This window comes from Centruroides vittatus, unplaced genomic scaffold (assembly GCF_030686945.1).
Source record: "Centruroides vittatus isolate TY-2023 unplaced genomic scaffold, ASM3068694v2 contig_941, whole genome shotgun sequence".
Taxonomy (NCBI): domain Eukaryota; kingdom Metazoa; phylum Arthropoda; class Arachnida; order Scorpiones; family Buthidae; genus Centruroides; species Centruroides vittatus.
Window position 1 is genome coordinate 1,458,765 of NW_027122625.1, and position 69,894 is coordinate 1,528,658.

At 29.8% G+C, this 69,894-nt stretch overlaps 2 protein-coding genes across 3 annotated transcripts in view; both read left to right on the plus strand.

Annotated features, from left to right (window-relative positions):
• mRpL37 (mitochondrial ribosomal protein L37) overlaps positions 1-7,158 on the plus strand; it is a 12,472-nt gene extending 5,314 nt beyond the window's left edge. Inside the window, exons 7-8 of the mRNA XM_067282118.1 lie at positions 5,754-5,893; positions 6,887-7,158. Coding sequence (XP_067138219.1) covers positions 5,754-5,893; positions 6,887-7,132 — 386 coding nt within the window. The 3' untranslated portion in view covers positions 7,133-7,158. The remainder of the gene's footprint in view (positions 1-5,753; positions 5,894-6,886) is intronic.
• A 20,883-nt stretch (positions 7,159-28,041) lies between these two features.
• Positions 28,042-54,209, plus strand: LOC136984957 (ATP-binding cassette subfamily G member 4-like). 2 transcript variants are annotated; one of them, XM_067282105.1, is made up of 13 exons: positions 28,042-28,072; positions 29,963-30,181; positions 32,802-32,919; positions 33,026-33,212; positions 33,290-33,435; positions 33,513-33,636; positions 36,607-36,721; positions 39,330-39,556; positions 44,556-44,654; positions 44,762-44,930; positions 48,794-48,894; positions 52,757-52,912; positions 52,996-54,209. In XM_067282105.1, the coding sequence occupies exons 2-13, from the start codon at positions 30,010-30,012 to the stop codon at positions 53,335-53,337; spliced, it is 1,956 nt and encodes a 651-aa protein (XP_067138206.1). In that variant the 5' UTR covers positions 28,042-28,072; positions 29,963-30,009; the 3' UTR covers positions 53,338-54,209. The 2 variants fall into 2 exon arrangements, with proteins under 2 accessions (XP_067138206.1, XP_067138207.1); XM_067282106.1 differs by lacking the exons at positions 28,042-28,072; positions 29,963-30,181 and having other exon boundaries at positions 32,831-32,912.
• The last annotated feature ends 15,685 nt before the right edge of the window (positions 54,210-69,894 follow it).

Here is a 69,894-nt window from a genome sequence, read left to right on the forward strand (position 1 = left end):
ACATTGAACATCACTGTCCAACAAATATCTAAATATAATTTTAATCAAAATAAATTATCAAAGCGATGGAGTCAGATTTAATTCTTTAATTAACTTGTTAAAAGTATACGGAAAATTATTTTTCCTTTCTATTCTGACTTATGGATCTTAAATGTAACTAAAAAATTTTTCAAAACATTTATAAAAACGAACTTAAAAAATCTTAAAGTTAATAAAAAGTTAAAACGAAATCAATTCGCAGAGGAACGAAATCAATTCGCAAAAGTAATAAATGATATTTTCCTCTGCGAATTGATTTCGTTTTAACTTTTTATTAACTTTAAGATTTTTTAAGTTCGTTTTTATAAATGTTTTGAAAAATTTTTTAGTTACATTTAAGATCCATAAGTCAGAATAGAAAGGAAAAATAATTTTCCGTATACTTTTAACAAGTTAATTAAAATATAATTTTAATGTTGGGTGCCACAAACTTTATCCCTACTTTTAGTTACATTCTTTCAAAAAAGTAGTTACAAATTAAATTGATTTATGCCTTTATTCAGAAACAAAAATCTTAAAATGAATCTTTGACTATAACTTTCATACCTGACTCCCAGACTACTCAGAATAAAGTTCATAAATCTGAAATCTCAAAGATAAAATGTTTTACATATTATGGAGAAGTCTAAATTGAACTGTTGATGCCTATAAAACATGGTTTGAAATATTGATAAGGAATGCTAAATGCCTATTTTCGAAGATGTTTATTTTTATTAACTTAATCAGCATTATTATGAATTATATCACTTTTTTGTATCTCAATATTGAATTATTTCTTATTTAATTCATACATTGAAAATATTAATTAGTGGTAGCCGGGGGGTTGAATTTATTGGTTTAAACTCCCTTTTCTGGTATTGGACCTGTGAAGTCCACTCACAGCATCACTGGATGGCTTTAAAGTGTTAAAATCAAGCAGATTTATGGCTTTATATAATGTTAAGTCAGGAGTGGTAAGTGGGTAAGTCGATAGAGGTCTGTTCTTCGAATAAAGACAGGTTACCAGGTTAACAAATAACAAGTTTAATAAGCTAGATAAAATGGTTACACTAGGGTTATGGTACTACTTCTACAGACAGGCACAATTATCACTATAGTTTGATAATACATCTACAGGAGTACATATGTTTACTATCTATCCAGTTACTTATATCTCTAATTGACAGAGAAAGAGTTTACATATATCTATACTAGATACCTCCTAAACAGTCTGTTGGTCCTGTTTTTAGAAAGGTCAGGGAGACAATCGTGGATCTTCGCAAAAGAGAGACAGGAGTGGAAATTGTGAAAATGTTGACGGATGAGCCTGGGTCCATGAGTTTCTATGGTGGAGTCTGTCCTCAGACTTGAATGTCTGCCTCTTTTATCCCCACTGAGTGTGGGAATTTAATCAGGTTATTTATTCTCTGTCAGCTGTGCCCAGTGGGTCATCATAAGATTTTGTCATGGGATTATGACGACTTGGGTGAAGATTTATTTCTCCATTGTTAGTTGATTCTCTTTGAACATAACCAATTAGTTATTATGGTTTATCCATGAACTTTCTCAAAGGAAAGAAAGGGGGAGGTCTCCAGGATCTCACATAAATGTGTATAATATATAAAGCTAATATTATATACAACATATTTTTATGTCTTATGAGAAAATGCAGAGAACATACAAAATGATATGAAATAGTAAAGTTATGTTACTGAAGGTGGTAGAGAATAGCTCTAGTAATTTATAAAATTAAAAGTTGATTTTTGCAGTTTGTCTCAAGAAGAGACTAAACTAAATATTTATCAATAATAAAAATCTGCTTTATTGGAGCTTATTAATATTGAATAATGCTTTTTCTAGTATTTTTAGGCCATTAAGTCTATTGTAAAGAACCAAAATGTGAACTATCTTAATATCTAAGTCATCTAAATCTGCTAGCTATCAAGCTAATTCATATTTGTATCTCAACCTCTTGACAATGGACAATGCCTGAAACTGTTACTCAGTGTTAGTGAATTTCAATTAAACAGATTTTTGTTGTTTAAAATTGGAGTCGTACTCACTATAAATATCATTGGGCAGCAATTTTCAAATTGCAGACCTATATATTCCCACTATTGTCCATCTATCCTTTGTTAATTCTTGAGAATGGAGTTAGGTAGATGAAAATTGAAATCAAATATGGAAAGCTTGTAGGCCAGATGCCGTAATTAACTATTTACAAACTTCCAGTTTGGACCAGAATTCATGTGACTTTCATTTAAAATTTTCGCCTTCCTATAAAGACTGATATTTTTGATATTATACCTATCAGACATTAGGAAAACATAAATTTATATAATAAACAGTTAAATAAATAACATGAAAATCATAACAGGCATTAAAAATGGTATCTCAATTCACAATTACTTTTTACCATCACAATTCCAAATAAAATATATCTTTAATTTTTAATTCTTTAATTGCCTAAATTCCATATACAGTAGAGAGTCGTTAATCCGAACGATTTTCAGTCGGACTGTGTCATGCTGAATCGAACATTTTTGATACTAGATTTACTTCTAAAGTATAATTTTCATGTTTTTATATTCTTCAATATATTTATTTTGTTTGTACAAAATAAAGAAATAATTTTTAACGATATAGTAGCCTCGATTATTATTATTAAAAATTTTCGTTAGGCTTAAAATCGACAAAAATTCAACACGAAGCGACACGCAACAGAGAGAAAAATTTGAACATCGGACAGGTTAATATATTTTTTCGTACACAATCGGTAATCCGAACAAATCACTAATCCAAACCACCCCAGTCCCCAATTGATTCGGATTAACGACTCTCTACTGTATTCTGAATTATCTCTAAGCTTTGCTTACTATTCTTCTTCTGATATCATTTTGATGCCTGTAATGATTTTCATGTTATTTATTTATGTTAACTGTTAATTTATTATATAATTTATGCTTTCCTGATGTCTGATAGGTATAATATCTTTTGCTATTTTTTTAAACTTAGTTTTTCATTCTTAATTATGTCTTCTATAAATTATTATTATTATTATTTGAATTATTTATTATATAACAAATTAATATACTTAATAACACAATCTTTATTGTAGAACTTTAAATCTTTTTTACTAGGTATATGGATTCTAGACACCAAAATGCACAAATTTTAGTTTTTATATAGTCAAAATTAAGCAATATTTAAACATTTCTTAATGCTGAAAGTTTATACAGTTATTGTTCATTGCTTTTTTTCCCTTAGTTACATTAAACTTTTGTGATAATCTAACCAGTTATTTAAATTTTAGGGCTTACCACACCAGGGAATATGATATTACAAACAAAAGTAGTTTATTTTATATCTAAATTTTACAATAGAATAAAATCAATCAGTCATTCAATTATTGTAAACTTTTAAACTTGCCAACCTATATATTCTGTAAACTTTTTTATTTGTACTTTTGTTTACAGTTGGAACTTAGACCATTCAAATTGGTAATAATCTAAGGAATTCCATATAAAATGGAATTTTTCCATTATTGTTTTTTATCCTCTCTGTATTTCATCATAATAATACTTAGACAATTTAAAGAAAACAACTGATAAAATATATCTATACAATCCTTATGTAAAATAATGTGGTAATAAGTGGAAAAGTAAATGAAAATATTTAAAACAGTAAATCTCTAAATGAAATATGGTTATTTATGAATGCTATGATAATGATTATAATACCAGGCGATTGTAATTAAAGTACCCCTATTCAACACAATCTAGAGAGATATTTTGTAGACCAAATGCAACCATATTTGGTACAGTGATATTTAAGATATGGAAGATGGCTCCTAAAAATAAGATTAGTTTCAAAATTCACCACTATGGCATTTTTAGGATGTAAGCAACCAACATTTTATTTGTACAGTACAAGACATTTGTGACATATAGAGATCTTAGCAATACAAGGGATACTTTATATACTCGTTGTATCACTAAGGTTTATAATTGGTACTCTGTGATGCTTCTCACGTGCAGTGTGATACTGTCTTGAAAGTATCACACTGCATGTGCACACTTTCAAGGCTGCCAAATTTTTAAATATTCCCTGGATAAACAACACTTTTCAGTGCTCCCATAACTAAAAAACATAGTGCCAAAATTGCCATAGTGGAGAGTTTTGTTACTTATTAATTTTTTTATGGAAAAATCTTTCACATGTTTTAGAATTCCATCATACCAAATTTGGGTGAATTTTGACTGCTAAATATCTCTCTAGAAAGCATTAAATAGGGATACTTTAATTAAAGTCATTTAGTAGATAATGAATTGATTCAATTATGCTTTACATAGAATACAATTGAAGATAGCTGCATAACACTTTATAAAAGATATCAAGCTGCTATCTTCAAAATAATAGTTTTACATTATTTAAGGATACTTAGTAATACATTTTAGTAAATATCATTTGGAAATCTGTCAATAGTTTAAATAATTTATCAACTTTCTGATTAATGTTATGTATATTTTCTTTTGTAATGAAAATATACGTACATTAATATTTATCTTGGCACAAAAGAAATCTTTTAAGCATTGAACAAACATATTTATATGATGCTTTAGTTTCACATCAAAGTTTAGAGTAAAATAAATAAATTCATTTCAAAAAAGGTCAAGTATAAATCATGCAGTAATTCAAAGGCAATATGTATATTTTCCAAATATAAGAACAAGATACATATTAAATATGTGATCTGCCATCTCATGGTTCTTAGTCATCACTGGCACCTAGACTAATGACTGCTATCCTAACATATTCTTATAAATATCTTAATAGCCTATGTAAAATGCTGGACTTGTTGAAGTAACTATGGCAGGTTTGGTAGAAGCAGGATTGTCTGCAAGCTCATTCTCAGGCAGATGTGTGTCACTAGCTCAGAGAGCAGTTTGACAACTAATGAACAGAACAACAGAACAGTCATGTTCCATGGCCATCACCCAGATTTGACCCCACTGGATTTTTTCACCTAAAAGTATTAGTTTATGATGTGTACCCAGCAGTACTGCATGATTTTGGCAAAGTGCAGAAGCGAATACAAGAGGCTTTTAGGATGAGATGCCAGGTATGCTACATGTTATCCATAGCACTACTATCACACTTTTCACAACTTTATACACTTTTGTATTGCTACTGAAGCAGTTCTTTTGAACATTCACTATAGCAAAATAAAGCTAACTTTTTTTATATTAACTTATGCAATATTGGTTTTTATTCTTTACAGTCAAAGATTCTTTGTATGTTATGATAAATACCCTCAAAATGATTCCTTTCCATTAGCCTTGCACTTGGAAGAGATGAGAAAGTTTATGTATTGCATCAGAATTACCACATAATTTACACATATTCCTATTTTGAATGAATTAATCTATTTTACTGTAAACATTACAGTGGAACTAATGCATCATATACATTTGTGCAATGCTGAAAACATCTCTCTTGTGCCTGGACAGATGTTAAAGTGAGCATCCTATATACTGAATATATTAGGCAAATTACTTAATTAACATAATAAATAACATTTTTTGATTCATTTTATCACAGAACCACACACTAAAGATATACATTTTTAATCTTTTGAAATATTATCCTTTCATTATTTTTATTTTACATTTGTTACAAAAACAGAAAAGTAAATACTATAAAAACAATTTACTTGTGAAATTTTATAATTTCAGCATTGGATAAAGATCAGCATCCTCACACATTATTTATTACTCACGATAGTTTGGAAGAATGGTCAACATCCCAGAAATTTGCCAGAGCACTTGGACTAACTTTCGCTTATGCTGCATCACATGCTCAACTTTTATATGGGGTAAATGATAAATAACAATATAAGTATAATAACTTTTTAATGCTTTCCAGTTCATACTAGAATAGTTTCCTGTAATAAGTTGAATATTTTCCAAAATCTTAGTCATTGACACAGATTTTCTATGACTAAATATAAAGATATACTTCAACTTACAATCCTTCTACATACAACTATTCAAAGTTATGATGGTCATCCCTTAAAGCATTCATAATAGTCACATCAATAAATGCAAGATACAAATGGTTGAAACAAAAGGATGCAGAAAAGGATTTTGCAAACAAAAATTAGTTCAAAAACTTCTTCTAGGGGAAAATATATGAAACAAAACAACAAAATCACATTTATTTGTTCATAAGGGATAGACCTTCTGCACAGGCTGTTTACTGATGTAAGGAATGTTGCTCTATGTGTGACCCATTGTTCAGGTGTAAAATTTGCAGACTTCATTTGTAATGTTTAAAATAACAGATTAAAATGTCAATCTAAGCACAACACACAAAACCAACACCAGCACTGTGAAAAGAAAAATTTACTAACATTTTCGTCTATATAAAAATTTTACCTGATGTTTATTTTTATGTAGACGAAAATGTTAGAAAATTTTTCGCAGTGCTTGTGTTGATTTTGTGTGTTGTGTATTTATACAATCCCAGTTTGGAGAGATACTGTCAATTTAAGATTAGTTTTTGTTATTTACAGTGTTTCGTTTTGTAAATTTTCTTGTAAATCACCTAGTGGAAGATTTTGAACTGAACTTTTTTTTGCAAAATCCTTTTCTGCATCTTTTGCATATAAATTTTGGTATCAATCTGCTTATTGGTTACAGCTGCATAGTGCTTTGAATAGAAAAACTTTAATTATGGACACCCTGTAGATCACAAAGGACTGAAAAGCATTAAAAGTTTGATGTTTCTGATGATTATTAAATTAGTTAAATTCTGTACACAAGATATCTTTTCCACTTTTAACTTAATAATGATAAATTTATTTTAGGAAAACGTTAAAGAACTTCCAACGCCTATAGTTATTCAGTCTGTCTGGGTAGACAATGGATGTCTGGGATTTTTATCATTTCAACTGAATACTTTAGATTTAAATAGTAAAGACGGAATTAAAAATCAGCTCTATCAAGCCGGACCTTTTAATCTGTATGATGAGAGCAATTTAAAAAATGGTCTGAGTGGTTTTAATACTGAAGCTTTTATGAAAATGTTAGCTATGTATATGAATGGAATGTGATTTTAGAAATAAATTATTTATGATAATTTTAACTTTTTTAAATTCAAAATTACAGTTTAGAGCTAGATAAATCTGGATAGCAGGTGATTCGGAATCAATTAATTCAGAAGCTTGTAAATCCAGATTTTATATTGGCATTATTTAACTTGTTATTTGTAAATCATTCAACACTTGGATCATTGTTTACACTTACAATAAAATTTTATTTAAAATAGTTGATATTTATTAAAATTTGTTTCAAATTTCTAAACATATAAATTAAATCCAACTATTTATTTCTCATCTTCAGTAATCTTTAAAACTAGATTGGAACATTGTTAACACCAACATTTTTTAAAAATACTAAAGTAGCAATTAATAATATCCAATTATTAATAATAAAATTAATTACAGATGTAATAACTGTTGATAATCATTATATTATATATAAATTTTTTAAAAAATAATAATTATTTGCATTATTTTCAATGTTTATGCATTATGCAATTGTTGAAAATGATATTTTTAATACTAAGAATCAACAAAGTTTAATTCACTCTTAGATGAAAGCAGACAAATTTATTATTTTGATTTTTTTTATATCTAAACATGATTTTCATATACTTCTCCACTGCTATTACCACATTTCACTTTTTCGCGAAATACAGTTCTCCGAAAAGAATGATACCATTTTTAATTATTGTAATTATGTTAATTATTATCCAAGAATGTTATAATTTACATTAAAATATTGGAAAACTGTCCAGGTTTCACATTTGCCCATTACAGTTTTTCAATGTGTGTGCTACATATCACACGGCACACATCCGTCCAACCAATGCTCAAATTCTTTCTATACTTGCTACAACATACCATTGTTACTTCTCCATAGCAGCCATAATTCTATAGCTCATGTAGATTATTCTTTCTTGCGAAGACACAATGCAATGACAATAGATTTAAAACACTGGGCAAATTTTCATCCTTTATTCGGTTGGTATCGTTGCCGCGACTAGGGGGATTCTGACTTAGAGGTGTTCAGTCATAATCCCCCCTAGCCGTGGCAACGATACCAACCGAATAAAGGATGAAAATTTCCCAGTGTTTTAAATATACTGACACTGCAATGTGTCTTCGCAAGAAAGAAAACATATAACACGGTTTCCTCAAGATAAAACTAGATTATTCGTGTTGCACGATGACGAGTGATTTTGATTTTGCAAACTGCAGAACACAAAATGCATTCTATGTTGTGGAGTCACCATTTTTTGTTTATGGTACTTCCTAGACATAGTAGACAATGGGACATTTGAATGAAAATGGGAGATGAAATTTGGACAGTTACTCAAAGTGTACATCACATACTTCACAGATAATAATTAACATAATTACAGTAATTTAAGTTGGAAGACCTTGTGTATGTTAAATAATGTTGTGTAATAGCAATTTCTCCACAATTGCTTCTTGTGGAAATAAAATTCAAAGTATTTTTCTTATTTGCTGATATTTTAACTGTTGTTTGATACTGCAACTTTGCATTTCATTAATAAGAAATGAAATTTATAAATTTCATTTATAAAATAAATTTCATGAAAATGAAAATTGAATTTATATTATCATTAAATGAAAATGAAATTTATTTTCATTTATAAATTTTAAAAAATTGAGAAAATCAGTTTCAGTTTATTGTTTAAATAAGTTATTTTGTAATGATTCCATGCAAAATTTAAATTTTCTGTACACACAGTTTGTATGTAAATTTATTGTTTACATATTCATTCATTAAAATTCTAAAAATATTATTGATAATTCAATTCAAATAACTCTTTATTATATAGGCAATAGCCTGTTACTACAGGAGTTACATTCTTAAATTCTCTGTTGTATTATTGGATTCTTCTAATTATTAAAAAAGTTTACAGCATAATTATAAATATTAATTATAAATTGCGTTGTTGCACTGTGGAATAAGTTATACATCTCATCTTCCGATTCGCAATTATTTAAACTCAATAAATCCCATTTCTTCCTTAGCTCATTGCTCTTCTTGCATTCACAAAACAGATGATACTTTGAAAAGATCTTATTACACCTAGGACATAAATTATCGGAGTAAATGTAGAACTTATTATTTATCATTAGTATTTCCTTGTTCAGACGTAATTGAATAAAAAATCGCTTCATTCTAAAAGGTAGGTTCGATAGCATATAGTTATTAATGTTTGGGAAGTTTAATAGTAAGCTATACCAGCTTGGTGTTGAACATAAACGAATATTTGCTACGTCGCGTGACAATAGAATATCTAAGATGTTCCGAGTTAACTGACCACATAGTTCCTCACTTAAATCTGGCGAGTAAATAAACGGAGCTATTGAAAACCCAAAGCTGTTAATCACCTTTGAAAGTTGGCCTACCCAATTCCTCTTAGAATATTTTTGTAGAGATTTCTTATATAGCTGTTGTAGCAGGTTGAATGAGATTCCGCCCCTATCTCTTAGCTTCATTAGTAAATTTATACTTCTCTTAATATATAAAGCTGTAGGACTATATCTATGTACTGTACTTCCAATCTTAATGCACTCCCCGGAATATTGTTCTCTAAGCAAAACAATCTTCTTATGAATTTGTTCTGAATGATTTCCAGCTTTTGGTAGTCAGAAATACACCATAAACGTGAAGCATAACTAACTGAGTTATGTACTATTGAGTTAAATAATTTAAATTGTGTTTTAATATTCCTTAGATGAGTCTTAGCAAATAATATCATTACTCTATTAATCACTCTATTAGTTTTAGTTAACATAGACTTAATTTGTTTTTCAAACGATAATAAAGGTGTTAGAGTTATTCCCAGAAATTTAGTTTCATTTACCAGCTGTAGCTTTGTGTTATCAATGTAATATTATTGATAATAGTACTTTCTTAAGTGAAATACACAACAGATTGACTCGCATTAAGCCCACCAGTGGCCGAGCGGTTCCTTTCCCCGAACGCCGGGAGTTCGGTAGTGGGTTCACATCTCGCCAGGATAGGCTGGCCACGTGAAGTTTTCTGAATTTTCTCCACATTTGTAATGCCTGAATACCCTTAAAAAGACCTCCCGGAAGGCATCTCCCTAGGCAGATTGCACCTCAGTAACTTAATAAACAAACAGACTCACATTAAAATTATGTATTGTAAGAGATATTTAAACATTAAACAAATAATAAGTTTAATGAGGAATAATCCTTAAGCTTATCGGTGGAGAACAAGCATAAATTAATTTTTAAGTATCATATAGAGGTAATATAAAAATGATATAATGGAGACTTTATCTTCGAAATATATTTTATTAGCGTTTAATGTTAATTATATGGTATTAAGATACATTCATACATACATACATTATGAGTTTCACTAATTTCTATATTAGCATTACAACTACAGTAACAGCTTTTACATGTTGATAGAAACTGAAAAATATAGTACTGTATATGGAATGAAATACAAATAGACTACTTTATTTGAAATATTTTACTCTGTGAGAAAATTTATGTATAAAATGCAGTAACAGTTAGTGTTTTTTGGTTTCTTCAATAAGAATTTATTGAAGGAAAAAAAATTGAATTTTCTTACTAAAAATTTTATGTAATTCAGAAACTAGACGAAATCATACTGAATCGTTTTTCAGTGCTGAAATTTTGGAAAAATTGTACAAAAGTGAAATATGATTAAACTGCTAATTACTTTAATTTGGTAATTAACAAAGCATTCATCTGTGGACTATTCTGTAACAACAGAAATAATATACTTTTGTAAGCACATGTTGCACATTATTAACAACGTGGCCCTCCCCTTTTTAATAATACTGTTTGGTTTTTCAAATCAATGCAATTTTACGTAAAATAATTGTAAATTAGGTGGATTTTATACATTTTGTCTATTCGTTTACTATTAAAAATGGCACTTTGAAAATTTGAAGTTTTCTACATTTGTGAATGTAAGAATATTATAAATAATTTTTTGTAAGTACATAAATACAAAGAATTATCAGTTATAAATAACACAATATGAAATGAATTGTTTTATGTCACACTAAATAATCATTTTTCAATGTCTTCTTACTGTTTGTATCAAGTATATTAACTTTTCATATGTAACAAAACAAGCAGACAATAAAAATAAATTCAAATTATAACGTAAGAATAATAAAGTCGCAAACTATAAAATAATTATTCGAGTTTTAAAAACAAACCGAATTTATTTTGATAGGCAGCCAATTCCAAAAACGAATGTTCCAGGAAGAGAAAATGCACATTTTTAATAGAAAAATAAATTAAATGTATAAACCCATGTAATTTACAATTGCTTTATGTAAAAATTGTCTTGATTTGAAGAAAAAATTCACCCATCGAGATGCGATTTCTAAGATATGGATAACGTCGCCACCAAATTGCATGGTCTTCCATGAAAGGTTTATCAAAACGTAGGCTAAAAGTCGTTCGGAATTGTTTAACTTTGATTCACCTGAAAGAGAGAAGGTACTTTCTTTCTTTGTTCACTTCTGGTTCACACCCATGATTTCATCACACGAACAGTTTTATTGAAATCCCCGAGGACCACGTATCCACCAGTGGATGAATGGATAAAACTACCGAATTTGTGGGTTCGCATCTGAACAACGGGTTAGCCACGTGGAGTTTCTCGGGTTTTCTTCACGTTAGTAACACCTAAATAGGGTCCAGTTTCCCATAAAAGTCCTCCCGCCCCTTCGGCAGATCGCTCACGTGTCGCCTTATACCAATAAAACTAAACTGAGGACCATGTCGTAACCGCTCCTCGATCTCCAGACGATACAGTGCATGACTATGTTTTTCTATTGGTTCTTTCCGCTTTATGGACACTAAGAAGGCCTCTTTTTTCCATACCCATCGTAGGTTGAGCCAGGCTCACAATGCTAAGTCCCAAGTCATAGAAGCGAGATTTCAATATAACAATGAAAATTTACGATTGGACTAAAATATACTACTACTACAGTAAAGCCTGTTTAAAACGGAAAAGAAATCTCATAACAAAACAATTATGTAAAAATATGATAAATCGGAAACCTGTCTAACGCGGCATTACTCGGATTTTATCGATTCAGCAGCTAAATTCTAAATCAATCAAAGGTGTAACTTGCCATCTGGAATCACGGTCGACTTGTCAGTGACAAGCTATCGTCATTTTTTCTTTTGTAAGATTGTACTTTAATTGCTGAAGACTGGTAGTGACAACACAACACTGTTATCTCTTTCCAACTCTAGAGAAGTTAGTTAATGACAAGGAAACTCTCTACGAAACAGAAATTCCTGGCCGGTAGCGTGGCCGCTTTAAACAGGTTTTATTGTACTGTATTATATTAAATTCAATTAGTAATTTACAAGGTATGTACGGAACGTTATTCAATTTTAATTAAATATGTAAATTCAGCATAAATGGTGATTAAGGTGTACACAAATACAGTACACAATAAAAATGAAAGCGTAGAAACAATAATAATTTCGAGCTAATCGCATGATAAAAGATGTGTTTCCAATTACTAACATTTCTCACATTTCGTCGCCATGTTTAACTGACGAAAAATTAACCACGTGAATGGAAATTTCATGTTTGTGTTATACAGGTTCTGTTTGTTTATTAATTTAGTAGCTCATTATCGTATGGGCAAAAAGGACAATTGTCTGGGGCCAAAACCAATCTTTTATAATTACATTACTATACTAAGAATATCGAAATTTAAACTTGGCTCCATATCTGAGGACCCCAGATTGCCGGTGTGGCGCAGCATATAACTTAAAACCTTCCAGAGATTGCGCTAAAACGACAACGAGGAAATTCCCCCAAGAAAAATGTCTGAAGTCAACGCTACATGGGGCTCCCTAACTCAAATTTTCCTGGTCCCCATGAATTATAACGCCCCACTGTATTAATTTTTTAAATCTCTTCTTTGCTAACCCAGTCGCAAACTGAAAAGAACTAAGGGGTGGCGTATCTAGAACCGATATTAGGAGGGGTTCCGAATTAGAACATGCAATTTACATTCGTCCCTGCGCGTGGATGAAGAGTAAACACTTACACTCCTGTTTAAACAGCATCAAAGTGCCTTTTTCTTCTTTTTCCTGCATTTATTTGTTTTTTTTTCTTAATTCATTTATTTATGTAATCGAATGCTACTGGCTACGAAATGGGTTGAAGTGTGATAACACCAGAAACACTTCTGGCATTTTATAACACGTGAGACAATCTGCTGTGGCGTGTCAACGGCTGTTTGAGTGGTAACGAACACTTTGAACACCACCTACGAGGCAGGTGTTGTAACAATACTACTAAACGTGCTTTAGAAAATAAAAACGTCTCGCTGTCTGCTACGACTTCAAGCGATTTTTTTCTCGCAAACGAGAGACTTTAGGACCCACGTATTTCGCATTTAACAGTGAACATTTAGTTATTGTATTTACGTTTACACGTGAGTTGCAAGTTCTAAAGTCCATTATTTTAGTTAGGTGAATGACAGAAACTGTTCGGATCAGCGCGACCGTACCGTATTCGAGTGGATACGTCTATTGTCTTAATATTTATCGATCGCTTAAAGATACTTTTGCTTGGAAGAGAATTAGACATTTATCAAATTCTTAATTCTTAAAAGCATTAGAAATGTAAGATAATTATCAGTCAAAGGATACGAATTCCCGTTTTGTACGTATTATTTGGATTCTAATGCTTATCACTTTTCCATACGAAATGATAATATAACATTCAAAGGAAGAATTACTATGGTGATGCTTTAGGACCAAACCACTGACAAAACTCTACGGCAGGGTCCGTGAGAGGGTAGACCTTGTGGTCATCGTCACAAGCCGGTCGCTGATTGGCTAATCATTTACGTCTCGAGAGATCATCGAGTCTCTCCAAACGCGATTCTGGACAACTTTTTCTCTCGAAGATTCTCTCATTTCTCAGAGACGAGTGGACGGTTGTCTTTCGTCTTTTTCCTCGATTTCTTTATATCCGATAAGAAAGACTGGATGCTACTCGCGCTGTACAATCGTATTAAAGAACGTTCTCTATCTCGGGAAAGAATATTTCGAGAGAGAAAATGCTTCCGATTTTTTCCTGTGCCTACTTGGAAACGCCACTGATTCCATTTTTTTTTTTTTTTTTAATTATCCTACACCAATTACTGAACTATTGAATATGATGTTAATAGTTAAGGAGAAATTAGATGGCAATATTTCGAAAAATATCCAAGTACGCACGCTTTTCTAACTTAGGTTATTAAAATTTTTATTTCTTAAGAGACAAATTGACGTTACAATGTGTAAAAACGTTATAAAACAAAAAAAAAACAACATCAAAATTACGTGCTTTATTTGATTTCTTGCCACGTGATCTATAATTACGTACTTTGCATTTTTGAAAATTTTACATTTTCATTGGTTAAAATTCTGTACCGTGTTGCGCGCGCAGATAACCCGAACATATAGAATCGTGACGTCATGAACGAAGACGAGATGGTTAAAAGTGACCAGAATCGCCACTGTCTTTCAGAGATGAATTTCGTCTCTCGTTTTGATGTCGTTCGTCCTTGAAAGAAGAGACGAGAGATAAGTGACCAGAATACGGCCCCTGACCTCTAGTGAAAAAAAGCAAAAATCCAGCAACGAGTTGCTTAACTTTCCCGGCAATATTTGGTGATGCCATCTGTTATCATATTTTATTTAAAAACTTTTTATATTTTTAACTATTATAAAATGTCAAAAAGCTTAATTTTGAGGACAGGGATGGGTTTTAGCATTATTACCATTTACAGTTTTTTATAAAAAAACTGTAAATGCTAATAACGAGTAAAATCATCATTAAGTCCGACCATACTAGACATATACACGGCCCTTTATCTCCCCACCTTGTCGACGTGTAACCACCAATTCCCCTAATACACAAACCTTTCTGAAAAATTTCAGAAATTTTCGACAAAAGCACAGGAGTTATTAAGCTTCAAAGAGGGAAAACAAAATCGCGCCGACCATACGCCATACTTTCCCTTTGTTATAATAATATAACGGCCGGAAAAGCTAAAAAAATAATTAGAAGAATTGCTGTTTGCACATGAGCAATAATGAAATAACGTAAAAGATCAATGGACTATTTAATAAGCAAATGGTATAAAAAAATAATAAAACCAAACAACAAATGATTATCAAATACATAGTGAATAGTAATAACGTAAATAAATGTTTATATTAATTAAATAAATGTTCTTCCCTGTTATCCAGTGATTACTTAGTAAAGTGATTATTACAGTTAACGTCGATGAAGTTTGTACTCGAATACTTTTTACGTTCTTAACTGTCATCAGTAAGGTAAGCTTATCTTTTCGTTACATGGTTTTATTATAACCTACCATCGCTACTATCTCTTTTCGAGCTAGAATCGTGTTTAATATTAGATTACCTACCGCAGAAAATGATTAATACTGGTGATTAATCGAGGCATGGCTACAGAAAAATTGCTGTTATGTGCTGTTTGTGCATGTGTCTGTACTTAAAAATTCCTATGTGGCATGTGTTTAGCATGACTCTTCTGCAATGTGATACACGTTTTGTTAAGGTTTGATGCTTCTAGATCTTTATTATAGTGTAGTGAGGGCTCATGTGCGCCCGCGGAGCTATTTATATGCACCCGCGACAGTGTTGAAATAATGAAAAAAAAAAATTAAATCTTAAGGAAGCATTTCTCGTTGAAGCCGATTCGTTATTTAAAGGGTTTTCTAATAATCGAGAAATTATTTCAGCAATACAAGATTTGCCGTTAACAAACAACGTATTGTTTGATAACGGCAAAGTACAATACAAAGTACAAGAAGAATCCAGGTGATTTCAACAGATTTACAAAGTCAGTTGAAAAATGATTTGGAAGAGTGTGAAGTGTGAGTATTTCTCATTACAATTAGACGAGTCAACAGATATATCAGATACAACGCAATTGACAGTAATGATAAGAATAGTATTCAGTGATTTTAGTGTGAAAGAAGAACTATTAGAGTTACTATAAATGCAAGAGCAAACAAGGGGTGAAGATATTTATAATAACTTTAAAAATTACTTAACAGAAATTAATATGCCTTTACACAAGTTATTAGCAATAATTACTGGTGGTGCACCAGCAATGACGGGCTGCAATAATGGATTCTGTTTCCCATTAGGAGGAAGATGAATCTTTCCAAACTTTATATATTATCACTGCAGCATACATCAAGATTCATTGTGCGCCAAAATATTATCCTTTGAACATGTTATGAACGTTGTTGTTAAAATAATTAACAAAATTCGAGCGAATTCTTTATCACACAGATTGTTAAAGCCCTTGTAGAAAAGGACGAATCTTCCCAAGCTGACCTTATCTTACATATGGTTAAGTAAAGGCAAAGCACTTGGCCGATTTTTTTGATCTTCTGAATGAGATAAAAAAATCTTATTTCAGAAGGTCAAACGTTTGAACAATTAGATAACCTACAATGGTTGATGGACTTGGCTTTTTTTAACTAACATGTGAAAAATTGAACAGTTTAAATCTGGATCTCCAGGGAAAAAATAAACATTTAGCCGAAATGATTAGCTCTATAAAAGCATTCAAAGCCAAAATACAGTTTTGGATAAATAATTTGTCGAAAAATTCTCTTGTACACTTTCTAAGGATGAAAAAAGTGACCGGTAAAAATAATTTTGACCTAACATTTTTATTACACATCTTAAAAAACTTTTGGAACAGTTTGAAAGTATATTCCAGCAATTTACCATTATCGAACCCGTGGGTACATTTTTTGTAAATCCTTTACTACACAAGTAGACATTACCGAAACTGCTAAATCTATAGCAGAACTTCAAGAAGAAATATCGATAATTGAAGAAGAGATTTTACATTTTCAAAATGACATTATATTAAAATCTCACGATACGGATGAAAACTTTTGGAATTTAGTTGATCATAAAAAGTATAATCTTTTGAAAAAAGGAGCATTCAAAATCAAATTCTGTTTTGTTACCACATATTTATGTAAATATTTATTTTCCGCCGTGAATATTATAAAATCAAAAATCAGATCTCAAGTTACAAATGCCAACCTTGAAGATTGTTTACGATTGGGATTATCATCTTACAGGCCCAACTGTGAGAAATTAGCAAATGAAATGCAATGTCAAAGATCGCACTAATTCTGCTTTTATAATAAATATAGGCCTATAATATGTTATAGTAAATTGACAACGTTTTTGGTGCGGGTGCAATCTCAATGCACCCGTGCCACAAAAAGGTTGGGAACCCTGGTGTAATGTATTCTAGATATTTATTATAGTGTTGTGCATTCTGGATCTTTATTGTAGTGTAGTGCAGGGGTGGCCAACTTTTGTGTACATAAGATCTACTTTTTATCTTAAAAATGTGTCGCGATCGACTTGATGTCAAAGGCATAGTCTAAGAAGGGTGGGGAGATGTGAAATACATACTATGTTTATACACTGTGTTTCAGTACGAGGTGCACTCCCGCGGGCTATGGGTAGATAAGCAAAATATATGTTCAAAACTATTTTTTAAATCACTTATTAAGTTTTAGAGATATAGGCTCATAAAGAAAATAAATTTTCAGACCCAACTTTTGATATTTGCAGCTACGAGTTCATTCCGTACAGGCGGTACCTAAAAAACTCGATTTTTGGACACTTTACCGAGATAGATTATTAGTAACTCAAAACATAATTTATTTTTTTTTAATCAATTGCAATGTATAAGTTTTGGTACTATTTGTTCGTAAATATGAAAAAGTTGTTATAAAAATGCACAGTATGGCTGATAATTTGATTACAAGATTTCACTTTCGCGATTTTTTTTGGGCCAAGAAAATTTATCATGGAAGAATGATATAAGATTTTTAGACTTATTTTTTACTAATCTATCAATAGCTCGCGGAAGTGCACCTCGTACTGGAACACCTTAGTAAAAAGCAACATAATTGTTTAACGTGCCAAAAAACTCACGTCCAGGTGAATTAAAACAACAAATTATTAACAATATTTATTAATTCAAATTAGCTACAGATAAAGACAGATTTAGAATTTATTTTATTAAGTTAACATTAATAGGAGGACTGAGTTTTCACGTCCTAACCAAGGAAACATAATTAGGTGTATATTCTGACAAAGATAATAATGAGTCTTCAGTATGGGAATCAGTCAGGACAGAACATTGTTTAGTCTTCGTTAACTTTTAAGTATGAAAATGCCAATTCACACAGGTATGTAGTTCCGAAACAGGAATAAATATATTCGCAACATTTGGTGATACTGGGATATTTTTTTCGGTTGACGTATTTCCAAAAATCCAAAAATATACAGGTCTGCGGAAAACGCTCACTTATCAAGTAAAAAGGTAAGAAACGCCACAATTTAATTTAAAATATAAAGAAAAGGTACTTACATTTTAAACAGAAGAAAAATTGAAATTCAACGTTATCACCGTAAATAAATAATATTGATTAATAATAATAATAATAATATTGTTAATACTAAAGAAAAGGAGTTACCGTATGACAGTACCAAATATTCAAGCTAAATGGCTGTGTTTTCTACGAGTTTAGCCATAACTGCATGTATATTGTTGCCTTTGCGCGTTACGTTCACGCGGTTCGTTCAGTTACATGTGTAACGCATTAAGTCAAGACATCGAGAGCGATCGACCAAAATTGGCTTCACGATCGACTTGTTGGCCACCCCTGGTATAAAGCATATGGGCTATCTGTCAAAGAGGGATGCTTCCCGGGAGGACTTTCTATGAAAAACTATCCCTTATTTAGTTGTAGACATGTGAAAAAACCGGGAAAACACGTGGTTAGCTCGTTCTGAGGCCCGAATCCGCCACCAATTAGTGTTTGGTGGTTGGTGAGCATCATACTAATTTGAAGCTAAAAATTACAATATGTATATTAAAAACTGTAATTGTAATGTTAATTTTATTACAATTATATTAACTCATTTATTATTTTTATAGTCATTTTTCATTATTCACGATGAATGAATTTATTATTTTAACCTATTTCGAACTGTAATTGTGAGCTGTCGAAATTTCTTTCTCGTTTTTCATCATTATCATTACAAGTATAACCGCCAGTTATCAATAATATGCATTACTTTTTATCTTAAATTCGGGAGCCAAACTGTACGTTTGAGCTTTTGCACGGACCAGAGAAGTAACTTTTTTTATGTGTACAGAATGCTGGTTAGTAAAGAATCACATTTAAAATATTAAGCCGATGATACCATTGATATCTGTTCCAGTTACGTCGCTGGTTAGACCACACTGATATAGACAACGAACTCAAAATAGGCCTATATCGTTGGCAGAATGGATAAAACCGCAGAACACGAGGGGGATTGTCGCGGGTTCGTGCCTGATTAGCGGACTGACCGCGTGTTTTCCTAGTTTTATTCACATCTAACACCTAAACAGAGCCAGTTTCCCATCAAGCCATACCGAACCATATCTTTAACAATATCCAGGACCATTCCGAAATACCGTAATAAATTCTCTATTCGTCGGAATTCATCTTATGTTAATACTGTACTAATAGGCTAAACAAGAAATCAGATTAAGGCCTCACGTACGAGGTACAGTTTAAGGCCTTCGCTTTAATTTATTATTTGATGGAAGGTTTAGTTTGGTTGTATGGAATAAGGCAAGCAACATATAGGCAATTCGTGAATACTTTCTATAGAAAAATGGCCTCTATTTAGGTGTTTGACACGTAAAATAACACAGAAAACACGGGGCCAGACCTTTGGTTAGATGCGAATCCAAGACCAACGTGTTTGATGGAAGAAAAGTGGTCATAAGTCGGGCAAAAGGATAAGTCTGGCTTTTATCAACGGTTTGAATAATTTCAAACATTCAACTTTCGTTAGTATCATTTTTACTTTTTATAGTTGTTACCGTGTCGTACGAACGGAAAACATGGCCGAGAATGAAGAAATAGATTCTTTTATATTATTATTTTGTTTTTATATCAAGAAATATTCACAAGGAAAGAGAAACTCTGTACATTTCGCAGTAAGCAAATCAGTAAATTGTGCATTGGGCATTCAAAAGCATAGTAAGAATATTAAGTTTATGTGAGTATTTCGTCCAGTTATATCTGTTTTTTTTTTTTTTTTTTTTTTTTTAATTTTGCAATAAGTAGAAAGTAGGAAGAATTGCCAAATCGCATTGATGGGTTACGAAAAACACTAGATATACAGTACACGTTTATTTTTACTTGTTGCTTGTGTAGACGGTAATTAGGACAGCAAAGGAATTGATGCAGTTAGTTCAACAGAAAAATAAATATATACTCATTAGACAGGAAATCATTCTCAAGAATAAAGCAATTGTTTCTCTTCATTTTGCTATAATAAATGATTTTATTTTAGCTGCTGTAATAGAAAAAGTAGGACACTAAACTTAGGAAATTTAATCTTTTGTTCTAGGGACGTTCAGAATGCTGTAGTATATATTCACAGAAATCATCAAAATGTTTATTTTTATTAAATATATCATTTCTTTAGAAATTAAAATTGAATAATCATATCATTAGAGAAACGTTTCTTAATGTTTAATATCGTGTGAAGTAATTTTACCTTCGATTTATTGATTTCTCTCCCAAAAAGGAAGAACAGAAAGTACTGTACAGTATCTAGAGTTCTTCTATGATTATAAGGTTTTATTTGTAATCAAATTAGCTGTAATTATTATCTACAATTTTTAAATATGAATGAAATAAAGGGCCCACCAATGATCGAGTGGATAACATCACCGAACATGGTAGTTGGTCGTGGGTTCGCGCCTGGCACAGTGCAGTTTTCCGCGTTTTCTTCACGTTTGTAATACCTAAATAGGGGCCAGTTTCCATTGAAAGTCCTCCAGGGAAGCAACCCCACCTGCTCGTTATTAACGTTTACAATGTCTTCGAGACGTCATTAAGATACTGCATTAAAACAATTAACTTCGTTTTAAGATTGCATGTATAGAAGTAGAGCCAAACATTAATTACTTTCATGGCATTCGTCACTTATTATTTTTCTAAACGGCTCTTCTTTAACAAAGCTTAATATAATTATTCACCCGGACGCCCATTGTGGGCCTAGCCGATCCACGATGGGCCTAATAAAAGGCCCTCTTATTACCCACAGGGCGAAAATAGTCATCAAAAGAAGAAGATATGTAAGGACGAATAGAGTATTTTAAGATAAAGGTCTGGTTTGATTTTAACCTAACGGATGATATGAAAAAAAATAAGTTAATTAATACAATAATTTAAAAGATTTATAACAGAGGGAAAGTATAGCAATCGGTCAAAAAATGACCCCCGAAGATTTTTACATTTTTCGACTCAGGGTACCTTAAAACATCGAGAAATGCAAAAAAAATGTTGGGGGGTTTCTGTTTGTGTAGATGTTAGTGTATGTGGGGGGGGGGTAAAATCTTGTTCACCCAATTTGATAACTCTTGTGCCTTCTGTCGAAAATTTCTGAAATTTTGCAGGGTGGTTTGGGCCATTGATGCTATTAAATTTTAGTGGTTCAAGAGTTGAGAAGATAGAGGAGAGTCACTTGTGGTATCTCGAGTGGGGTCGGACTTAATGATTTTACTCGTTATTAGCGTTTACAATTTATATATATATATAACTCGCCCCTACTCTTAAAATTAAGCTTCTTGCCATGTTGTGATAGTTAATAATATAAAAAGTGTTTTTAATAAAATATCACAACAGATGGCGTCACATGCAATTTTAAACCATGTCGGGAAAGTCACGCAACTCGTTGCTGAAATTTTTTTTTTCGACGTGAGAAAAGAGCTCTGAGGTCTGTTTTTCCGAACGTAGAAGTTATTTCTAATTCATTTGGGAGAAAAAATTTGTATTTAATTTTAGTTTTTATAGTTTCAGAGGCAAATAGAGGTAGTCCCAGTTATCCCGGTCTATATTAACAATATTACACTATTATAAATTATTGTTTTCCTCTTAAATTTATCAAACAATTACAGTTTCTATAAATATATAAACCATTTGTAAATGTAAAGAAATTTTGGAAGTATCACTTTTTCCTGTTTAAATTTAAACGTTAAAAATTATTATTATTATTTAGAAATTCATTCTTCCACTCAAATTAAGTATTAAATTTCTTTTATGAGACGAGTAATTTATTTATTTATTCATTTATTGTGTGTTTTCAGTTTTACTCTATCTAGTCCAGAAAATTGCTAAGGATCTTCGTTAATGACCAAAAATTTTGAAAGTTAAATGGATAAAAATTAATTGATTTTATACTCGTTATTGGGCTAGGGCCTATCGTTACCAGAGCGTCGTTCTATATACAAAACAAGAAGACCACAACAGATCTAAAACCTGTTCTATGTAAATATAATGTACAGAAAGTGTTCTATGTTCCCATCAGTAACCGTCGTTTACAAGTTTTGATTGTATTTAAATAATTACGTTAAAAACAAAAGTAAAAATATAATTGTTTAGTACAGAAAAAATTCGACTCTTGGGAAATTATTATATTAAGGTCAAAAATGAAAGTAGAAACTCCTAAAAGATTTAATTTATATTAAATCGGTAGCTTAAATTATGCTGATTGCAATAGTAAATCATTTTTTTTTTTTTTAAATGCAAAATGAATACAGATTTTGCTCGATTAATTGTACGAAGGACAGATGTAAAGATATTGACTGATGCAACTAATTGCTTTAAAAATAATTCATTTTAAAACTTTATTCAAATATGAATATAAATACAGTAACACATAATTGTGCTCATTATAATTTAATAGGCCCTATATATGTACACACACAACAACACATCACTCAGACATACGCAAGTCATATATATATAGGCACATAAATAAACAGCATATTTATATTCCAATATCGGCTTAAACTATGGAATATTTTCTGTGTTCTTTTCACTCATACATTTTTTATAACATTAATAATTGCGTTATTCCGTAAAGTGGGTAATTATACTCGTACAAACGAAACCCGTTCTGCTCAGTCTCGGACAAATTATTGTATCTGATACACCTCCATACACAGGTAAGTTCTCCGAATGTTTAATTTAATGTTTATATTGTTTGAATCTTAAATAACTCGAATTTTTGATAAATATTAATTTAACTAACATTCGTAAAAACGTAAAAATCCTTGAGAGGATAAAGAATCACTGTTTCGTTTAGGTTAAAATAGTATAAACGTCATTCTAGTCTAGGTCTTTATTTAGCTGCAAGGATATGATTATTGTGTGTTTGCTTTCGGTATAATGCAGGGTGTATGTATTGTTTGTTCATCGCATTAATATAGGGAAATGTGACGCGTAATGGCTTTGCGGGATCCAGTCAAATTTCAATTACAGGGTTCCATGTATAGTGTTGACTTCAGAGATTTTTCTTCGAGGGAAATATTTTCTTATAAAATATTGGTTTGAAGCCCCTTGTTGGTGGGGGCCCTAGCAATTTCCCTTTTTGCCCATAGGATAACGCGCCGCCGCACGAAACTATTGTTTTCTGTTTCTAACAATAAAAAAACTATTCTATATGATAAAATACATGTATACGCATAGGAAAAATAGCACACAAAAATTCTGAAGGCCATACAACAGCTGACGGGGTTTTTATATTCATTATCAAACAACAGTTATTGTGAAGGTAAGGATATTATTAAGGTCGCTTTTTTAATTATTATCCTGAATACTTAGAAGAGTTCTAACTTCCATTTCAAATGTGTTTCGTTTTCCTTTACGTTTTGTAACTTTATATACAATATAGAAGGAAAAATCTTCTTTCGCTTCTCCTTAATCCTCCTAAATTTGTATGCATTTTAAATATATAAAAATGTAAAGGGATTAGTGAATTAACGGGTAAAAATTAGAATGATCGAGTTAACAAGGCGTGAAACTTCGTCCTACTTATTGTTTCTTGATGGCCTTTAACAGATGAATTAATTAATGTTATTTTTGCTTGCATGCGTTGTGAAAAGACGATAAATTATATATTTTATCCCAAGAAATATTTCTAAATATAAATAATGAAATAATTTTCCTTATAATTGCGAGTGACCTTGATATTTGTTTGTTGATTTTTTTTAAATATTCATTTACGATAAAAACCTTTAAATTTTTATGGAATATTGAAAGTATTATGGAACAGACGTTTAAAATGGCTAATAACGAGTAAAATCGTCATTAAGTCCGACCCTACTCGAGATATGACACACCCTTTATATCCCCATCCTCTCGACTTTTAACCACCAAAATTTAATATCATCAATGCCCCTAATACACAAACCTCTCTGCAAACTTTCAGAAATTTTCGACAAAAGATACGGGAGTTATTAAGCTTCGAAGTGGGTCAACAAAATCACGCTCCCATGCATACTGATATTCATACAAAAATATAAGGATAAAAGCGAGCGAATTTAATGACGAATAATCAAGCATAGGATCCTTTAACTTGAGTTATTCTACAAAGAATATTCCTGTATGAATATGTGATAAATAATATTTATAATTAATAAATAACGTCTTTAGATGATAAGAAATGCTGCCAAATTAATAGTTACACGCATTAATCAATACAATAGTTTGTAGTCACAATTAATTAATTCTAATTTATCGTTTATTGAAGAAATTTACCACGTTCTGAAAAGCATCTAGGATGTATTTTTATTAAAAATAAAATTAGAAGAATTATATTAAAAAACGGATTGAACGAACAGGAACGAAAGAAATTATGACATCGTTCCCCTTTCCTTGCAGACCCTTCAGCATTTTGAAAATATCCTGATGCTTCAAAAGCCTTGTATGTAACATATTAACTATCGTCTACACAAATGAACACACCAAATGAATTAGAAGATGGCTAAAGATCCTCTTTATCCTCCTTAAAAAGTCCTATATATAGGATGTGCGTGTCTGTATCTCTGTGTGTTTGCCCGTGTCTGAGTGTGTTTGTATGTGTCTGAGTGTATTTAGGGTGTGTTTATCTGTGTCTGTGTGTTTAAATGAATAATTCGTTTTCTTTATATATTTAATTAATCTTAATATAGTATTCTTAAGCTATTCGTTCTGTGTAGAAATCCTATTTACATGGCTGAATAATTTATTAGATGATATCTGAGGGTTTCATCCTTAAGTATGTCCACGAATGCATGTAGGACACACGAAAAATCTGAAATTAGTGTTAATTCGGTTTCACTTAATCCAATCAAGTTTTTTCTGTGACATTCGGACATATTTCTCGATCAACTTGATGTTTAAAAAAGCAAAAATCAAGGAGGATATTCTGAAAACTTTTGCGGGGAAGAGAAAAAAAAATACAAACTAACTTTAGATAAAGAAATGTGTTTGTGCATTTCCTGTTACTGTCTTCAATCACGCTCTATTTAAACGTGTTTTCCGTGCGGAAAATTTTAAAGCTCTAGTTCGAAAACTTTTTCATTTATCCTGTTCGGTAACGCGATAAAAAATCTGTGTGTCGGGGGAAAACCCTAAAATTTATTTCTAATCAATTGATCGAATAATTTAGAAAACAAATAAAATAAATGAGCACAAATAAAAACTTAATCTCCTGTAGAGTCGGAGAGAAATATCGATGAATAGAGACTGTAGGACACCGTGACTTAAATGGGATAATCGTGCTAAAACCAAAAAGGAAACTACATTTTGTACGATACGTTACGTGTTAAAATTTATACATTGTTGCTTAACACCCTTATAAAATCTGAATAGGTGTGAGGCTCTGGATAGGTCCGAACCTCACTGAAATTCGCGTTAAAATCATTTATTTTTAGAAAAAAATTATTTTTTTTAGAGGAAAAAAAAATAGAAGTTAGAAATAGTTTTTCTTAAAGAAAACGATGCGAACTTTTAAACAATAGAACAATGGGGAAACGTAGATCGTCTATCTCCGAGTGGGAATCGAATTAAACTTCGATTTTGACCTCTCCCGCGCCCCCGAAAGGTTTCGAATTGTCACCAGGTGACGAGAAGAGACCAATCGGAAAGCGGAATCGGAGGAAAACAGATAAAACCTGAGAATTCAAGGACGCGAGGGCTTCTTCTCCCGAAAGTTCCAAGTGACGGATCTATTGTTGTGTGTGTGTCTGGTGCCCATCTTCGTCTCCGTCTCCCGACCTCGGATCGACATCTTTCCATCAACGGAAGTCGACCGCATCGTCCTGGAGTCGCGGAGTCGTCGAGGGAACAGGCCATTCGCGACCCAGGGACACTACTTCAAAATGGGACTATATTCGGAAAGGAGAGGAAGACCCAGAGGCTGCTGCCGACCTAGAACTTCCAAGATCGCGGAAATCTTGTAAGCTTCTTTCGTGTCAAATAAACGGTTTCTTGTAACCGTAGAGTCTGTCTCAGTGCCGATCGCCCACATACGACCCTTCGCGACCGCTCGACCCTCTTGACATAGTCGGCACCCTGTCGGCAAACCCACATAGGGCAAGGGGAATTTTGGCACGATGAAAAAAATTATGTCGTAATTGGGTCTGCGACTATTGGGTAATCCGTAACTGTTTTTATCACGATAAAATTTACCCTGCTACCCAATTCGATTGTATAAGGTGTCAAAGCGATTTTTTATTCACTCTATTTGTAATTCGTCTATGAATTGTACTAAATATTCTTGATAGGTCGTATTCCGCATGTGTTTTCTGTTTGATTATTAAAATTTCTGTTACCCGAATGGGTTAAACTATATTTTTAGCTGTAATATTAACCGTTTACTCCGCTGTCTGTGAAATTTTATGTTAACTTCCTTCTTTAGATACTTAAAATTTCCTATTGTTCCATTGTATACATATGTATGATAGTACCTGATTTCTATCAAATTTTCCGCCTGTCATTCTGATAAAAGGAAACATCGTCTTAAAATTTATATTCGCGACACTTGAAAATACATTTATCATCTACTAAAATTACTAATATAACCGAGTAGTTATAACATCAGCATATACATCCTGGACATAGTAACATCATTGTATTAGTTAAATGAGGCTATTTTATGTGTCCATCGGATTTCAGCAACATCCGAGCTGCTGATTTGATGACATTTTTAGTTGTTGAATTTCTTTCCGTGTTACATCCCTCACACCTTCATTCCTTATACTTTAGAATTCGTACTTTAGAATTCGTTTTAGAGGAGGTGTGTGGGTCACCACCCACACACCTCCTCCAAAACCTCCCTAAATAAACCATTTTGCTTGGAACCATTAGGTCGCGAAGTAGAGGTTTTGTATATTAAATGACGTTCATCTGGCACGTTATCCTATGGGCAAAACGGGAAATTGCTTGGGGCCCCAAACCAGTCTTTTATAAATTCATTACTGTATTGATAATATCAAAATTTGAATTTGTATCATATCTGGGGACCCTAGATTGACGGTCGCGTTAAAAAAAACGAACAAAGATACTAGGGAATTCCCCAAACAAAAATGTTTGAAGACAACACTACATGGGGCGCCTTCTAATTCAAATCTGCCTGGGGCCCATAAATCTATAACGCATCGTTGCCTTTTGTGTTGTGAACAAATGAAATATGTAGAATGTTTCTTTATTAATAAAAAGTTTTATTTTCTGCAAGTAAAAATCCCTGTTATAGGGATAGGAATCACTTCAGGCCCACCGAAGTTTTCTCGGGCCCGAGGGAAAAATGTCCAGCTCTCCCCTCTCGACGACACTGGAGGCTTCCAGGGAGGTCTTTCTATGTGAGAATGGTCTATATTTAAGCGTTAGATCCGTGAAGAAAACTTGGAAAACACGTGGTCAGCCTGTTGGCCACGTGTTTTCCGGGATAGAAGAAAGTATTTTAGATAGTACGAGTTATATTTTTGTATATTTCATCACTTTTCAGGTAAACAGTTTAAATTAATCTCTCAGATTTACTATTACTTATTAGTTAATTTTATTGTAATAATAATTAGTTAATCTTTATGATTGTAACAGTACTTACGATTTATCAAACTTTCCCCAACTTTTAGGGGGCCTTAAGACCCCCTAAAAGAATATTTATTGTGGGCGTCGAAGAATATCCATGCCAAATTTGGTGTGAACACGTTGAACGATATAGAACCCTTTACCTAATAAACATAAAAGTCAAAATATGTATGAATGTATATCGTCATATGGATAATTATAAATTATATTAACGAATATTTATCTAATTTTTGTTTTTATACGTTAAATTTATCACCATTTGATTCTTCCTTATTGATATAAAATGGAATATATAACTCAAGTTATATAAAAATTCGATTCAAATGTGTTTTACTTAGGCTGAAAACTCCGTTATTTTGGTGCATTTTTCATTCTTTTGAGAATAGATTAGAGGGAAAGAGATCCAAAGTTCCTAGAAAATTTGAAGAAAGTGTCCTTCAGAAATAAAATTTTAGAAAAATACGTTATGTAAATTTCTAATTTATTCAGTTTTTTCCCGAGAAATTGCCGATCAAATCACTTTGCGCATTTCTGTTGCGGATATTTTTAGTCCTTGAATGGAAAATCGTAAATCAAATGACTTTATGTGCGTGATTTTAACAATAAATCAAGTTTCTTTTTTTTCTTATTCTTTTCTAATTTATCAGATTTAATTTATTTCTGATGAATTAGAGCAGTGTTTCTCAAACTTTTTTGTCTGGTGGCACACTGAAATTATTAAACAAAATTCATGGCACCTCTATTATTATTATTATTATTATTTTATTTTATTTTATTTTTGCTTTTTTACGGTTAGTAAAGATATGAAGGATGAAAAGTCTTTGAAAAAAAATAAAAGTTTTTTAAAGTAAGTAAGTTTATTTCCAAACAACACAAAAACATTCAAAACAAAAGTTACTATTATAAAGGTATCTGGTGATAAAATGAACTCTCAATTTTTTATGATTTACTAGTGCTAATTGATTCCTTAGCTTTGCTACCAGTAACCACTTCTTGATCATTAGAATCCTCACGTTTTCTTTTTTTAATGAAAAAATTATTCATGATATTGAACAACATTAACTTCAATATTTTATTATAAAATTTAATTACACGTTAATAATTTATTTTTTCTTGTTGTAAAGAAGAAAAATATTTTTATATGATGCTTTTTCGTTATTGTCTGAACATATAACAATAATAAAAACAATTACTGCATTCAACGCATTTATATTGCACTTCTACTCGCTGCAGGAACAGAAGAACAGACAACTAGTAACTAGTTCGTTTTTTTTTTCTAGTATTTACGTATCGCCAATTACCGAGTCACTGAGACAAGTGGCGACTTAACAAGATTAGTAGAAAAAAAACCAATATTCATTTTTTATAATTGTTTTAATTGTTTATTTAATTTAATACTTTAATTCCATTATTTTAAGTAATTTTAATTTAATTATTTAAAAATTTCGCGGCACCCTTGTGGCGTACTTGAGGCACCCGCTTTGAGAACCACTGAATTAGAGGATTTCATTTAATGGCATTCCGCAAAATTTTACAAAAACTTTGGAAAATGCCAACACAAGAGAAACAATAAGCAAGCGAATTAAATTAACACGGGGAAGATATTCCAAATATTAATTCTAATTAACGTGAAATATGTAATGATTTTCATTAATATGTTAATTGTATTTATTGATATTAATCTTTATTACAGGAGAGCAAATCCAGTCGATAAAAATCTATCAATTTGTATGCAAATATCAACCATAAACCACGTAGTGATTGTAAAAAGAAATTTGTTTTCATAATTAATTGTAATTAATTTCAGATTTATTCACGTAAATTGCCCATATTTCATCAATTCAAGAGATTAAAATGAATGATATCAACCAGAATTCTGAAGAACTCAGTACAAGACTATCAGTTCCAGACACTAATGGAGTGGAAATTGAAGAAGTAATAAATTTTGAATATGTGAATAAAAACAAACGTCAAATTAATTTATTTTGGCAGGGGATATCGTATTCAGTGAAAAAATCCAAAAAAAGTAAGTCTTTTTAGAAAAATTTAAAGCTTATTTAATGATTTTTTTTACTCTGCAAGCATTTCAAATTATGTTTTCATGTGAAATATATACACTTTAACCTGCAATAACGGCCAGTTTTTGTTCCCATCGGTGGCCGTTGTTTAGAGGTTTTGACACGAAAACGGTGCAATAAAAATGCTTATAAATGATAATATGACAATATATTTATTATAAACACGATTTGATAATTACAGTTTTCTTCCATTACCAACAAACTTATTGATCAATTAGTAAAATTAATTAACGTGTCTGTTGGTAATCGAGTAAAATTGTAATTATCAAGTATTTATCACTCGTAATGTGTTTACTTTTCGTATATCTATTTTTTATTTCTAATTGATCAATGGTTATCAATAATGGAAATTTCTTTCAGAATTATCTCTAAAGGCAATTAACTGAAACTACAGTTATTAATATAATTTTTTAACATCATAATTATGTAAATAAGGTCTTTTGATCGATGCATTCATAAACAGGTCCACAGAGATATTTGGGCTCGCGATTGATAAATACTTTGCCCTTCTTCGTACCCATAAAATACTGTTACAAAATTATTCCATTATTTAATAATTTTTTAAAATATTGTCTGGTCAACAAGTTTCTTCCCGTCCTTACTCTGATATGAAAAGATTCTAGTCAAAATTTTCGTCCTCCATAACTCTTGTGAGTAAAAAAATCACCGAATGCTGGTATTGGTCGTTGATTCGCGCCTCATTAACCAGCTGGCGGGTTGAGTTTTACGGGTTTTCTTCACGTGTCTAACTCCTAAATAGGAGCCAGTTTTCCATTGAAAGTACCTCACCTCCTCCTTTGGCAGATCGTCCACGTGTTGTGTTGTCTTATTCCAACTATCCATTCCATTCCCTCTCGGCAGCCATTTTCTTTTTGATGTTATTGAATAGAATTGATTCAAAACATACAAAAATTTGAGATACTGTTTAGTCTGATGATACGGAAATGATAATAATTCCAATAATGAGTAGACTAGGGATTGTTTGGGCCCACAGTTTGTAATTTAGGCCTAACTGTCTTGAAAGAAATCCCTTTGCATTTAGTTATAAGTTAGCTGCGAGTTTCCTTCTACTTTTTAACCAATTTTAATTTGTTTTTTTCCTGTGTTCTAGATGTCTTTTGCTATTGTAAAATAGACTATTGAAAATTATTAAAACACTGTCTGGTGTTTTTAAACCTTCAAATACCCATGAAGTCTGGGATCGACACTCAATTCTTCGTTTACTTTACGCGTACTTTTAAGTCAATGTTATATCATTTTTACACTTTTCCATTATGAAAAAACAAAGGAATGACGCCAGACTGACGTAATTATATTAGCCTGACAAACTGGGAGATACAGGTCAGTGTTATTTATATGGAGTTTGTATTCGGTTTGTGGCTCCAATTTACAATGTTGTTTTTCACCTCTCATCAATTCTGATCGATCTCATAGCAAATAAAGTCATTTATTGGACATTATTAAACAATATTAATGCGCTATTGTTTAATTCTAAATTAAACAGCATCGCATCAATATATTAAATTATTTGTAGAAAGAACTATTGAATAAACCTCGTTCAAATTTGGTATTTCAATTTTCAGGAAAATTTCTTTACTGCAAAATTCAACCACTAGGGCAAATTTGGCGCTGTTATTCCCCTAATATGCATATTGTGTACAGTGCAAAGTATTGTTTTATTCTTTATAGAACAATATTAATTAAAGATATTTATTGATGATATTATAACATGAAAATAATTAAAGTAGCCAATTTTGTGTTTGACAAAAATTATTATTATATTTAAAAATAATTAAATTATTCTGCAAATACTTCTAGAAAAATATAAAATTTACAGGTTAATGTTACACTAGGTGCCAAGATGGCGGCTCGTCTCTGATTTCAGCAAGGAAACAGTGGGACGCATGTTCTAACCTAACCTAACCTATTCTAATAAATTACCATAATTATTAGCAACCAAATTATCAGAATAGGTTAGGTTAGGTTAGAACGTGCGTCCCACTGTTCCCTTACTGGAATCAGAGACGAGCCGCCATCTTGGCACCTAAGGTAACATTAACCAATTTACAATATATTTTCTGAAATTTCAGATTGTTATTTATATATATATTTACAAAAAAAGGAATATATACTACAGAAAGAAAGAAAAAACATTCAAACATCAGAATATTTCTAACCATTCTGATCTCTGAATGCTTTTTCTTTCAGAAAATTCAAAGAACAGAATGTTTCTAACATTCTGGTCTTTGAATTCTTTCTTTTTCTAAGATAAAATTTCTTACTGAAAATAAACACTATTTTCAGTCATCTGTTGAAAACAAAAACACTAAAAAATTTCAAAATACTGTTAAAAATCTAGTATTTTTGAATAATTTCTTGTCTTCGGTTATCTTAATATTGAAAAAATTGTAGACATATAAATTTCCACTGGTTATTTATTGATCCATGATTATATATTTTTATATATTAAAAGTTTTATCAACTTACAGTATTACTGTAGTTCTTCTATAAATTAGAATAAAAAATTAATTTTTGCAGTTTTTTTCAATTAATTTTTTACTATTTAAGGTGAAATGCCAATATTGAAAAACCTAACAGGAACAATCAGTTCTGGTGAATTAATGGCAATAATAGGACCATCAGGAGCAGGAAAAACTACTTTTTTAAAAATTCTCACAGGTTTGATGTCAGTATTTCCACTATAATTAAAAATTAACCAGTATTAATAAATTAATTATATTTGTTTAATAAATTTGTAACTTTATAATTAAAATTTTATTTTTTTCCCTTAGTGATAAAAATGTAAATGGCATGATTTATGTAAATGGAGAGAGGAGAGTACAGAAATCATTCCAGAAATTCCTCTGCTATGTTCCCAGTAATAGCGTACCTCTTCCTAATTTATCGTTACGAGAAACACTTATGACAGCCGTCAATTTAAAATTTAATGATGTTACCAGAGAAGAAAAGTGTAAATTAGTACGAATATTGATTTATTCATTTTTTAAAAATTAATTATTAAATTGTCTTCCATAATAAGGTATTGTTTCTTACAGGTAAAAGATGCAATTCACTATTGGGGTTTAACCGAATGTGAAAACACGCTTGTACGTAATCTTTCGGATGGAGAAAAAAAGCGTTTATGTATTGTACAAGAAATTATTAATAAGTCACCATTAATATTTCTAGATGAACCAACCAGGTAAATGTATATTTTTGAAAATAAATGTCCAGATTAACTATGTAACATTATTAAATAATAATTTCCTAATTTTACAGTGGTTTGGATAGTTTATGTTGTTTCCAATGTATTTCAATGTTAAAGGATTTAGCAAATAGAGGACATACTGTTATATGTAGTATTCATCAAGCCAGTGCAAAAGTTTTTGAGCAGTTTACCAAAGTTAGTATATTTGATATGTTTTCTTTACATTATTATAAATTCAATATGTTCATTTACTTGATTATATTACAAAAAATTATTTATTTTTCTAAAAAATTTCCGTGTATGAGAATTTGTTACATCATGTGGTAGATACAAGATAAACTACTGTATATGAGATTTTCTGCTCTGGTTCAAGAAAGATTTACAAGAGCTTTCAAAGTGTTACATGCCAAAATCACATTTTACATGCCAAAATCACATTTTACATGCCAAAATCACATTTTATAGGTTATGTAGGCTATAAAGAATTATTCATTTTTGTAATTGAAAGAGAGGATGGTCAACAACTACTCATTAATACTGGAATACTATTAATATTTGAAAAGTGATCTGTGTTAGATTGGTTGCGATGGCTCCGCATGTGATCGAAGTTGCTAATCTTAACATTTGAAAGACTTTGTATGACTTGTTTAAATAAAAAAATCTTGTAAAAATGCTAGAATAATTGCTTTTATATGATGATAAATTTTTTAAAATTTTGGCAACAGATTGTATAAACTATGCAGGAAGTGCTTGTAAATATTGCATTTATGGAAAAATTATTTAGCTGCAATTTGAAAAAATTATAGACCTATAAATTTCCACTGTTGTCACCTATCTATCTGTCCTTCCTTAATCTCAACAAAAATGTTAGATAGATGAATGTCGAGGTCAGACGTGGAAATCGTAAGAGAAAAGCACTAGAATAGTTGGTTGAGAGAGTCAGGCCTCACCAAAAGGCATAGCCTGAGAAGGAAAGGTAAAAAGGAGGGAAAGGAGGGAGTATGGAATTGAGTGGGATAGAGTGGAAGAAGAGGAAAGATGAAGATCATATGTCGGGAGCCAATTACTAGGCATAAAGACAATATATACAAAGGGTCTTGTGCACGGGAGAAGCACAAGAAATGGTGAAAGAGTGTATAAGATTGTGCATTAAATTTTACACAGAAGATAACAAACCACACGGCATTTTACACAGCTAAATGGGAAAAAAGGGGGGCCAGTAAGGCTCCCTACACAACAACAATATTAACACAGTTGAGAGTCCATATTGGTAGAATCCATTTAATGGTGAGTAGACCTGCTAGAGATGAGTCTTGCCACAAAGTTTGCAAAGGCTTTGTAGTAGAGATTATTACTGATGAGGAGACTCGGGCTACAAAGCCAAACAAGATTACCTATATATGAACTTCTGATTTGTACCGCAAGTCACGTTATTTCAATACAAAAATTTTCCCCCGAACAGATACATAACTGTTTGGGGGAAAATTGTTTGAGTTAGATACATAACTGGCATGACTCTATTCCTAACAGGAAAAGTATGATGTACAGGGGGTAAACACTACTACACTCCACTCAGGCAAGTGCTATGTGCTACCTGTTGCAGTAATTTCCTAATTTAACAAAGTGAAAATCAAAATTCATATTTAAGTTTATTGATACTATTTGTATAGTTTTCAAATTTATTTACTGTCATTCAGAAAAATATTTCAAGTTTTATAACTATATATCATACAATACATCCTATACCAGATAACAGCAAGAATCAAAATGCAAATTCAATACTTATCTATTTTTTAATTCAAATGCTCAGACAAGAAAACATCTCAGACCTTTACTTCTTCCCAAAGGCATCCTAATTACATGTAGTTTTCTAACTTGAGTACTTTCAGGCTTACAAGCCCATCATTACGTGATTCAAACATATTTATAAAAATTTACATTCATAGGACATATCTAATTTTGATGTTTTTAGAACTGAACATTTGAAAATTATCAAAGTAAATACAAAATTCAAACTTAAAAATGCCAGATAAAATTTAAAACTTATTTACATTTAACTAAAAGAAAATTAGTGTCAATATTTATCCTTAATCAGTGGTGTACCCAGAGGAGGCCAATGGCTTTGGCACCCTCCAAAGAAAAGGAAAAACAAACAAAAAGATTTTTGGAAAATTTTCTAATAATTAAAGTTCATTTTTTTATTTATATTGTATCATGTCTTCTATATATATACTACTTATGAATAAGCAGTCAGATAAGGTGGGAATTTTATTGCATTTGCATAAAAATTTTTTTATCCATTCAATTCAGCTTCCTACAAAATTAAATCTTGAATGCGCCACTGTCCTTAACAATCCATTTTTTTCTTTTTTATTTCCACATTTTTTGTCAGGCACCATTTCTATGCATTAGGAAGAGAGTCTAAATCCTTAATGTTTTAATTAATTTTTCTTCTAAACCCTCATTTGTAAATTCATAATTTCTCCAATTGCCAAATATTTTCTTTTCCTAAGTTCCTGCAAACCATGCACAACATTCCATAGAATCTTATTACCTATTTACGTGCTCTCCTCAGCTAAGGCTATTGTCGTTCTTTCCCTCTTAACATTCTCTTTATGTTCTTTAATCTAAACCAGTGATTCTCAAACTTTTTCGATCCACCGCCCCCTTTGTCTATAAAGTTATACCAAACGCCCCCTAACCCATTTTCTCGTGTGAGAAAGGATTGGAAACATTCTTAGGAAAACTTTTCTATGAATCTCACACTTTGTGCCCTTACCGTACATTGTTCTCAACATCTGGAAACCATTAAATGCAATGTTTTCTCTTATCCGTTTAACAGAGAAAAGGGAATGGCTGTCAGTGACCCCCAACTTTTGCCTTTGGTCACCGTTCAGTACCCTGCCTCCAGTGCCCCCCTAGATTTACTCACCGCCCACAAGGGGGCATTATTGCCCACTTTGAGAAACGCTGATCTAAACCCTTAAAGATTTCTTTGCGGCTATTACATAGGCTAAACAGTTTCCTTCAGCATTCTGTATGATGTTCCTACACAGAATGCTGAAGGAAACTGTTTATGAATGATGAAATTCATTTAACTTATTTTTCAATTATTCTTTCTTTATAATTATAAATAATACAACCATCTGTTTTTGTAAATTTTAGTTATATGTCTTAGTTGAAGGCCAATGTTTGTATGATGGATTGACAAACAATCTTCTAACATTTTTATCGAGTCAAAATCTTGAATGCCCATTATATCATAATCCTGCTGACTTTGGTAAGAATTGTCATTTTTTAATTTCAAATTTATTACATTGTATTATATTATAAATTACGTTATTATACTTTATGTATTTTTAAGTGTCTTATTTTTCTTGCATTATCATCAATAATTAATGATGTAATTTATATTAGTTTTTGGAAACTTTTTGAAAACATTATTTTAAAAAAAACAGTTTAGTCATGTGATTGATGTAATTAAAATTAAAAAATATGTATTATAAAATATCTTGCATTTTTATTAATTTTGAAAGCTTTTTAATTAAATAGATAAAATGCAATTTATGATAGTTTTTTAATATATATAATAAATTACCTTATTTACTTAAAGATAAAATTAATTGTTCAATATATTATTAATACACATTATTCATTTAGTTGTTGGGCTGCAATTTGAAAAAACTGTAGACCTATAAATTCCCACTGTCATCAGCCGTCTGTCTGTTCTTCCTTAATCTCGAGAATGGTGTCAAGACCAGACATGGAAAGCTTAGGGGCAAGAGGCCCGAATTAACTATATACAAACTTCTGCTTTGAGCTAGAAGTCACATTTCAATTCAAAAATTTTTTCCTCAATGGAGTTAGATACATGACCAGCATGACTACATTGTTAACAGGAAAAGTATGACGTACAGGGGCAAGACACAACTGAACTTAAATGCAAATAATTTAATTTTAATGTAAAGCTGTTTGGTTAATATGTAATATGAAGCACATTTTGGTCCCAGAATGTGCTTCATGGTCATGCTTCATGCTTCATCCCATGGTCATGCTTCATCCCAGAATGGGACCAAAATGTGCTTCATGGTCATGGTCGTGCTTCATTTGGTCATGCTGTTCACGTTTGTTAATACAAAGGTAATATGTATTGTAATTTTTATGACATAGTGAGTCTGAACTTTATTTTGACATCATTGTGGCACTTGCAGGCCATGCAAGTGAGTATCATGTGCTTTCTTTACTTAGGAAAAAAGTATGCAAGAGTGCTGTTGGAGGTTCCATTTTAACGTGCTGGTTTTCACAAGTGATTGGAAATGGCAAAATGTAAGCAGTTGGGTTTATCCTTAGAGATGAAACTTAAAATCAAAGAAGAAATTGAGAAGGAAGAAAAGCTGAAAGTAACAATAGCAAAAGAGTTTAACATGCCATAGAATACTATTTCAATGATCTACAGCAATTGGGAGATCTGAAAAGCAGCCAAGTTTGTTTAATATGAATCTCATTTATATGAAGTCTGCATTTTTTAGTCACTTGACTTTCATAATAAAAATGTTATACTGTATTACTAAATTGCAGTCTTTCTAATCAGTTTTATTAGATGTTTTAAATTATTTTTAATTATGAAGTTTTCAAATTTTTTAAAACAGGATATTTAAAAGAAAACAACACAGAATAAGTTTTGTTTAGTTTAACTGCCTAACATCAGTTCACAATAAAACCATAAAAGAAACGACAGATAAGTCCAGCATAGACTACAGAAAATACTCCGGAAAGTTTATTTTTTGTAGATACACTGTACAAATCTGAGAGCATTTTGACAAATGTGTGTACACTATCACCATAAATATTGCATCAATAAGTCAAAGTCTCACATCCCCCAACTTTGTCTACTGCAAACTACTATCCAGGGTTAATGACTCATCTGACTTCCATCCCTTAGAATTGACAGTTGAGGGATAAAAGAAATGCTAAATGTTGCTTATGATACTTTGTCATTTTACAGTCATTTTAATATTTTGATGATGCATGGATAATCTGCATACAGATAATTTTAAGTTCAGTGTATTACATTCCCTCTAAAAATATTTCAAAAACTCATTTCTAAGGAATATTTATGAACAGAGACTACTTGATTTTACTTATCTATATAATAATTATTATAAATTATCTAAATGTTACTAATAAACTAGAATGCAGACCTTTTGGACATAAACATTCTATTTCACTCAAATAAACTTGAAATAGATATTATTAACAAAGTACAGTAGAACTCCAATTATTCGAATTGATTCATTCTGCAAGTGATTCAGATAATTGAAAATTCAGATAAATGAATTAACATGTAAATAATGAAATTACAGGGTAATGACAGTGTTGTACATGTATGGTATTTATTTTTCATCAATGTGCAAGTAGCATCCTACTGATCATTTGGATCTGTCACACGGTCTCCACCTCAAATTAGTACTGTAGTGTCTTGCCCCTGTACATTATACTTTTCCTTTACCAATAGAGTCATGCCAGTCATCTATCTAACACCTTTCAGGAGAAAATTTTTGAATTGAAATAACATGACTTCCAGTTTTTTCCATTAGAAGTTCATGTATAGTTAATCAGGACCTCTTGCCTTTAAGGCTTCCATATCTGGTCTTGTCTTTTATCTGTCTAACTCTGTTCTGGAGATTAAGTAAAGACAGACACCAGACAGGAAACAGTGGGAGTTTATAGCTGTACAGTTTTTTCAAATTACAACCCAAAAAGAATAATAAACCATTTAGTTAATAATAAATTATCTGTTATTTTTATAGAATATATTTTTTTAATTTTCAGACTAAACTATAAATAAAGATAACCACTATTTGAAATATTTTTTTTTAATATTTAAGTTATAGAAATAGCATTAGGAGTTAATATGACTGCAGAAGAAAGTTTGAATATGAGAAATAAATTAATTGCTGTGAATGCCGAAAAATACAAATGTACGGAAACTGAAACTTTGAAAGAGAAATCAAAACATGCATTTTCTTTAATGAAATTTATGAAAAAATATAAGAATGATGCTGTAGTTTCAGATGAAAATATGTGTACGTCAAACTTGTTGAAAAATAATCAGGTAAATTCTAATGAATATTAAATTAATACTAAAATATATTTTCAAATGCTTTATTTAAATTTAAATCTTCTAAATTCATTTTTCAATAATAAAGCTATAGAATCTAAATCTGATAAAATCTATAAAAATACAAGATATATTCAAATAAGATCTCAGAATTCATTTTTATTTATTATTATTTTTTTTTATGTTAAAAGCTTTAGAAACTTTGAAATTGAAAATCAGATGCTACAAAAAATTTAATTGTCCAAAAATACAGTAAATTTTTTAAGAAAAATTTTTTCCATAATGTTAGTGAAATTTAAGTAATGCTTAATTAATGAGTTTCACCAGAAAACAATAACAGTATCAACGGTAATTAGCACATTATAGCTTGACTTTTATTTCTATTTAATCCATTATAAATTTCCTGATGTAAAGCTACATTTAACTTGTTAACCTCTGAAAATTTCTTCTTTTTATTTACCTGGAGACAAAATTGTTTTTATCTTGCAGGCTATGAGGGAAATTTGTATAGCAAAATAAGTCAAACAACTTTCCCTTCGGCCAATTTGGACAGATTAAGCCAATTTTGGCCAATTTCATGTTTAAAGAGTTAACGCACATGACGTGATGGAAATCAAAAGTAGCTGCAATGTAATGCAACATTATAATAGTTAGCATAGTTAACATTAATATTATTGATGAAAATATTTGATTTTAAAAAGTAGTAGTGAGGAAGTTTTAAAATACCATATTAAACTGTAACTTCCATGTAAAAACAATATTTTGTTACATTTTTTTGATTCATTAAATTGAAATTGTGCAACTTGAGTACTGTATAGATCAATGGTTAGATATATTTAATGGCAGATTTAGTGGATGCACAGGATAGTGTTTGGAATTGGTAATTTATTTTAATATAATATTAAAGTATTGTCTGTGTATTTGCCAAAAATTTTGGTGCTTTCATTATTTTATTTATATATGTGTATTTTTATTTTTAACTTTAATATATAATTTTTTCCAAGCACATTCAGTTGCCCCAGATAGTATTTTATAAGGTTATATAATACAGGTATACCTCGAGTTATGTCGTTTCGAGTTACATTGTTCTCGATTATACGTCGTTTGTCAAAAAAGTATATGGAAAAATAAAAATCAAGTTTAAGTCATTTTATTCGACTTTACATCCATCCGCCACAAATATTGAAGTCGTAATATCACTAGAAAAGCGTTAAAAGCACATAAAATCATATTAAAATATGTACATTTACAGTAAATGTTAATATAATCATCATAAATCCTAGAGAACGAAACATGAAAACATCTGAGTTTCTGTGTTGTCGTCTTATTTAGCGGTCTTTAAGTGCTCATTATTGGAGTTTTCCACCGTAGTTTCGACTTACGTCGTAACTATACAAGTAAATTCGACTTATATCATTTTTCGACTTACGTCGCCTCTCCTGGAACCAATTACCGACGTAAGGCGAGGTATACCTGTATTTAAAATTACAATTACAATATTAGATGCTTTCTAGTAAACATAATGAAATGCACACACTTTATGAATTCAGTAAGATGCTTATGAAGACAAAGATTTTCAACTATCACATGGTGGCAGTGGCAGGCTAAGCTGGATTTAATGGAGCCAGTTAAGGCTTGTAAACAATATAGGTATTAAATGCCTCAAAGCCTGAGATAAAGATATAAATTTTAAATTATAATCAGAAAGCATTTTTATGTTGTTTTTAGCAAACCATAGGATTTATAACATTAGTTATTAATTGCATTTGGGTTCTGAAGCTTCAGCTTTCATAGAATAAAAGAACAATTTTAAAGGACCTTATTTAATCTTAAATTAATATTTAAATTTAAAAATGAAATAAATAGAAGATAGTTGAGTTACTCTGTAAAAACTAATGAATTATATTATATGCTTGTCATATAGTGACAAAAATGAAGGTCCATTCATAAAAAAATGGCACCATACATTACAAAGTGTTCAAGAACACGAAGAAAGCAAATCTCATGTTAAATGCATTATAAGCCACATGTTAAAACTAAAAAATAGAAACTTCTATAATACATTATTTACTAAAGTGTCAACATTGCAGGAAAACATTGTCTGGGAAAGAAAAGAAGTTATGGAAAGAGTAATAAATGTTATTAATATAATTGGTAAAAGAGGATTGGCTTTTTGAGCTCATAGGTTTAAAAGTGCTTATATCTTGAGCTCAGAAACCAACAAAGCAAACAATGGTAATTTTCTAGAGATAATTTTATTACTTTCCAAATATGACCAAGTATTCAAAATACATTTATAGAATGTGACAAAATCCAATCAAAACCAGAAAGAAAAATTAGGTATTTCTTTATGAGGTAGAGGTGGTCTTATAACATTACTTTCAAATTACCATTAATTATGTAATTTCTGCAATTAAACATATAATCAGACACAGAATAGTACGGGAAATTAGAGGCCACTTTCTATTTGCTGAAAATCGACACTACAACTGATATTACACAAAATAATCAATGTTCAATTATTATCATTATCAAACTTTGTTACTTAAAATATAGAGCTACTAGCGGGTGGGCCCGGCGTTGCTCGGGCAAAAGTAACAATACCGAAGATTAAGAATATTTACCTTATCCGTTTTCACAGAATGCAAGAATTGGGTTCTCCCTGTTTCCAGACTAATTAGAGAATTTTTAGATGAGTCTAAAAATATGTTCAATTTCCCACAAAAACGAAAAAACTGCACCTGCGTCTTACACGTCGCTTTCTCTTAACAATTTCATTGTTATGTAACACTTCCATTGTTGACACTACCATTGTTGACACTTCCATTGTTACTTAACACTTCCATTGTTACGTAACACTTCCATTGTTGATGGAAGTGTTAAGACTTAATCCAGTCCCTCTCCCCCATGGGGAGGAATTTCGAAAAATCCCTTCTTAGTGTGCATTTTCGTGACGTACCCTAACTGTGTACCAAATTTCAACTTTCAACTCCTAACCGTTTGGGCTCTGCACTGATTATTATTATTATTATTATTATCAACTCGTCTCGATTATATATATATATAGATTGGTATGTTAGACTGCAGTGGTGTGCCGTCATTGGAAGTGGTGGAAGCTCCACTTCCCTTGTATTTTCTAAAAAATAAATATAATATTGTACAATTATTTTCATATTTTAATGTATTTTGGATTAATTAAATTAATATTTTAATATAACCACATTATGTACCTTATTACAAATTTCTATACTACATGTGAGAAAAACAATAAGATTGCTATTGTATATTCGAATATAAATTCATATATGCATATTCCCAATGGAAGCGCCATATTGTCGAATACGGGACAGCTTCCACGGCAAAAATATTTGAACAGTGTAAAACAGCCAGATTATAAGCATTTGCTCATGCACTTTACAGAGCACCAACCTCAGGCAGTTTAGCTGGTGGAAGCTACACACCAAAATGCTTCCAATGATTCTATCCAGGACCGGTTCTGGGCTGTTAGCCACCTGCCTGCTAGCTATTTGGCTGCCCTCGCCCCATTATGTGAATCGCAAGTAGATTTATAACTTAACCCAACCGATAGGAATTTACTGGTATGTTTTTATGATAGTTCTGTATAGTTGACAGGAGTTTTAAAAAGAATCCATTAAAATATTTGATATATTTATTGTGCTTTTTTTCTGCTCTCCCATCTTGTATTACTTACAGATTTCAATGTTAAACTAGTGATATTATGATTTAGTGTGTCTCATTTATAAGGGGATGCAGAAAAACATGTACAATTCTTGTACAATGTTAAAAAATTAACTTACTTTGGCAGCATCATTTACAACTAAATTTAATGAATGAGATGCACAAGGTACAAAAAAAAACTCTAGAATTTATATTTCTTAAATTTATGATTTATGTATCCGTTGTCATAAAAATTTGTCTTTCCACTTCTTTCGCAAGACTACAAATATTTGAGTACAAAGTAATCAACTTCAACTTATTTCTATTTAACAAATAGTTAAATAATTAAGAGATTAGGGAATTAGGGACATAAATAAAACCCTGTTGAGAGCTGGAATTTTACTTAAAAGCTTAACCGAACCAATCTCTAGCCGAGTACAGTGCAGACTGATTTCTTTGTAATATAAGATGTAATAAAAACAAAATTTTTCTATTTCAATGAGAGTGACTAAAAAGTTGTAAATTTTGGAAATTTCTGTGGCCACCTGGTCGTAAAATGAATTAATTAGAAAACAAATGACGGACAATCTATTAACATTAGTAAATAATATAAGATAAATGTTGAAAATTATAACAAGATAGTTACAGCTAATAGATATATTATATCTAAATTAATAGATGTTATAAGTTTTTTTATCAAAGCAAGAATTTAAAGAGAATCTATTGAATCTAATAACAGAGGTAATTATATTGAACTTGTTTATTTATTAAGTACATCAGATAATCTATTAAAAATACATTTAGAGAAGTCTACGATTTTTACTAGCTTATGGAACAAACGAATACAAATGGACTCTAGAGCCTAGACCATCACTGATGCACTTTACTGATTGCCCCAGGAAGTCGGCTTCTTATAGAAACACAGCTTCCCTATCATCAAATGTCACAGTACACCACAGTTAGACTGTAAGAATTCAACTAGGCAACGGACGTGTAACATAATAATTGAATTTTTGGAAAGTTTTGATTTAGATTTAAAGAATTGCATTGGAAGTTAGAAATGTGAGAAGAGACTGCACTCTTCAAAATACTTGAACTTAAAATCTTAAGTGTGTTTCAAAGAACAAAATCTTTTCTTTAATGGTTTGCAAACTCTTTCACATGATCTGATAATTTTATTATTAACAAACATTTGTCTCCAACAAATATTGATCTGAACTCATAAGATTCATGTGCATGTTTGAGTGATTAGTAAATTGTTACATTCCATTTTTATGCATTTATTATTATCTAATATTTCAATTTGAATTAACAGAGCATTATTTATGAAGATAAATCTAAATATGCAAGAAATACCTGGTATCAGTTTCTCATTTTACTCAATCGTGCTCTTTTAGGCATAATGAAGGAACCTGTAAGTAATAGAGTATTTTCATCATTCTTATGCTATAGTGTCATATATGTTTATTGTATTTTATCAAAGTTAAAACTGTATAAATAAATTATACATTTTTATTTCAGTTCATAATTTATTTAAGTTCAGCAATTCATGTAATTATTGGAATACTTATGGGATTGATGTACTATGGCATTGGCAATGATGCTAGTAAGATACAAGATAACACTTCTTGTCTCTTGTTTATTCTTATATTTCTTGCATTTACATCAATGGAAGTCACAATACTAACATGTAACTATTTCAATTTTTATTACTTGTTTATTCATTCACATTTCTTAATAATTTCTTGAGTCAATGTCACTAAGAGACATATAGAATAATAATAGTTAGATGAGAGAATATTTAATTTTTTATAATTTAAATGATATTTGAAATATACAAGATAATATTTTGATCAATTTGCTTGATTTAATCCATCAAGCAAATGTTAAGGTGCCTGTTAGAAAGCACAATCAACAAAACCTTTAACATCCAGTAACAAAATTTAATGTAAAAATTGATAAATGTTGAAGATCTTTTGTTGATTGTGCTTTGTAATTCATTCTAGTTATTGAAAAGAAGGTAATTTATCTGTTAGAATTTTGTAAAAATTTTGATACATTGATAATCAAATTACTGGAAATTTGGAATTTTAAACCTTTTAAAGATAGGTGCTCTTGAAATATGAATTTCCGTACATCATTATAAATGCCAACATACTATTTTTCAGAAGTCTATAACTCCTTATTACTTTACTTGCATTATTGGAATTGCATTATATGGAAAATAATTTTAGATGGCTTTTGATTGAGTGTTTATTATACTTAAAACAACTTATAAATGTTAATACAAGAATAGTTCAAAAAGTAAGTTATATGCCAGAATAATTACTGTCCATTAAGGGATAAAAATTTTTCACTTGGTGCTAGCATTGGTGGTAATATCTCTCTCTACTGAACAATTTTCAAACTTGTAACTTGTTTAGTATATATACACCATTTGTTCAAATTTGTTGTGTCTCTTAGAAACATCATTGGCCATGTTTAAGATGCCAAATTCAACAGTGTGCGACCAATAAATGCAATTTTCATTTTATTGTACAGTATTTACATATTTTACTTATTGTTTTCATTTTTTAATATATTATTTAGGGCATTTGATTGTTATTTTTACCATAAATTATATGTATATGCTGTTTTATGTTTATCAAAATGGATATTGTTTAGTGTCTGGAAATGGATTAATTCATTTTCCATTATTACTAATGAGAAAAATTGATTCAGAATCCTAACGACCTCCTGGAATGAATTAAATCTGAAGTGCAAGGCACCAGTGTACTTGTGTAATAGTTATTTTCCAAAACAATATTTTTTATGACTCTTTTTATGTGTGTGATTTTTTTTATTTTTTTCTAAGGGGAAGGTATAATTTACCTTTTGATTCACTCTTGTATCGAAAGTTGTTTTAAATGCAAATGTTATTTTTCTAACATTCATTGGTTTAAATTAATAAAGTGTGTTTGGTATTTTCTTACATAACACATGACCTATCCTTAAAGAATTTATGTTCAGTTTCAAAAATAATTTTTTGAAGTATCCTCATATATAGAAAAGCATTATATCACTTGTAATTTCTGTAATAAATAATTATTGAAAATGTTTTAAAATTTGTACAGTAAGACCCGCTTAACGCTGCCTCACTTAACGCTGATTTGATGTAACGCAGTCTGTTGAAGCCTAAAAAAAAAATCTCAAAATTTACACTGATTTAAATTATCGTGGCATTTTATTGATTTGTATATAATACTATTATTTACTAACACAAACCAATCAGAAAAAGGTGGCAAAATGGTGTACTTTCTTTAAATCTGTTTGTCTGGTGCAATTTTGAAAAAAATACATCATCATGGATGCCATAGACAATATTGGTTTCGCTTGGCAAGAATTAACTGATAAATGCACGAACGAAGTGTGGAAGAAGTTATGGCTGAAGGTATCCAAGAATTCTCAATGAGAAGAGCCTATTGCTGTATCGTTAGGTTGATCAAACTCAACCTAATCAATACAGCAGGACTAGGAGATGTAGATGAGCAGGATTTTGAGGAGGTACTGCAGGTTTCTAGTGAGAGCCTTACCAACGATGACCTTCAAGAACTGGCAGAACAAGGAATTTGTGTAGAACTGGAAAATAGAGATTCTGGAAACAAAGAACCCAAAAAATTTCTCTACAGATTTCTTTAGTAAGAGTTTGGTAATGATAGCCGAAATTGTTGATCAAATTGTAGCAAATGATCCAGATTTTGAAAGGAGTGCAAAAGCAAAACAAAGCATTTTGGATGTGATCTTCTGCTACTAACATTTTCTTCTCTCCCTCTCTCTCTGCATGCCATATCAGAAATCCTGACATTAGCAAGCACCTGGCGCATGTTAATAAGTGGTTAGTAATGCGCCAAGGTGTATCCTGGAGAAAGTTACAACCAGAGTAGTTCCCTGTTGTCTTCTCTGGTACGTGATGTTACATGAGGGGAAATGCTTTCCAGGAGATCTTGTAAGGGAAACTGGCCCCTATTCAGGTGTTACGAATGTGGAGAAAACCCAGAAAACTTCACATGACCACAATGGCGTAGTGAACATAACTGGCACCCGGGGCACGACACTTTATTGATGCTCCCTCCCTCCTCCAGAAACACATATAGTTTGTCTTGGAGACCATTTGGGTGCCCCTCTGCGAGTGGCACCCAGTGCATGATAGACCCCCTTGCACCACCTCGCTACGCCACTGCATAACCAGCCTGTCCAAGCACGGCACAAACCCACAACCAAACTCCCAGTGTTTAGCGACAGAACTGCTCAGCCACTGGTGGGCAACATTTGCTTAAGGAAAGAAAAAAGCAACAAATGAAACTTCACGACTTTATTGCAAAAAAAAAAAAAAAACAACAATTTCAGAAAAGTCAGGATCTTCGTCACAAAAAATGAACTTTACATTTCTGTGTGCATATGTTTATGTTATTTAACATATATTATTATACAAATTAATATAAAAATAACTTAAAATTAAAGGAAAATTTGTTTATTTTTGGTCGCGTGTTCCCCTATCCCTATGTACTCGATGTTAAAATGACCTCTTTTACCGCTGTTTCGTTTAGTGCTTTGTCGTCTAGGAAAGCATCCCCGCGTTAAGCGGGGTCTTACTGTACTTTTAATTTTTCATTACATTATATTATTTATAATCACAGCATTAGTTTTCATTAAAATAAAGTATGATGAATTCTTAAAACAGATATAAAAATATATTTTATATTTTTATATCTGATATAAAAATATAAAATTTTTATATTTTTATATATATATGCTGTATATATATTATATATAATTTAATATATATTATAAAAATATAAAATTTTTATATAAAAGTTACTTAAAGTAGTTTAAAAATCTATTATCCAAGTAATTTTTTATTGGGCTACAAACTGCTTTTTTCTTTACAAGCCGATTCCTATTTTTCTACAAAAAAATAAACAAACTTTAATTTTATATCTTTCATTTAGTTCTACAGATACGGAATTTGTGTCTATATGTTCAGAATTATTTAAATTTTTTTGTTCTATAGTGTTTGCAAAAAGAAATATAGAAATAAATTAATAAAACTGATGAACACACTCAATGTCAAATTAATACAATTAATAAATACATACTGTCTTTTGGTATTAAGTGTAATCCAAATGTATGCAAGTACTTTCAACATTTTACAGGTGTTGTCTTCAGGTGGAATATTCTAAATACATTCTATTCTGTCTGGATAATTGTAAAATGTTGAAAGTACTTGCATGCATTTTGATTAAACTAAATTAATGATGAAAGATAGTGTGCATTTTTTAATTAGGAAAACAGAAATAAAGCACTAAAAATTAGTTTTTGTAGTCAAATTATGTCAAAAAATACAAGCCTGATAAGTACAGTAATTAGGTCAATAAGGTAACAAGGTCAATAATTGATTCCCTTTTCAGTCTTGTATATTAAAATCATTTATATCTGTTTCGTATTGTCTAATTACAATTAATAAAAAAATAATTGAAAACAACAAATAATTTTTATCTATTTTACTTTTTTTAGTTAACAATGAAATTGCTATTGTTCAGCAAGAAATATTTAACAGATGGTATAATCTCAAAAGTTATTACCTAGCAAGAACACTTGCTGATATTCCTTACAATGTAAGTGTGATTTTTTTTCCTAAACTTCTCAAATTATAATTTTGTAATTTATGCACTAACAATTGTAGGTTATTTCAATCCAAGTAGGATTAAATTAAATTTTTTTAAGATCAATAAAACATAAAATTACTGCCTATGTACTGTACATTTTCTTAATTCAGTTTGAAATTAAATATATACAAGGTGTCTGAAAAGTTACCAAGCAGTAGAAAAGATTTAAGTAAAGTTTTATATATGATACTGCAGTTTCTCATATAGCAAATGCTGGGAATGTTTCCCAGAGGAGTGAGGTCTGAAGACCTGCAGGCCAGATTCCACAAGAAATTATGGACCAGCAAAGAAGTTTTACAGAAATCATAGTCCAAAATCCAGAACATCTATGACTAAGCAGCAATGCCATCTACCACGAAGTGGAAATGCATGACAGATTTCTTACCCGACACTGAATTTGTAACTTTAATGTCATTACAAATTTCTAATTGCACAGTAACTTTGTGGACAACTGGACAACCATTATATCAATAAAATGAAATGTATAGAAAAGTGAAGTATTTAATTACTTAAATGCTGCAAACACTAGAAAGGAGCTAATAGCTGCTAATTTTATAATTACATTTAGAAGATTTCCTATTTACAGTAGAAATTCCGGTTACTCTAAAAAGATGAATAAATTAATTTATCCTTTTATGTCATGTGAAATCTTATAAAGTTTAAATATAAATTAAAATCATATTCTTAATATCTAATATTGATAAATAATCTAATTTTATGGTAATTATCTATATTTCTACAATCTTATCAAATTTTTTTTTATTTCTAGAAAATATAAAAAACTAATATTCTAAATTTACTTATATATTTATAATACAGCTGAGATATGTACAAATTCAATTCTTATTAAAAATTCACTCCATTTCTTTGTAGTCTAAGGATTCATCTTTCAAGTTGTCTAAGTATTATTGGAATCATTAGGCTGCACTGCTGACGGTTCTATTATCTTTTCACTTTCTCTTTTAATTTCTCTATTGTTCATTCATGTGATGAATCATGATTTCACAACAGCATTCCAGAGCTCCAAGCTTCAACTAGCCATCTCTTTCCATGCATACATTTCATAATTGTCATTACTGTGAATGATGTCCTGGACTTCTGGAATGTCAATGTCGCACAGCTGATAGAAATTCTATTGGTAGTCGGAAGACAATCCAATCCAAAAGTGTAACTCTTTTTTTTTTTTTTTGTTTTTGTTTTTTGTGCCTTCTGAGGTATTGAGGTCAGTTCTTCTTTCTGCAGTTTTGCAATTTTTGCTTTCAGCAGATTTATCTTGTTGGGTAGAGTGCAGGAAGACTTGCCATGCTTACTTTCTATAATCACTTCTTTTCCTGGTGTTCTTCTGGCTCTGAAATCAATTTGCTGATATATTTTTGATTCTTCTTTGGGTCATAACCAAATCTCACCCAGAGACTTCTCCAAGACCCAGAGACATAATAATATCCTAAGATGGGTAAAAATGCCTTCAGACTCAGATGATTTCAGTCCAGTTGTGCAGCCAGAGCAATTTTAGACTGCATGGGATGCTCTTCAAACAGCTTCTGAACTTTTTCTGGCAGCAAACTGTCCCTGCATTTCATTTTCATGTGCTCTTTGGCGTTTTCCATGGGTTTGGTTGGCACTTCATCCTTGAAATTCAGAAATATTGTGTATCTGAATCTGGTCTGCCTGTTTTTGCCAATGATATTTGGTGGAGTTTCTGTTTTTTGTAGTTGAGACATGTCGTGCATGAGCGTATCTCTTCAAAAATTATCATGCCAGTCATGTTCAGTAGATTAGACATGCCTAGTAATTATAAACAGTGGCAAAGGCTCTTTGTACCACGGTGAAAATTACAGTCCTCTTGGAATGATTGTGGGAATAATACTCCAAAAGAAGGTTACAAATCTATTAACCAATTGGTAAATACCAAAAAACCATCATTCCAACAAAATTTCCACCAAATATCATTGGCAAGTGTTGCATCCAACATTAGCCTTGTGAACTGAGGTTAATTGAAAGTACATTTCTTTCTTCTTTTTATGGCAAAGGTTCAATGAGATACAGAAATGCAACACATGGGAAATGTTTTTCTAGAATTAAATTTAATATAACTTATAAGACAAATATATGATGAACACAAATTACAAACAATGGAAATATTAGAAATTTTCAAAGCTATATTGAGAAAACAATGCATCAATAATAGTGACTGTGCAACACTATCTATTGTATGGCAGTCTTTATTGGATAGCCCTCTAAAATAAGATATGCTGTAACAGTCGTGACGTCTTTGGAGTCAGTGAAGTTATTTTATTTTATGTTATGTTATGTTGTATAAGTGCGCATAAAATTCAGTAATCCTTTATATTCACAAGTCATTATAATTTCAAATGACTATTGCATCAAAGAATATTTTTGTTTCAAAATTAAAATATTTGTTTAAATTTTGTTCTGTACTGGTAAACCTGAAAGAAGCTTATCAAAGAAGCCAAAAATGTTTGTTTTATTAAATTTTTGTCTGGAAAGATGTGTAAGGTATATCTAGTGTTCCAGCTTAGATAATTATTAATGTATGTTAACACATGTAATGTTATATGCACATAAATGAATCACAGTATGTCCCTTCAGCTTATTCAAGTGAACTTGTGGGTGTGGAAACTTTTGAATTATTCTGCACAAATGTGCAGAATGATTCAAAAGTCTACTGTTCTTATCCTGTATATTCAATATTACATTCATATCTTTTTATTGCTTTTGTAGGATTTTCTGTTAAGTCCTCTTTCTCATATTCACTTTCAGTATTTTCTTACATTCTCTAGATATTTCATCATTATTACTAATATATGTAGGCTGTTTTTTTTTCAAACTCCAATGGTTCATAAAAGAAAGACAAGTGTAAATAACAAAATGATTTATTACCAAATGTTAGATACAAACATGGTTACTTTTTTACATAATCACTGTGAAGATTGAGGCATTTGTCATATCTGTGGATGAACTTTCCCATCCCCTTGTCATAGAATGTTGCCACCAATGACTCAAGATGGGCCCTAACGTTTTTTAGAAGATTGTCATTACTCTCAAACCTCTGCCTTCCTAGCCACTTTTCCCGTTCAGGAAAGAGGTGGAAATCGCTCGGCGCTAAATCGGGGCTATACGCTGGGTGTTTAAAAGAGGTGAAGACTTCCACCCAGCTTAAAACTTTTTAATGTGTGAAGACTTCCACCTGTTTTATGAACTGAAAACGTGGCTAGCAGGGCAGAGGTTTGAGACTAACAAACTAATAATGATCTTCAAAACAACGTTGTTAAGGCCATCTAAATTTACTTGCGGCAACATTTTACAACAAGGAGATGAAAAAGCTCATCCACAGATATGACAAATTCCTCAATCTTTATGGTGATTATGTTGAAAAGTAACCATGTTTGTACCTAACTTTTGGTAATAAATTCATTTTATTATTTACACTTGTCTTTGTTTTATGGACCATCGAAGCTTGGAAAAAACCACCCTCGTAAAATATGTAAAATCTTAGCTACACTTTATTCTAAATAATATAAGTTCTGTAAATAAAGTATACAAAATAAAAGCTTCAATGTTATTTTAATAATATGTAGTTTAATTATAAGCACATTTCTGGTAATATTAATGAATAACTCTATTTTCTTGTGTACAAAATATCAATAGATAAAATAAATGATCAAATTGACGCATTTAAAATAGCTGTTTAAATTTTATAAAACTTATTATTATTATTTTATAAAACTTTAATTACAATTAACACCACATTAAAATTTATTACATGTTCAAATGTATCATAATATTTTAGGTAATACAGCCAATTGTATTTGGAAGTATTATATATTGGATGTCAGGTCAAACCAATGATATAACCAGATTCTGTATTTTTATTTTGATTTGTTTATTTACCACTTTAATTAGTCAGTCTATAGGACTTTGTTTCGGATCGATATTCAAACCTCAGGTAAGTTATTTATAATTTGAAATAAATTGCAAAAATTGATTTAAAAATTTTTAATATTACTACATCTTTAAAACTTATTTCAGAATGCTGTATATCTTTCTGCATGTTTTATTATTCCACATGTATTATTTTGTGGTTTCTTCATTCGTTTTAATGTAATTCCATCATATTTGAAGTGGACTACTTACATATCAATTTTTCGTTACGGTTTTGAAGGCATGCTTATTTCTACATACAGTTTTAATCGGACTTTATTGCACTGCCCTACAGAATATTGTCCATTTCAAGATCCTGAATATTTCTTAGAAGAAATGGGAATAACACATTCCTTACTTTATATAAATTTTATTGTTTTAATTTCATTTTTCTTTATTTTTAGGATTTTAGCATATTTCTTATTGTCATTGAAAGTTAAATATTTTTAATACGTATTTTAAATCTCAATTTTTGTTATTAAAATTTATATATGCTCGTTTTAAAGTTTCCAGGATACAATATAAAATTTTAATATATGTTTTCTGTATTAATAATTTTCACTGTGGAGAAGTTATTAATATCTTTGATGTAAAATTTGAAAAATATTATTGAATGATACAGGTATATTTGATTTCATTCTTTATTATATATTATAAAACTTTTGAACTATAAACTGGATGATTATTTTTTAGTATCCTCAATATAGTCAAGAATGCTTAATAGAGTATCCTCATTGTCGTGTTCACTTATCCAAAGTAACAAGATCACACAGAGAATCATTAATGGTATTCAATTCTCCACTTTTTCATGTCTTATGTGCTCTATGTAACTTATAAAACACTTGGAAATGTTAAAATTCATTATCATATAATTTTGCTGTACTTACAATATTGGTTTCCATTTTTATATCATCAATAGCAGATCTAGAAGAATCCAAAGGAAGGGCGAAATCAAAAGTTAAAAATATTTAAATAATTAATAATGACCTTTTAATAACGTACATGGCAAATGTATTGTGAATAGTCTAATAAACCATATTTGCCATTATAAATGCTTTGAAGTTTGAACAAATAAATGTTAATTTCTTGTCAGCAGGGAGAGCTCAAACCCCTGTAGCTCCCCTTGCATCCACCCCTAAATATCATCAATTTTATTGTTTTATCAAATAATCAGTAAATACAGTTTGTTTACTAGTCACTTCAGTTTTTCCTAGAAACACAGTAGGTAGCCTAGCTGAAAATATTTGAACATCCTTGCTCCAAAATTTCTGAATGCTATCTGATGGGACATTCAGTATAAAAACAAATAAGTTCAATAGTACCTTAAATAGTGTAAAGAGCCCTGTTGCCATGTTGCTGAGAAGGTGATATACTGTAAGATTAAAGATATACCCTTATAAATATCCCTTAGAACAGACTGCATACAGATTCTAAAAATGCTAATGACATGGCACTCGTTTAAAGGATTGCTCTACTTTCTGGTGCTTTGTTAACAAGAGTCCTACTAATGTAACACAGGAGAGAAAACCAGGAACATGCAAGAGTGCTCTCTTAAGTGAACTTCTTCTGTATTCAATTCTCTGTTAAGTGTATACATTTCTTTATTCTCTCTTTGTTAGGTATAAGAATTAATTTAAATTCATTATTATTTACAGTGATTTTGTTAAAATAAACTTTTAGCATTCAGTAAAAACTTGATTTAACATTTTCTAAGGAACCAGTGAAAAAATATGTTAAATCACAGAATAAATAAAATCTGAATATCCTAAAAAACATGCCAAAATGTACAAATACATGCATATACATCCATTCAGACTGGATAAGAAACAAAAAATTTAATATTACCAATATAAACATTTCTATGAAAGCTTTTATTTCATACAATATAATGTACAACAATCAGCATCTGGAGACGTTTTATACTAAGAAAATGAACTGTTATGGTCTCTTTTAAAAATAATTAACAATATTTGTTTCCTGTTGAGAATTAGGTGTATCTTTATCCTTATCTGGACCATAGAATCTATACTGTACTTTGAAAACTAATGTGATATCTCTTTACACTGTTTGCTATGCTAATCTGAAAGTCAAGCAGGTTGCAAAGGCTCCAAAACTATAAAATATGGCTTCTCTGACTATCATAAGATGATGAAACAATCTCAATAATTTGTTGAACTTTTATAACTCAATTGACTATGCAAATAAATTCAATACATTTCTTTTTTTCAAAAACATTGAGATAAAAATTTATCTACAGATGAAGTTTACATGCATTAAATCCCAAAAATATGCAAAATCAAAAGATGATACATGCAATAATTAAATTAACATTGTGGTTTATGAGAATTTAAAGGAATGAAGAAAAAATACATTAAATCAGAGAATGTTAAATTGAGTTCTACTATAATAATTTATTCTATTTATCTGATATAATAGAAGATTAATGTTGTCTTTTTTCTTTTTTAAACCATATTAATTTAAATTTATATTTTAATTATTAAGTTTAAATTTAATTTTAAATTTTTATATTTTATCTATTCTTGGATGAATACTAAAATCTATAATATAATTTTGTATATTATACTGTAAATGGCTACTTGAAAAACATTTTATTATTATAGATATCTTAAACAAAAATATTAATTTCTCAGAGGTTGTTGTAATTAAAATACTCCTATTCAATGCCATCTAGAGAAATATTTAGCAGTCCAAATGAAACCAGATTTGTATGGTAACATTTCAAAATGTGTGGAAGCCATTTCATAAAAATGTTTGTACCAAAACTTTCAACAAATGACATTTTCTGTATTATAAGCAACAAACATTTTATTTGTACAAGATACTCATGCTGTATGGAAACTTTAGCAATGTAATGGATACTGCTCAATCTGACTTCCTATTCTGAATGTGTAAAATCACAAGGCACAGATGGCAAACCTTTTTGAGTCCATGTGCCATATAGTAAGTATACTTATCTTTAAAATGTGTATGAAATTTTAGACTTTGAATTACAATATTTAAAGAAATAAAATGAATATGCTTTAATTAGAATAAATGTAAAGAAGCTGATTGAAGAAAGAATGATCAAGCGATAAACCAAAATCGTGTGATATATTATGTCTGATTATTTCTTCCAATGTGCCACGTGTTCGCCATCCATACCATAAGGCAATGAACGTATGTTCAATGTCCAACTTTAATTAATCCTCTATGATGCATGTGATGCCAAATTTACAACTTATCCTTCATAAACCATATTTTTAAGAGTCCCAATACCAAAAATCACATGGATTAAAGTAAAAAGTTCCAAAAGTGCCATGGTGGTAAGTTTGGTACTAATGTTTTATTTTTTTTTCTACGGAAATGTCTTCTGCATGTTCTGAAATATCAAAACATCAAGTTTGGTTGCATTTGAATTGCTAAATATCTCTTTAAACAGTGTTGAATAAGATATTTTAATTATAATTACCTGGTATTTAAAAACTATTATTTTGTTTATTTTATCAAAAAATTTTTACAAAGGCATATTCATTTTGAGCTATTACTACTTTAAAAGTTCTCCTTCGGTTTTGTTTATATAAAAATATAAATGAATTATTATTTTAAAATGCAATAAACTTTAATTATAAAAATATTATAACACATAACATTTTAATATTGCAGCTTTTAGATTTTATAATACGTTATTGGAATGTTCATTGGATATTCATAGCTTTCAAATTAAGATGCAATATATAAAGGCACACATGAAAATAAAGTAAAAAACTGTTTTCATGGTATTAAGAGATAAAATAAAGACAATATTCAGCTTATATACTTAGAAGTACTTTCAATGATAACACACAATCATCTTCAGATAAAAATAGAAAAATGGAATAGAACTATTTTGTTCTATTTCTCTGTTTATATTTTATAATTGTATTTTATTTTTCTATATTCATTTTTATAATTAATTTGAAAATCATTGCAAGTAAAATCTAATTACCAGTAGTCTTCAGCAATTACTGTATTTACTCTATTTCAATAATCTAATTATAACAATATCACCATGGTCTTTCTAACTTGGTCTCTTTTTAATGGAGTGATTTTTTTTTAAGTATTGTTTCTAAATTACTGAAGAAAGAAATTCTTTTGGCTTAAAAAAATGATATATAAACTGTTTTATATAAGTAATTTTATTTCATTTCATTAATAATAATTACAAATAATTTATGTAGCTTTTTAGTCAACTAGCAAATTAGTGAACTTCTAGCAAATTTTTTAAATTTGCTAGAAGTTCACTAATTTCTTGTTGATTTTTCTCATCTTTATATGGACACACACACACTTGTAAATTAGATTTACACTGTATATCTCATATCTAAAAACCTTTCATAGTCAAAATCTTTTAACTAGGGACAAGCTTTTCCATTTTCTTATAGTCAAAATTTATACATTGTTCCAGCACAACTCTGTCCATGTTCTCCAAATAAAACTTAAATGCTATGAAACCTGTCAATCAATGCTTCTAAATGAAATAAAATAAAATAAATGAAAATATTGATTAGGTTATTCATAGATATAAAAGGATATAATATGAAATGAGAAGAGCAAATACAAGAAAAGCAAACATGTAAGTTATCAGACATTTCTTTATTTAATGCTAAGAAAACAATAGTTAGTTAAGACAATATGTAAGCAGAAACAAGTAAAATAGAGTAAAATGAAATTGTTTTTTTAATTAATTAAAACTGTAATTTCTGATAGGTTCTGTAATGTAGAGATAAAGTTTACTAAACTGCACAACTGTGTTAAAACAAATACACAATATGAATGAAACAAGAAAATGGGGACTTGAAACTAAGAGCCATATAATTGGAGCTCATAGGAATCTCATGACCCTTGTGATTAGAATATTTTGTTCTGATAAATATTGATTGACACTCATTGTATTGTAAATTGGGAAGAGAGATAAAATAAAGCATCTTGTTATATCATATTCTCATGTATTGAGTACTATAAATTGGGATCCCAGTATATATGGAATGTTTCTTATAAATTCTGTACTCTTATCATTTGTCTGTTTTGAATTTTAATACTTTACAAATTTTATCTTTGAAGAAACCATGTTTAAAAATAATATAAACATTTTCTGAAGTTCATTGGCTTCATCTTTACATAACTTAAATCTCATTATATTTTAAAAATGAGGTCCTATTCAAAATAAGATACTTCTTTTAAATACTTAAACATTCAAATTACTTAATATCTTCAAATCTTTTAAAATATGAACTATGTAAACTAAAAAGATATTCATATACGAGTCCTCTATCAATATCCAAAAGCATTAGTTCTTCAAACAGATTTTTTATAGTAGTCTTTAAAAGGATATTGTTTTTAAATTATTCTAAGAATATTTAAGAAGTTATCTTAAGACAGATCCTAAAAAATTCCACAAGTATTTTCTAAATATTTAAACTCAGATTTCTTCAAAGGATTGTTTATCATCACATAAGAAATATAATGAGTTACAAATTTTACTAAATTATTTTCAGCAATTAGAGTAGTTCCTAAAAAATAAATTACAATAAATTTTCAAAAATATCTTTTTAACATAAGAAATTAATTTAATATTTGAAGATATTTTTATGGTTTTTTCATAACTTAGTTTTTGAAAAAATTCTTTTTCCATTTACATATTAGTTGTGTTGAATAATTATTTAAATGTATCTTCTTATTTGAATTATTTTTATAGTTTATTATACAGAACATCACACAAATTATATTATATTCTTGTATCTTATTTTTAAAAAGTTTTTCTTTATATTTACAATAAAGTAAATTCTCGAAAAAAAAGAAATGAAATAATACAATAAACAATGGCATCTTTCAGAATTCATCACGCATTGCACCATCAATAATGCCAGATGACTGAAACTAAACTATTCTGCTGCCTATTACCGTAAACATTCTTCACATTTCTTTGCATATTTTCAGTTATATTCATTGCTTTTAAATTTACATAACAATTAAATAAAATTACAAATTATAAAAACAAAATTCTAATTAGTCTTTTTTTTTTTTTTTTTTGGATTATTCTAATAAAATATAAAAGTAAGACCTGAAAAAAGTGATATATAATAAATATGAATTAATAATAAATAAAAAAAAGGCATAGTTTAGAAAATGAATAACAATTTGAAAAATTTAAATAGAATAAAATGAAAAGTTTGGATTAAAAACAAAAAAGTTCAACTAATTTTTTGCTAATTTTTACTTTTCCCTCTTTTACATATAACAGAGAGAAAGTATTGTGATCGGACACAAAATAACTTCTCCAAGATTTTTACATTTTTGGATTTAGGGAACCTTGAAACATCAAGATATGCAAAAAAATGTGTGTGTGTGTTTGGGGATATAGTTTTGTTCACCCACTTTGATGCTTAATAACACCTGTGCTTATTGTCAAAAATTTCTGAAATTTTGCATGAAGATTTGTTTATTAGGGGAATTGTTGCTATTAAATTTTGGTGGTTAAAGGTCCAGCAGTTGGAAAGGTAGAGGAGGGTCACTTGTCATATCTCGAGTAGGGTTGAACTTAAAGATTTTACTTGTTATTAGCATTTACAATTTTTTTATAAAGCTTATCTCTACTCTCAAAATTAAGCTCTTTACCATTTTATAATAATTAATAATATAGTATAGAAAACTTTTAATAAAATATTAAAGCAGATGGTGCCACACACAGTTTTAAATGTTTTTGCCAGGAAAGTTATGCAACCCATTGCTGGATTTTTAATCTTAAGACATTGAAATAGAAAGTTACTTTACAGTATGTTATCTTTCTTATTCACATTTTAACATCATTCCTTTCTTTATAAGGACTTTTCAAAAAAACGGAAAATTTGAAATAAAAGCACCAACATATGCTGCATTTAAAGAGTTTATTGTTTTATAGAAAAGAAATTATATACTGTATATATAAATGAGGATGTTTGTTTGTTTGCTATGCATGCCTAGGCTGTTTGACCAATTGCTACGAAACTCACAGTTATATTTTTAAATACTTTCAACTTAGATAACGTGGTACAGCCCACTACAAATTATTGATTGGATTTTTATATGTCGATTAATTTCTGTCTACATTTGATTTTTGGCTTTACACATAGCACCATCTATTGGAAAAATTTTACAAAATAATTGACTAAATATAATTTTTACAAAAAGGATATAATTTTAAAAAATATATATTACATTCACTTAATTACTATGGCAATGATGTAGTGCAAAATAGATGCGCCATTATGCCGTTACTACAACAGATAGCCCACAACACTTGCCTGCATAGAGTAGTGTTTTGCCCCTGTACATCATACTTTCCTATTAGTAATAGTCATGCCAGCTATGCATCTAACTCCATTGAGGAGAAAATTTTTTAATTGAAATAACTTGATTTGCAGTACAAATCAGAAGTTCATATATATAGTTAATCTGGTCTTCTTTCTCTTATGATTTCCCTGTCTGGTCTCAACTTTTATCTATCTAACTTTATTCTAAGGAAGGACAGAGGCTGATGGACAACAGTTGGAATTTATAGGTCTGCAGTTTTTCAAATTGCAACCCAATAAATACCCTCCAGTAACAGAGTGGATAACACCACTGAACCCCAGTAGTCGGTCATGGGTTTGTGCATGGCTGATGGACTGGCCACGTGGCGTTTTCTGGTTTTTTCATGTTAGTAACCCTTAAATTGAGGCCAGTTTTACATAAAAGTCTTTTTTGGGATGTGACCTCTTTGGTAGATTTTTATCATTTCCTTCAATGAAATATATGAGCAGAAAATCATCTTGTTCAGTCTGTGTATTAAAGAATCTTAATGTAAAATAATTTTCAAATTCCATTAAACTGAGTATCATAAACATACCAAAACTTATAATTGTATTGCTTTTTTAAGGCAACCAAATTTACTCTTGAGAAATGTTCTCATCTTAAAGCCATCTACTAAAATTAGAGCAGTTACATATTACAAAATGGAACATATTTTTGAACTTATTTAGAATAGTTAAACATTTAAATAAAAATTGACAATTACTGCATCATATCTTATTCAAAATATTGTATATGTTTAACATTAAAACAAAAACTAAATACAGTCAAACCTGTTTTTGTGCGAGGGATAGGGACTGCATAAAAGAAAATGCATTAAAAAAATCGCGCGAAACTTCACGAGTGGCTATAAAAAATAGTTTTCGCAACACAATTAAAAAATATTTTTTTTATGCGGTGAATAGGGACCGCATAAAAAAAGTCTCACGTAGAAAATAACTCGAAACCGTACGAAATAACTAGGAATTGCTTTTTTAACTCCTTGGGCCTTTTTTCTGCAACACCTAATGGGGAAAAATCCTCTAAAAATTTTAATTTTTATATTAATTAATTATTTCCACTTAAATACGAATCTAACATTAAAAAGTTAAAAATAATCGTTAAATAATGATTTTATTTGATAAATATAGCTGCAGGAAGTGTTATTTCATTTAACAAGGCGTGAAATTTCACACCCGCAGTCTAAAGCTGGAGGGGAGCTAACTTACCGCATCTATTCAAATATAACATAATATTTATGGTTTTTATGCTATTAAAATAAGAGGGGACCGAAATAAACGTATGAGAAAAAAATTTTCTGAATAAAAAATGAAAAAACCTGCTGATGTCATAGAAAACAACCAATAGAGTTTTTAAAAATTTTACAGGAGTCAATTATGTTCCAATTTGATTGAAATTTTCATATACCCCACAAAAAAAAATCGCACAAAACAAATCGCACAAATAAAAATCGCACAGAAAAAGACCGCACAAAAACAGGTTTGACTGTACCTATATTAAATTTAAATGCTAGTAATCAAGCGTAGAAATTAAAAATTTCCAATTACACTAGTTTTGTGCTTGTATAGTATACATTAACTCTCCTCAAAACTTTTATTTTTTTGGAAAAATGTAGAAAAATCTTTAAATTCCTACAATGTTCTTTCAATTCCTGTCCTGCTCCAATTCCAGTAGCTGAAGATGGCTTAAGGAAAGCCGAAAACGTTTCCGAGGAATAAATGTTTTCCGGTTGCCTTAAAAAAGAACATACTCACAAGTTTTGCTAGATATAAATTACTGTATTACATTGTTTAGTTAGAAATAATTACTGTATTATATTATTTCTATTATCAATATATTCCACTAATTTTTTTTAATAATAAAAATGTTCAGTCAAAAATTATACCTTATTTTCAGTAACAGATATAAAGGGAAGGTTGCAGGAGCTTTAAACCTTCCCCACTGATACAAAAAAAATTATTTGTTTCAACTTCAAAATGCTTTTAAAAACATTCATGACAACAAATATGGTTTATCGGACCATCCTCGATACAGTCATCGTGCATGTTTTAACAGAAGGTAATTATTATTCAAATATTTTAAAATTTTTGATTACTTCTAGATCCATTAATGTTTCTTTTAGAGTAAACTTCCATTAGTAAAATATTACTATTGAAAAGTAATATACAATCATTAATGAATTATTAAACTAATATATGTTCAACTATGTTTTTGTGTTCCTAATATACTGTATATTAAACATCAATTTATCATTTTTCCATTTATTGTTAATTGTAACTTTCTTCTTCATTATATATTATTTAATGCATTATATATATATATATATATATATATATATATAGTTTAGTTCTATTGTATTTACTAGTTTTCCTTTTTGAACTCTTTCAAGTTAAATAAAAATTAAATTTTTAAAATCAAGATGTGTTCATACTTTTCAATTTCTTTATAAATTTTCAATCATTGTTTTAGTATCAGCATTTTTATTATTACTTTGAAATAAAGCTTTTCTGACTTATCTAAGATTTTTTTTCTTTAATTTATTATTTTCTTTAGCTAATATTTTATTAATCTTTCATCTTTTCTTTTTTATTATTATAAATTATTTTTAATATTACAAAAATAATCATTTTAAAAGCAATTTCAATCTAGAAATTAAACATTTATTTTATCGTTGTAAACATAACTTTTTTCTATAAATATTATTTTCCCGGATTCCTCAAAAACCCTGTCTCCGCTCTCATAATTTTAAACTATTAAAAATCAAATTTACTGTTACTTTGTTAAGTAAATAAATAAATTTTAAATTTATTTCTCTGCTTATTTATTACTTTAAATAATTAAAGTTTCAAAAATTTATTATTACTCCAATTAGCATATTTATACAGCCTTAGAAATTTTTAAGCATAAAACTTAAATTTTTAAAAAAATAGATCATGTGATTAAGAACTAATTTTTTTTATATTTTAATGTATAGAATCACAGTAGAGCCTCGATTATCCGACCCCCGATTAACCGACTTATCGGTTAACCGACCGCGTTCTAGTCGGCAAATTCAAATGTCCGCTAGTGATGTAGCGCTACAATATTTGGTTATGTCTTGGACACTTTAATATTATTTATGTTAAATTTTTGCATATTTTAGCTGGCAGCACTGGCTCGACCATGAAAGGAAGGCTATTATTTAAACCAGGCCTAATACACTATACTAATAATGTATTTTTTCATACTTTTCGGTTATCCGACTTTTCAGTTATCCGACCTTTCAGTTATCCGACCAACCCCAGTCCCCAATTGAGTCGGATAATCGATGCTCTACTGTATGTTTATAAATGTTTAAAAATTAATTAATTACTTTAATAAGTATTTGATTATGTTTAAATATCTTTTTTATTTATAAATCTGCACAGTATGGTCGAATGAGATATTTTTAAATGCTTTTTCTAAAAAAATGGCTAATTTATTATTAAAAGAATACATTTAAAAAAAGTTGCGATTTAATAAGAATAAAATAAAATTGGAAGTTTATGAATTTTTCATGTAAAAACATTGTACTGCTATAATCAAAAAATCATATTTTAACTGAAATGTTTTGAAAATTGCCTTTATCATCAAAAATATGAAAGCTGATATTATAAATTCCATAAGTTTCTATAAAAAATTATGAAAATCGCATTTAGTATGATACATTGACACTTTCTATATTTATTAGTATAATAGTAATTGAATAATTTTAAGGTTGATATTATTATTATTATTATTATTTTGTTTATGATAATAAACCTCTTTTATGTAATACTCAACAAAAGGTGTGAATATATAATTCATAATTTTCTTTATTGTAACTAACTTTTGCCATTGATTTGATGTTGGAACATTAGACTTATGTTGCATTTATCATTGTCAGGGCAGTAAGCTGTTTTTTCTCGTGTATTGAGTGAGCGAGTATAGATCTGGTTGCATATGTTGTGTATATATATGTTAAATTTTATTGTGTAATAATTTTGACTTCTGTCAGCATATGGAAGGGATTGTCACATTTTCCATCCATTTCTATAATAAAGCAAGCATTAAAGCTCTCTCCCAAAGGGATTAAAAAAGAGCTCTTACTACATTTGATTCCTGAGAAATGATGTTTAAATTCTGAGAACTACAAATCCTGATAACTGGTGTTTAAAAGTTAACAAAAGTAAAGAATTTTAATATTTGTATAAGTAGGAAATTTTATTTTTGATATTATATGTATTATGTAGATGTTATATTTTGTGAAAAAAAAATAAATAAATTCTGTTTTTTTTATTTTTAGCTGTTTGTTTCCATTTTAAACATGATAAATGATATAATTACTATGCAGTTTGCCAAATAAGATTAACAGCATCTTCAAAACAAGAAATACAATAACAGGATCCACTTTATCGACCCAAGTTGTCATCAGAAACAAAATTAGCCTCAATAATACCGAACAAGAGATCCGTTATCAGAAATGTTTCCGTGATAGAAAGTCAATAACTGATCACGACAGAAAGTGCAGATAGAATGTCACCCAATGCCCTCGACTTGTATCGTCTCATAATTCTCCCCTTGTGTAATTAAACCACGAGATCTTGCGTTCTTTTTTTTAAATGTCTCGGTAGAGATGTAGCAACCGTTCTATTGGTTGAAACAGTGCACATTTTTACGTCAATATCACGTCATTAGGCCTTGAAAGAATGACGTCAAATTTACGTAATAATTTGCGCCATCCCAACCAATCGAACCGATTTTTAAATGTTTCGGTAAAGTTTACAGACGTAAAGTCTTGTCCTATTGGTTGAGACAGTGAACTTTTTTACGTTATTATGACGTCATTACGCCAATTTTACAATAAAAATATTGTAAAGAATGACGTAAAAACACGTGCGCCATTCCAACCAATCGAATCGACGTGTAAAATGTCCCGAATCATCTTTAAATATTTAGTCATTCAGTTAAGAGAGTTATAAAATAGGATTCATTGTAAGTCCTTACCCTTTTAATGTATCCCCAGCAGACTTTGTATTGAGTTTCAACGACGTAAAATCTAAATAACATTTGTAATTGCATAGTATTGAAAGTCAAGAAATAAACAATCTTTTGAAGTTGACAAATAATTGGTTTAAACTTGGCACTTCGAGTAATCCATTTATTCCGTTCAATTATTAAAATGGCTAATTAAACTTGTTGAAATGTTTTTATTATCGCTCGTAATGGAATTTCGATAAATAATTTATGTTTTAAAACTAAACAAAAAAAAATTCCTTTTAATTATTTATATTCCCTTATGAATGATTTCTGTTTAAATATCAGTTATAAAATCCGACCACAGATGGCATAACTTTCGCAATTATGAATTATACACTAATAAAATTATTGATAATTACGATACGAAATTTTAAAATTTTAATGGCGATTAAGTTATATTATTTATAAATTATATTTTGCAATTATTAATACAACAACTTTTATGTATTTAATATAAAAGGTATTGTATTAATAATAATAATATTTTAATATAATCACTAGAATGTCATTCGGATTCACGATCATAAGTTGTATAAGAGAAATTTAAATTATGTAATATTATAATAAACATTATAAAATTATTACCAGTTAATATTCTTCATGTACAGTACATTTGTATGAAGTATTGCTACTATATACTTACTTGGAACTGTAAACCATTTTCAACACCTGTCCAGATTTATCATACAGATAATGAATTTTATTCTGTTTTTGGACCGCCGACCCTCGCTATTGTTTTTCTGTAGCCGTTAATGACATCAAAACTTTCTTAAATAGTAATTTCAAGACGAAAATATTTATTGTATAAAAAAATGCCAACATAAAAAGACCGCGTGTATAAAAGATTTAATACTTATACAATAAATTATCTTCATTTCTACGTATCACACAACATCTTGAAAAATATATAATGTCGGTTAAGTTTGCCTTTACCTTCTCTTCTATTCACATTTTCTTCTTTTCTTATAAAAACTTGCAAATTTTAAAGTGGTCTTTGGCTGAGTAGAAAGTTTAAGATTGAGATTGAATACCCTGTATTTAGGAAGCAATTATCTGTTGACTGTGTGTGTGTGAGAGTGGGGGGCTGAGATGTTTACAAGTACATCTGGGTCACTATTTTCAGAACACTATAGTTAGCGCATTTATCGGACAGGTGAGAGATGCCATGATTCCATCTAAATGCTTTTTGGATAAACTGTTTTGTAATTTCACGCGAAGTACTTTAAAAAGCTAAACATTAACTCCAGTCATTTATTAAATTTTTAAACGGATTTAAAACAAGCGCTTTTTTTTATTTACTTATTTAAACGCTTTTAACTTGTTGTATCGTGTCCTCAAATCTTGCAACTCAAATTTAATCCACTTCTAACTAAGATAGAAGACTGAAACTTTGAAGATGTATCTAAGTCCGATGACAATGCATTTTAATGATGTCTTGGGGTGACCCCACCCACATCCTCCCCAGTCCGATAAACACAACCAAATGCAGAATTTAATTATGTATGAGTGTTAATGCATTGTAGATACGTATACCGAGGTGTCACCCCGCCATTCTTTACTCCCATTGTGAGGATGAGGGGTTCTTTACCACATACGTCACGACCAATAAAAGTGTTTTTTTTTTTTTTTTTTTAAATATATAGGCCTATATAAATATATTAAAATTATTTGAATATTCTACAAGCTGATATATAGCACTGATTTTAATATAAATTACATTAACTCTTCTTTGCACGTTTATAAATTTATAAAATCATTTAACACATGTATTTTAAGCTTTATATATTTTTATTATTTTCATTTATGTATTTAAAATACAGAATAATTTGCCACTTTCCATCATATTTACCGTCAATTATTATTATTATTTTCATTTAATTACAGATTTGCAGGTTAAATCTTTATCGTACCGAACAAATAATCTTCAAAAAGATAATTGAGAGTAGCAATCTAACGATTAAGCTAGGGAAAATAACGTATTTAAGATGATTTTCCTGGCATTTTTAGAATTACTGTCAAACACCATAATCATAGACGATTTTCTACTCCGTATGGGAGATGGAAAAGATAACGGAATTTCCGGACAAGAAAAAAAAACTAACAAGACGTCTTAAGATAATTTCTTAATTCATTTATAAGATGTCTTCATTAAAATAATTTTCACGAAACTTGATTTCTATCAAATGACCCTCATTGCTTTCATGAAACTAGTTTGCAGCTGAAAGACTGTGCAGTACCGATTTTCAGATCTTGTGATTGATAGAAATTGTAGAAGATATAAAGATATAAAAAAACAGGGTGGAAAAAGTAAAAAAGAAGCAAATCGAGTACGAATATTTTCGATTTTTTCCCCTAGTTTTTCTAAAAGACGGGTTTAGATATACGACACTCTTGCTAATCCGGCCGTTAATAATTCGGTCTTCAATTATCTCGCTTTGTCTCTCGTTGAGTGTGTGTGTGTTTTTTAAATACAAACAATAAACTTGTAATTTAAATTTAATAAAAAAATTAAGCGTACAATTACATAAGTTTACAATAACAAAACAGTACAGCTCCAAATAATAATAATAATAATAATAATACGGAACAGAAGGAAGACAGGCCACCATTCATTGCCTCTAGGCCTCTCGCTTATCTGGCATACATGCCAGAATGCCGGATTAGCAAGAGTGTAATGTATCTAAATAGCGGTGTTAAATTTAAATTTTGATTTTAATTAATAACCGCCAATTATTATTATTATTATTATTTTTTTTATTAAGCTTTATCGTTAGTGTTTGAATAGTTTCTAAAATTGTATCACTGTTTATCTTATTAGAAATCTTTTAAAAAGAAGTTATTACTTTAAAAATCAGATTAAAAAATAAAGATTTGTGTTTTCCCGTTCTTAATTTGACCATCAACTTTGTTTTACTTAATCCCAAGACGGTTTCATTGATTGCAATCGTTAGTCTTTGACGCCTGGCTGACCAGATTGCAATTCTAACGCACTACTATAGTCATTAATTTCGGGTTTCTTTTTATATATATATATATACATTTTTTTTAATATTTATTTTTTTTACATAATCACTTGTAAAAATTAATATTGTAAATGCACGGCACCACTTACAATTTATTTAACTGCACTCTTAAATGTACATTAAATTAGTAAACAAAAAATAGTAAAAAAAAAAAAATGTATAAAGATATTTCTACTCGTTTTTATTTACAAGAGAATTAAAAAATAAGGGGAAAAACAAACTGCGCTTTTAACAAAATTAAACTTTATTTTATTTTTATCTATTTATTTTTTTATAATGTTACATACAGACTTTTAATAAACGCGTATTCATATTTTTAAAATTAACTGATCTTATTGGTCGAATTCAAATTTAAAATAACCAATCGATTTCGAATTTAACGCCATGCGGGTAAAGCAGACGATAAAAGTTTTAAAATTCGAAAACGGAATTTAAATTTAAATAACGGAAAATATTTATTATAATATTTTAAAATTAACAATATTGATTTATTTAAAATAAATAAATAAATAAATAACAGAATTTTAATTTTGAAACCAAAGAATCTTATTGGCTAATGAATATTCTTAATTAATTTCAAAAAGTCGCCGATGTCGATGGTAGAGTTAATGTATCGGAAGGGAGAAAAATCTCAAAAGAACGAATTAAAAATACCATTAATTAAAATGTACGAATGAAATAATGATTAACATATATTAATTTTAATTAAAATATTTAGTTTGAAACATGTTGAAAATAGATAAGTAGTAAAAATTCATGGTGCGATTGTCAGTAATCTACTCCGAAAGGTTTCAATGGAATCGATCTTACTCGAGCTGTGAGAGTAAATTAAATGGCGATAGAAGAAGTTAGAAACATTATAACCGGAAAGAAATAAACGTTAGAAGCTATTTTAATTGTTACTTATGACGATAATTATCTAAAAGTTGCAGAAAAGTTTTGATTACACTTCAAGGCGCGGCGTATTGTACTGTACATAGAAAAGACGCAAAATGATAAATCATATTTAAACTTATATTTTATATAATAAGCTTGTAAACTCTTTTTTCCTTTCTTCTTGAAAGATTAAAAGGGATTGCACAACCTAATTATGTTTATTTATGTTCAGAAATCGCTTCTTTCTTCAAATTACGCGATCTGCCAGACAACTTTCATCAATCATCTTTAAACGAACTAAATTTTATCGGGTCTACTTGTTATTAATTTTTAAACAAATATACGTTTTTTTCTTTAATTTTTAAATAAAAATAAAAGTTTAAGTTAATATATTAATATATTAAAATTCATTATAAACAGTGGACGAAGTTCAGAGAAGATGCCTGCGGGGAAAGATGGCCACTTGTTAGTAGTCTCGATATATATATATATATATATATTTTTTACTGTAATTCAAATATTGAACATCTTACCGAATTACTGTACTGTATAATATTAAATTTTTTAACCGTATAACCGTAATTATTTAGCACGTAATTTAAAGTAACGAATGATTAGGAAAGGGATGTGCTAATGATATCAATCTTCCGTGTTTGTTTACTTGGCTTAGGTTAATTTTTCTTCTCTTCATTAAATAGAAACGTTT

Excerpts from the sequence above, each read along its gene's own strand:
- LOC136984957 (XM_067282105.1), top strand. The coding sequence starts at position 30,010 with ATGAATGATATCAACCAGAATTCTGAAGAACTCAGTACAAGACTATCA. Across the intron at positions 30,182-32,801 it reads AGTGAAAAAATCCAAAAAAA|GTGAAATGCCAATATTGAAA; the intron begins GTAAGTCTTTTT and ends TTACTATTTAAG. Across the intron at positions 36,722-39,329 it reads TCATAATCCTGCTGACTTTG|TTATAGAAATAGCATTAGGA; the intron begins GTAAGAATTGTC and ends TTAATATTTAAG.